The sequence below is a fragment of the Lycium barbarum genome, chromosome 11, assembly GCF_019175385.1.
Source record: "Lycium barbarum isolate Lr01 chromosome 11, ASM1917538v2, whole genome shotgun sequence".
NCBI classification, from domain to species: domain Eukaryota; kingdom Viridiplantae; phylum Streptophyta; class Magnoliopsida; order Solanales; family Solanaceae; genus Lycium; species Lycium barbarum.
Genome location: NC_083347.1, coordinates 115,475,462 through 115,547,550, shown reverse-complemented (window position 1 = coordinate 115,547,550; position 72,089 = coordinate 115,475,462). Strand labels below are relative to the sequence as shown.

At 36.7% G+C, this 72,089-nt stretch overlaps 2 protein-coding genes and 1 pseudogene across 2 annotated transcripts; 2 read left to right on the top strand and 1 right to left on the bottom strand.

The window, feature by feature from the left end:
• Positions 1–18,038: 18,038 nt before the first annotated feature.
• Positions 18,039–20,644, bottom strand: LOC132619021 (glucan endo-1,3-beta-glucosidase, acidic-like). Its single transcript, XM_060334012.1, has 2 exons — positions 20,483–20,644; positions 18,039–19,117 (listed from the first exon to the last, which is right to left on the bottom strand). The coding sequence occupies exons 1-2, from the start codon at positions 20,565–20,567 to the stop codon at positions 18,165–18,167; spliced, it is 1,038 nt and encodes a 345-aa protein (XP_060189995.1). The 5' UTR covers positions 20,568–20,644; the 3' UTR covers positions 18,039–18,164.
• A 4,252-nt stretch (positions 20,645–24,896) lies between these two features.
• On the top strand, positions 24,897–50,843 carry LOC132617452 (protein LEAD-SENSITIVE 1-like; annotated as a pseudogene).
• A 9,655-nt stretch (positions 50,844–60,498) lies between these two features.
• LOC132619096 (protein LEAD-SENSITIVE 1-like) lies at positions 60,499–64,296 on the top strand. Its single transcript, XM_060334061.1, has 2 exons — positions 60,499–60,663; positions 63,481–64,296. The coding sequence occupies exons 1-2, from the start codon at positions 60,567–60,569 to the stop codon at positions 64,134–64,136; spliced, it is 753 nt and encodes a 250-aa protein (XP_060190044.1). The 5' UTR covers positions 60,499–60,566; the 3' UTR covers positions 64,137–64,296.
• The last annotated feature ends 7,793 nt before the right edge of the window (positions 64,297–72,089 follow it).

Genomic DNA, 72,089 nt, shown 5'->3' with positions numbered 1-72,089 from the left:
GATCGTACCCCTACCTTGTATAGGTGAGAGACTGTTTCCGATAGACTCTCAACTCAACAAAAGCATAAACACGGGAACTATGGAAACATAAGCACTAACAACAAGAAGATAGTAAGTGTCACACCCCAATCCTGATGAGGCATGATGGGCACCCGACCCTTACTTAGAGTCGAGCGAACCCACTGGCTCTCGTTATACTCATAATCTTACTGGACTTTCAGGCATGAATTGCAATGCATAATGGAAGCTTTTCAGAAAAAATGTTCTTTTCGTCCTTCTTAAATCAAGTAAGAACTGTAATCATATGAAATCTGTAAAGTAATGCATAATGAATACATCGGCTTATATAGCCGCATACAAGACTGGCAGGCTGAATACGTGACTCTGTCTGCAAAGTCTCTAACATAAATCATTATACCATGACATGGATACTCTGACTCGGCAACACTCCGGAAAGAAATGGAGCTCGCCAATCCCGCTGGAACATCTTCTAGCAATGTCTTCTACTCATCTGTATGCACCTGCGTGGCATGAGACGCAGCGCCCGCAAGAAGGGGTGTCAGTGTCACAACCCAACCCCGTAGGCCGTGACTAGTGCCCGAACTGGGCACCCGAACACACTCATCCAATCCGAATCACATACAGATAGTGTATACGGGCACAAATATCACACGCTGCCTCACATTATATCAAACTGTCTCAGACACATTTCAAACGCAACCAAATATGTACATATATATCAAAAGCCGACAAGGCTATCAAATGGCGCAACGGCCCAAAACATATACAAATGCACGCCGACAAGGCTGCCATGGCGAGTGGGATCATACAAACACACCTGTACAGAAGTAGGCACAACCCACATATACATCTACAGACCTCTAAACAGACCGACCGAATCATATGGCGGGACAGGGCCCCGCCGTACCCTGGAACAAATATATACATATGCAAAGAACGAATATATACCAAAATGCAGGCTCCGGAATGATAGGAGCACTCCAACAGCAGAAGAGGGTGTCCTAAACTGGTGGATCACCAAACTGTGCGTCTGTACCTGCGGGCATGAAACGCAGCCCCCGAAGAAAGGGGGGTTAGTACGAAATATGTACTGAGTATGCAAAGCAGAAGATACAGGCGAGACATAAACGAAATAGAAGTACAGGAAATAAGTGAAAGCCTAAAATATCAAAATGTGTACTATCAAAATATAAGTCATGCATAGGGCACAGAAAATATGGTCGCCCGCCCGTCAATGGCGCCATAACACAGCATAACGCCAGAAGGTTTCAAATCTCCGTCTCCCCGTCACACATCATAACACAGCATAACGCCATACACAGCATAACGCCAAATATAAGTGAAACCCGACCCTCTAGCGAGTGGCTCGGTGAACCATAAACACAGCATAACACCGGAGTATATCAAAGTGCGCACGACAACAGAACCGGCCCGGGACTCGGCGAAAGATATACAGAACGCACGAGCAGAGTAGTGCGGAAACCAAATGCATATACATAATTAAATTCCAAGACTCGACAAATGAATACTCATATATATATATATATATTGAGATCGGAAAGCTCAAGGTAAGTAACGAGTCTTTCGGAATTAATATATAAAAATATGAGCCTTTCTAAATTCACAGACTTTCGAGAAAAGAAAAAAAATTTACCTCATAAGTCATTTTCTGAAAATTTAGCATCATTCACTCAAAAGAGCTTTCAACAACTTATGGAGCAAACCAAACGAAGCCTTGAATTCATAAGCGAAAAATCCCCTCTTTACATCATACAAAATAGATTAAATAAAACAAACAAAAGAAGACTCGGGCTAGTGGGCCCGCCTCGGGTCAAGTCGAGGTGGCGGAGATAAATCATGAACATTCAACTTTATGAAGTCATCTAAGGAAGTTTCAAAGAGATTCGGTGACGTTTATGCGACTTTCGAATATTCGATCACTTTTCCAACTAAACATAAGTATTGTAATTCAATTCTATTGAATGAATAGTACCCAAATTCTAACTCGGTTTTCTAAGAATAGGATTACCCCCGAGACTCAAATCTCAACTTAGTATAACTAAGACATGCCAAAAGAAGATGAGGGGTAGCTTTACATACCTTTCCCGCCTCCTATCCGTCTCCAAAGTCAAGTCCCAAATTCGCCGAAATCTACAATTTGGTCACATTTACCAATTGTGAGTTATAGCTTCTAAGAATTCAACTTAAATTCATATTTGTCTACCGAAATTTCGGCAGCACCTCCCCTATAAATTCAACATCCCGAGAATTTGCTCGGCCAAAATATCAACAACAACAACAATCATCACAAAATACATTATAACATAACTATTCTTCCTTTCTACATAATTCAACAACTTCCATTCCAACTCCACAATTTTAAACTAATATCAACATTTCCATGTTCATTTACTAATTCAAAGTCATTCAAACATAATTCAATAATATTTCAAGCAATGCTCATAGATTCAAGCATTCCCGCTAATTCCATATTCCATCCAAAATCTCCACAATTTTTAATAAAACTACCAAGTCACATTGCCTTCTTTATAATTCAATATCAATAACAATAACTCACATTCTAACATCTTACTTTCGCAATTATACAAAAATCATATAAAAATCACTTAATTTCCCATAACAACATACAATCAATTTCCATGCTAACTCAAATCGTTAAACTTTTATTTACGTCATACATACCATAAAGACGCAACTAACCAACTAAGTAAACTTCACTCCAACCTCCCTCCACCACACCATGGCTCACATCCATGTTACAACACACACACACACACGGCTTCACACACCCACATCACAACTCTAAAATTCTCATCTAATTCCAATCATTTCCACATATATGCTTATTCCATAACACAAAAGAATAGAATCCTTGACTACCCACACCCACATATATATTCGGCCATATACATACATACAACCCACCAAACAAACTTCCATTTTCCCACAAATTCTACCCATTTCCATACACTACAACATAAATAAGTCTTCATAACATAACTTAAAGGAATCAATTCTTACCTCTTCCTTCAACTCCAATCTTGCCACAACGTTGCTCTCTCGCTATACCAATTATATCATGTCGGAGAGCGTCTTGAGTTTACTAAGAATCCAAGAAGAAGAAGACTTTAGGTTCAAAGCTAAAGGCTAGGAGAAAAAAAAATCTTTTTTTTTTTTTTGGAAAATGGGGTTCGGCCGAGAGAGGCCTTCTCTCTCACTCTCTCTTGTTTTGATTCTCTTGAAGGTTCTAAAGGATAAGGATAGTACAATTATATTGATCCCCTTCTTATTTTAATTGTCACATGGTAAGCACATGACCATTCATGTGGGCTTGAACTTAAGGCACATGGCCGGCCACCCTTGAACTTGGGCCTCAATTTTTTTCTTTCTTTTTTTTGTTGAGCCCACTTCGTTAGAATTCTTGTTTTGTAATTCCCGAAACTAATTTTCGAAATTCCAAATTTTTCAAATGAGCAAAAACACGGGATATAACAGTCAGTACGAATAATGTACTGAGTATGTAAGGCATGAGTAACAACATAACATAGATATGAAAAGCAACAAGGAATAAGAGAGATAACCTGTACATCTGGATGCCTCGTAGGGCGGATGTCATGCATGCTTAGCCTTTTTTAAAAAAACATTTTTTTATACATACATATATAGTAACATGCCCGACCATTAAGGCACGGTGTCATATATAATGTCATGCCCGGCCATCAAGGCTCGGTGTTATCATCATTAGCCTGCGTCCAGACCTCCCGCGTCCGGGGCAATATCATAACATGCCCACTGCAGTGGTGTGCACATCTACGTGCCTGCCCAGCCGACTATAGCGCGGCGCGGTGTGAGAAAATACATACATATATATAAAGCATGCATGAGAGCCAAGTAAAAGCTATAAATACATCGGAGTGACGTAAGGTCAGTAGCCTCCGATTATATTATGGAATACTCATCGTCGCTTTGTCTCACCTTGGAGGAACAAATATTTTAAGGTGAGACTATCGATGAAAAATAGAATTAAGAGAAAACATAGAATAGGATCATAAATCTCATATGGCATCAAGTCATGTATCTTTGGAATCTTAAAAGAAATAGTCATCATCCATGAATAAATTGAGAAATCAATAAATAGCTCGACATTCTGATATCGTCATTGAAATCGTAAACTTGAAACCTTTAAACATAAGATCGTTCTCATCATAGTCATCATAAATAATATTCTCATTTTTGACATCATCGTTGTCATGGAAAAATATATCCATCGTCTTTATCATAAGAGCTCACATAATCACAAACTTTGGTTTGGAAAAGAGGGGCACCTTGGACAACATTTATGGAATATCAAGGAGGAAATTATGCTTTGGAATCTGGGACATTTAACTTTTGATGACAAGGAAAATACAGAAACATTTATGAAATCATAACCTAAAGATCATGCCTTTGAAAGAAAGGAGCGAGTCTTAACATACCTGGAAGATAATTTCTCGACTCCCAACTTACTTCGTGTCTCGCAATTCACTTAAGATTATCCGTAGCCTCGTATTCTACATATATAACCATTCATAATATCATTAGAATCATCATCATACGCTCGTCTCGAAACTTTAATTAAAATCCTTTTAGATTCTGTCGAAATTCGGGCAGCATCTCTCCCCTGTTTATATGCCCAGCCCGAATTCTCAATTCAACAACCAACACAACAATAACAATACCCACATCCATACAATCATTTCCGTACCAATATACTTCCTAAAACATCCCACACAATGTTTCCTAAATTTCTTAACTAACCCACTTGCAATACGACTATTTAATAACTTTATTTTCGTAAAGAAGCCGATATTAATACTAACAACATCAATAACAACATCCCCAACATCCTACAAGATAAATATATGTATTTCCATCCAAATTTCTCTTCAACCCTCAATCCATAAATCAAAAACATCAACACAACAACTACAACATTTATTTCTTGCAAATATTCCTTAATCAAGGTTGATAAAGAGAGATTTAATGATTCATACCTTATTTTTATGAAGGTAGCCAAATCTTCAACATTTACTTGTTTCCAAGCCACTCCAACACCAAATGAAATCATCATCGCGTCTACGTGTTGTTCGGACTTCGATTAGTACTCCAAGACTTTAAAATTTGCCCAAAATTCTCACTTTTATGTGAGATTTAAGAGCCCTTTTAGTTGGCTGAAATTTCTGGAAGTTTTTGGAAGGTTTTATGATGAAAAATGGGGTTTTAACCCCTTTTATATTAAGTTGGGTCGGGTTTTTTACTGTAGCTACAGTACTGTAGCAGTGCTGTTTCTGCATCGACAGTTCAGTTTGTAACGTCTATAATTCTCTACTGCGATGTTCTATCAACGAGCTGTTTGTTGCATTATAAACTAGACTCAACGAACTTCATTTTAGGCTTTTGAAACGCCTTAAAACCCCAAATATGCATGAATATATACCCCTCCAAAGTTGACTAAAAATCCATCCAGCATTTCTCAAATTTTCGTCGAATTTATTTTCTTCAATTTGCTTGACCTCGAAACCTTCCGAAACTCTCCATACATGATATTTATCATTTATTATACATGATAATGGCCATGTTCTTGTGTTTCAAAATATTCTTTCCCGATTACGACTTACGAGATTGTAATTCACCCTTTTTCTTCGTTGTTACATATTTTTCGTGGCTTGTGCCTTTCAAAACATCATGGGACGTCTCCGACGCTCCATTACTATGGTGAGGTACATGTCATATTCATGCTCTGAAAACGCGGGGTATAACAGTAAGAAAATCGAAAGCAGAAGAGTTAACATATATAGTAGTAGAAAACTAAAGATATGAAATACAATAATGAAAAAACAAAAACACTACTAATACTATTAGCAGAGAAAAGCAAAACGCGTAAAATAAAAGCAAAACGCTTAAAATACTCTGCAAAATTGGACTAAAAAAGTGGATGTTACTAAAAGCCAGGGTTTAACAATATTTTTAGTAACTACTACCTTCTACTGTGCTAAATTGGACTAAATAAATAGATGTGCTAAAAACATTACTCTCTCCGTCCCATAATAAGTATCACCTTAACCAAAACATTATTTCATAATAAGTGTCATTTTAGGAAACCAAGACATAAATTGACTAGTTTTTTCTAATTCTACCCTTAGACAATAAAGTAACATTTAAATGATGCTTGGAAAATTCACATAGTGACTTAGTATTGTTGGATTCCCAATGTCAAAAGGTTTACTTCTTGTACATGCTCTAATCAAAAGGTAAAAGTAATTTATTTTTATTATATAAGTGTAATTTGATAAATTTTATATTACATTATTGATTTTTTAATATGCATGTTTTTGGCTAAAATGTCACTTATTATGGGACGAAGGGAGTAATAAAACACGTGATGCATTCCCATGTACACGAAAACTCGGTGAACATACCCTTTACTGAAGACCCGAAACACAGCTGCTCAACATCTTAAGTCTCCACTCGTCACAAGTAACATTGCTTTCCAATCTAACACTAATAACCACCTTCCTAAAAGAACCCACAAACCACTACCATATAGTCACATCGAAGCCCAACTTAACAAGAAAGTACTCATACCCAAATACCCTAAGAAATCTTACTTTGCTACGCGCTCTCCACAAAAATCATCCTTCATGTCCTTATTCTCAACTTCTCTTATTTATTACACGTGATCACTACGCTTCTGCCTAATCTGATGATCCTTACCGAAGTTACACTCGTGCCACGCACACCATTATGTTACCCTGACGAAGTTGAAACTTATTCCCAAAACCAATCATATCTCAAACAAATCATTCTTGTTAAGTCATAAATGCCCTTCTGTGAGTAACCCAATACTGAAAACATGGAGATCGTGTGACCCTTGTACCATCTCTTCCATTTCTCAAGAAAACCCCCACAATGAACGAGTCTTAACTACCATCCCATACAACGGAAACATCAAGTCATAGCTGGATATTGAACTTAGTCATATGTCCGAATCAGGAAGACACATCTAGTACCATACCAAGCCATGTCATAACAAAACAGCTCACATAAGAGCTTAGGAAGTTTCCACCATTCGTGGGACAATAAAACAAGGAAATACAGATACCAATGGGAATCGACTAGATACAAATTTGAATGAAGTAACACGAAATAATTAAAGAATTGGAGGATTCCTAATGTCCTATAGACTTTCGCATATAAGTACGAAGCTCATTATACATCTGAAAGACTCTACTAGACATGCTGCTCTTGTACTTGTAAGACTGGTAACCTAGGACTTTGATACCAACTTGTCATGACCCAATTCGTGAATCGTGATGGAACCTACACTATCCCCCCAGGTAGGCGAACCATTCCTAAATCATTTTAATCATTTATAAGAATAATATGGAAATAAACAATGATTTAGCTAACAGATTCAAACTATATAAATGGCAAGTGTAGAGTTAATAATAAACCCAAAATCTGGTCTAGACAAGTACAAGAATCACCGTCACATACAAAGTCTGATAGAAAGTACAAATCTCAAATATCAATACCATCTCAAGAATACAAGTAGACAGTTAAATACAAAGAAGAGTCTCCGGGTTGCGGATCTAGCCTAAAAGCTCACCCTGGAATCTCTGTCAAGTAGACTCAGATCACTCTCAAGGAAATGGAACTAGTAACTGAATTTACAATCAAAGGAAGAGTACAACAAAAGTAATATCAGTACAAACAATAAGTAATGACAGGCATCATAGGTTGACAACAATTAGTTCACATATATGAAAAAAGAAATCAACAAGTAGAAAGATAGGCAATCAAGCATACCTACAAATCACATATCATAATATCAAGGACTTCCACCCACACATACGTCATACAGAAACTCATTTTCCAAGTCATAAGCATAGATGAAGCTTCTAAATTACAAGTCTGTCGGGTCTCAATAATCTCAAATCGATAATCATGAATCCAAGTTATAATCCTTGGAAGAATCACTAATCTACAATCTGGTCCAGTCCATAATCAAATCTATGCCACAACAATGCCACAAAACAACCATAACAAATCAGAAATAAAGAGTCATAATGATGATATAGGATGAAAGGTAATGATGTGAAATGCAATACAATGCAATGCACTGGCCAAATATCTCAAACCTTTATACGCATGCTAAAGGAATTGTTCGCACAATAGTCATGACCTGCAGAGTCAAACTTGTACACACATGCTAATGATCATGAAACTTGTCTCTTCGGAATCGACTCAGATTACGAGTTCACAATTAGGCCACAACCTCACCATAATGACCCGCTAGGTCATTATGTAGGGTGACTTAAAAAACTAGACCTCCGTTGGGAATTTGTAACGTGATTTTATGTGTCTGTACGACCTTGGATTAGTGTTGGGATTTTTGGGCAAAAACTAGTGCAAAAAAAACTATTTACCGGTCAAAATGGACCGCTACAATAGGTCGGTCGTAGCGGGTTGTGGGTTTCCGCCGCCGGAGGCGAGACTTTAATGAGATCCACCATAGCGGGAGCTTTACTACTATAGCGAGACTGCTACAGTGAGAGACCGACCGCTACAGAGAGAGACCGCCGCTGCAGCGGTCAACGGGTGGCAGAATCTATGTTTATATTCTTTTTTCTGAACCCATTCCTCACATAATACCAAAAGAGTTTCCAAGAACTACAGTGGCGAAAATTTAAGGCTAGGGCTAAAGTGTGGTTGAAAGGTAAGTCTCAACCCTTGACTTTGTTAATTCCATCCTAATGATAGATTTTATGAGTAGTTAAAGGTCCATGAATGGTGAATGAAAGGGCTAAAACCCTAGAACTTAAGAAAACCCTTGATTAATGAATTGGTTGTTGATTTTATTGTTATTTAATTATCTAGGTATAGATTATCACTTCCTAGGATGAGAACTTGTCTATTAATGATGGGACTTGTTGAATGAGTCCTAGGGCTTCATAAAAATGATAACTTTGGTATAAAAGATGCTTTTAAAAGGGATAGAATGATTAGAAAACCCATGAATGGATAAAATATGATTATTGGGTTGATATTGTGAGGAAATAAAGCTTAGTGATAGTTCACCCATTTGAAAGGGTAGAAGTAGCTGGGTTCTCTTCCCCAAAGTGTTGTATTGTTTGAGTAGATGACTTGAATACTCATATAGATCTATATTTCTAGACTTTGAACGTTCGGAAGCTTTGCGAAAGGGGAAAGCTATCGCGGAGTGATTACATTGTTCCAGTTCTGATTTGAGGTAGGTTACACTCTACTTGAGTTATACTTTGATTAGTTGATTGTATGTGATACGAAATTGATAGGAGAAGCATGATTAGGGCTTCGAACATAAAGTGTGGTTAATAATTCCTACAGTTGATATAGATTGATTAACTATATGATGAATTAATATGAAATGATAAAGAAAGAGTTCATATATACTCTTCTTGTTGACTTGGAGTAATCCCTTATTTATGATTATTGATGAATTGATTTTAAGTCTTAATCTGATATGTGATATTATGTCTTGCGTTACTTGATATTGATTCTTGATTGTTCACATTCCTTATTGATTGTGGAACGAAAATACATTGTGAAGAAAAAGATATATAACTATGAAAAGGCACATTTGACAGGGGTGAGGATGTGGCCTAAGTTAAAAGTTCGTGATCCGAGGTAAGATTTCGGAGCGAGGGCACATGGACACCATGGTCCCCTGCAAGTCATGGTTAATTGGTCAAATACTACCATTTAGCATGTGTGTACGGATATGTGACAGAGTTGAGATGATTTGTGTTTTGCGCTTGTTTTGGTGATTACGTGAGTTGAGTTACTCTTATTGATTTCTATTTGTGTGGATTTATCTTATCTTTGTGTTGACTGATATTCCTGTCTTGAATTATTCTTATTGATGATTTCGGGTGTGGTTATGTGCTGTTGTGCCTATCTGTCTATTTTATTGATTTTGTGATTGTATGCATGATACTAATCTTAGTCGGCCTATGATATCTATCGGTACATAGTGTTTATACTAATACTACCTTGCTACATTCTTTTGCATGTAGATTGTGGTCCAGAGACTTCTACGAGACCTTATATTTAGCTTGAGGCCAATTTTCAACAGATTCGAGGGTGAGCTATTATCCATGCCAGGCCTCCTGAAGATCTTTCCTATTTTTAGATGTCTATTTCATTTGAGACATTTATGTTATTTTAGATAGTGTTCCTTCTTAGACAGTTATGTTAGAGTCCTTGTACAATGACTTTCGGATTTTGGGGTTGTAATAGTTTAGACTTCTGTAGATTTTATTTATTTATGGCATGACTAGACTTTTGGAGATGTTTATACTTATTATATCCTTTAATCATTTAAAATTGGCTAAGTAATTTGAGAATGGTCTGGATGGTTGATTAAGTAGATGGTTCGCCCACAAAGGGATTTGTGTGGGTGCCACTCATGGCTGTTGTTGATACCTAATATTCACCTCATAAAACGTATATTTTAATTTTCATATTTCCCGAGTCCAAGACGGGTTAAGGATGCCCTTAAGAAATTAAAAATTTAAAAATCCCAAGAAAATTGCAAAATTGACGTTAATTATTATTTTGTGAAAATTGACAATTACAAGAAATTACGAGTTACTTATTTTCATAAATTTAAGTCAAAAATAAATAATATACATCCTGTTCCGTCTAACTCGGGAAAATTGTTAATTAAGACGACGCAGGAATTATGGTTTACTTTTGACCGCATTTTTCACACCTTTAAATATTACCCGGAACTATGTCAGTATTGGGTTTATATTAGAGCTCGTATTTTAAAATGGCGTATTCCAAATTTTATTTAAAAAAAAAAATAAGTTTACGATAGGTTTCTAGAAAAATACAACTTTCTACGAAATTTAATATTTAGTTTAAATTGGATATAAAGTTTTAAAAAAGGTGTGTAGGGGGGGGGGGGGGGGGGGGGCTATTTTAAAATCTTTCAAAAACTTCGGGGGGCTTTTATGATTTAAAAGAAGGGGGCAAAGTTTATACAAAATAAATTTTACCCCCCCCCCCCCCCCCCCTCTTATGTTTCATTTTCCTTTCACTCGTTCTAAACCTAATTATTTTTCATCTCTCTTCTTTGAGAGAAATGAGTGGCGGCCAGGATTCCGATTGGGGCGCGCCACCACTGTGCCACCATGTTTCCACCATCCTATCCCAATTTTTGATCAATAATGGGTATTTCCCCACTATTTCTGAGGTGTGGGATGCCATAGGCGGGCCAAAAGGCTCTAGCCAACTTGTGCCACCACACCTCGATAAGAAATGGTGTGGTGGCGGTTTGTTCATCGATCAAACCTCCATTTTGTACTGTTTGCTCAACGTGTAAGGCTCAGATTAATTTTTTACGGTTCGATTTTTGTTTTCTTTGTCCATTTTTGGCTGATATAGTACGACCTCTATTTTTGTCTCATTACTTATGTACGAATTTTATCCTTTTTGACCTGGTTTCGTACGATTTTTGCGTAATTCTCGCTGGCCTACTACGAATTGGCACAAACCCGTCAGAGATGGTACTATTTGTGATCTAAATTTGAATATTAGGATAAGAAAAGAGTTTTTTTTTTGGGGGGGGGGGGGGGGGGGGGTTATATGATTTTTGATGACTGTTATGTCGTTTTTAGGGTTTGGGGGTTTTTGATTTTGGAAACCCTATAAATACCCCCTCACTGTGTTCATTTAAGGGGATCTGAATTTTGAAGAAAAAAAAATTAGGGCTAGGGTTTATGAGTTCTTTCTGATTTCTAGCTATTCCTATGTAAATATTACTACTACTACTACACAAATACTATACTACACGATAATATATATATATATATATATATATATATATACTACACTAAAGTACTTTGATTAAGGGGTGGATCTCAGAGGATTTCTGTTTTGTTGGTGCTTGATTTGTAATCCTAATCCCTCCTTAGATCTTTTGGTTTCCCCCAAGAAAGGTAACAACCTATTCTAACTTTGCTTATTCCATTTAATTGCTTAAATATGCCATTTCTATACTTTGTATGTTAGATATTGCTAAAATGCTTTCCTGTTGTTGATTTGTGACCAAATAGCTTGTTTTGTGCTGTTATGATGTCATTTCTATAGTTATTTTATAATTTAATCTAGATGTGATGTTTAAAAATAAAGGATGATACTTGCCTTTTTAATATGGTTCACTGTTCCATTGAATGTCGTCTAGGTTTTAAAAGTTGTGTTTAGTTTCCTTTAACTCCTAAAATTCTGTGTTGGCTGTGTTTTAATGCTATCTTAGTAGTCTGAGGTTCTAAATGGTTTAAAAAATGTGATAAGTGCACATTTTGGCTAAGTTTACTGTTTTATAGAATTTGAAGTTGGTATAAGTCTACTCTTTAAAAATAAGAAACTTGTTTAGTACTAGTTGGATGATATTCTTTGAAAAGGTGATATCTAAAAATAGTAAAAATAGAAAGAAAGAAAGAAAGAAAGAAAGAAAGAAAAAATGTGTTTTTGGCTACTATTTGTGATATTTGATTTCCATAAGCTTGTTAGACGTTGAAATCTATCTAAAATGGAATAAGGGCATCTTGTTACTGATTAGTCAACTAGTAGAGTTTTAGGATAACTTTATGGGAAAAAAATGAAGAGAAACCTGTTTGTTTTACTGTCTTAGTCCATTTTGGAAGTCTCTAAGCTAAAATGAGTAGAAATAGGAAGGGTGGCATATGATCAGGCCAGTGGACTTTCCCTGCCTGTTGTCCTTGTGAGAAGCTGCAATGGCGCTGCTTAATTCTGCGACTTCTGTGCATTTTAACCAAATTACGATGTGTTTATATCCTTATATAGCCACATTGGTCATATCATAGTTTGTTTGCTTAGTTAAGTGGACTCTGATTCATTCTTGCCTAGTAAACTAGATATCCTTACTTAATGAATATGTGTTTTGCTGAGTGTGTGAATGAACCTTTGAGAATATCTTGCTACTATGAGTTGACTCACCTGTTTAAGTCCTTAAAACAGTAAGACTAGCATTGTTACTTAACTTACAATCCCTGGATTGCTGAAAATGTCGATGGTGGTACTTTGAAGTGGAAAAATAATTTAAAATGGCAGTTAATTGTAATCATAGCTCACCTAGCTGACTCATTAAGACAGCTTAGGTTTCAAATGAACTGGACTGTAAATGATCTTGTATGAATTGGTTTCTAATGTTTTCTTCTGGCTTAGAACTACTTGATTTCTACCTGCAGTACCATTTGAGAATCTCTTGTCACCCTATAAACTTGAGTCAACTGCCTAATTCTGTGTAGTTTGCCTATGTGAGACTTGGTTTGAAATGTGCCACTCTTAAACTCTGAAAAGTGCCCTCAAGGGCTGCCTGTACTTGACTAAAATTCTTCTGATTTCCATAATCCATTATTTTGAACTTAAGCAGAGCTTTAATCATTCTTAGAATTTGAAACCTTAGGTGGCTTGACACTAGGCTCTTTAATATGGAAATTTGATGAGAATGACTCTTGAAAACCTGCTTGATATTATGCACTGTTCTCTCTTAAAACTGCCATAATTTGTTGCCATATATATTGGCCGTTAGATGCTATGTGATGTGCAATTTGCTTGACTTTGTTGAGGATCTGTGGCCTTCTATGTCTTACTGTGATGACTTTATTTTTTTAACCTTGATCTGCATTACATGCTTGATTGTTTCATTGATTTTAGAGGTTTAAAAATTAGAATGATGTGACTATATATGTGGGATTAGCTGGATATAGAAGGGTATGCCCCTTCTAGGAGGATTTTCCCTCTATATCCAGGTGTATCAGTGATATATTTGGTATATCAAGGCCCTACACTTAGAAACATCTTAGAAAAACATGTCTGTAGGGGTATATTCATGCATATCTTGATATTTATACTTAGAAAATTTAAAGAATGGTGGCTAGGGAGATGTATATTGGACCGTATATCAAGAATATTTGATTTCCACATTTTAGACAATTGAGAGGAAAGTCTGGGCTCTGAAATGGGCCTCTAGTTGACTGAACATCTCCACCTTATCATCTTTGCTACTTTGGGCCTGATTAACCGATTGGGCTGCTGTTTTTTTATAATTATCTATTAATTGTTAAGGGGCAATGGCCCAATATGATTATACTTCATATTTTTTGCTTTGTAATAATTAATTTAGTTTAATTTCCACATTTAAAATTAATTATTGAATGAATACTAATGTCAAATACGCCCTCTTGCATTTTTACCTTCCAAAACCCATTGATGGGCTTCCACGAGTCCATCAACGTGTAATAGATCGAGTCAATCGCAACTTGGAGCGAAATGGAGCATACGTTGGAATTAAAATGGACCTGATCGCATAAACATTTTCTATTTGGGCTTGGTAGGCCCAAATTCTCTATCTCCTTTAATTACGCATTTTAAGTTATTATTTGTGCAATTATTATGTCAATTGGAACCCTTATGATATTGTCATATTTTAGAGTCGCCAAAACTAAGTTTTACTACAAAATCAAGACTAATTTTGAGACTTTAAATGCGACTACTGATTTGATTAAAGGACCAAATCCGCTGATTTTTGTAAAATGAGAGACTGATTTGAACATTCATAAAAGTCAATGGACTTGGATATGTGGACTAGTTTGGACAAAACTTGTGAGACTGATATGATCATTTAAACTTAAGTTTTAAGAAATAAAATTTGACTAAAACTTAGCAAAGGATGCAATAAAAAATGGATTATATATGTAGAATATTATATGGACTATAATAGTGTATCCAAATTATTTTCTTAAAACTATTTTTCTATACTCCGAAATATTTTTCAAAACTATTTTTGGGTGGACTTACGTAGAGTCCTACTTAGGCTAAGAGCCTTCGGGTATTAGCCTAAGTGTTCTAGTCCGACACCTTTAAAACGCCCAATTTTGGGCAAAACTTTACGACATTTTATTCTCGAAAAGAGGCGTTTTTTGCATGAAAGACCAAATTTTATTTCCGGAAGTATAAAACAAAACTATTTTTTTATCACAAACTAATTTATACATATATGAACATACTATTAGAACTCGTAGGTAAACCGCAATTGAGCGGATCCTTAATACAAGGGTGCCTAACACCTTCCCCGGGGGATCACCAAAACCCTTACCCATACTTTGATTAGATTAGGATTCTTTTAAAACTTAACTGCTTTAAATGAACCCTTTTTGAACTGGCTTTCCTAATTTCCTAAAAATTAGGTGGCGACTCTAAAATAACTCCATTTAGAGCACCATCCACGTAGAAGTGTATTTTTTTCCTTTTCTTGGTACGATTGACAACCGTACTTTCCCAGGACACTTTCTTTTTTAATGAGGCAAGTGCAAATGCCAATCGGAAAAAATACGACACGCTACAGTTGTTTGGGTCGTGACACTCACCCTCTGTCAAATGTGCCTTATACATATCACACTATGGGCCACATCCTCACCTCCTGTCAGATATATATATATATATATATATATATATATATATATATAATGCATTATGCTTAACCATGGAATAATTCAACGAACCAGTTTAATTAGCGTAGACAGTCTATGACACCCTTTACTTCTAAATATAGCACACCTCACAACTAAGTCTTGTGTCACCAAAGTGCTCCATTTTCTCAATTACCATCATCAGTACCAAGTCATAATTCGATATCAATATACATGTGAAATGAGAATGTATGCAATGCATGATATTATCATCAACAGTAAATCATAATCAAGATTTCAATCGTGTATTATCATAATTATACAACACGATTCAGGCCTAATCTCATTATCCTTCTTTTCTCCGATGATAAATGACACAACAAGAGAGAAAATAAGTGCAATATGTATCATAACACGTCAATTAAGGCAACAAGTCTAATCACAATAACAGGGTAACAAGCCACAATCAACAACAACCAAACTAATAGAATTCCATCTCAACTCCATACCAGAAGGCTTATCATGCTTTCCTCATCAATATCTAACTCCCACATATGTTTCACTAATTAGAGTCTAACCGAAAGGTAAGCTGTAACCTACCTCGATGCCCAACTGGTGCCACAAATGGCCAAACCTGAGCCTTACCCTCACGAAGTGCCTCGGATCGCTCGGAGTATAACAATTAGCAATGTTGAATAAGCAAATGACTATAATAAACCAACTAATCGAAAGACGAATTGATTCGAGAAAAATTAATCAAAATACCCCTAACGAGTCATGAGGGAAAAATGGGAAATTAAGGGTGAAATTACCTTACCCGTAGTCCCAACAATAATAATCCTTAATTACATGGATTTCTAATCACATTAGACCTTTCAATTTCATCAATTAGTCAAAACCCCTAATTTGACCCTAAGTCTCATGATTAGATTCTTGAACTATAGAGCAATTCCATCCTAGAATGTATTAATCTACACTTCTAGATGATATAAATAGTAATTGAAGCAACACTTAATCAATTTATAAAAAAAAAGGTTCATGAATAATACCATAAGACTAATGATTCGAACTTAGGAAGATAAAATAAAGATCTAGTCCGTCGAGCCGTGGTGGTCAGACCATCCGCCATGGCGAAAATTCATTAAAGCATAGGCCCTCGCCATGGCAGTCAAGACCTTGCCATGGCGGCACTAAGCCCGCCATGGTGAACACACCAGAAACTAGAAATCTGATTTTTCACAAGTCAATCGCAAAATCCCGACATCAATTCGAGGCCTTCCGTACACAAACTAGAAATGCACTCACACGTAAAAACATTCTACGAACTCACTCGTGGCCTCGGAATTCCCAATGGAGGTCTAATTTACCAAGTCAACCCCCAAACGGATAAAATCAAATTTCCAACCAAGTGCCCATAACACAACCAAATGCCTCGAGAACCGAACCATGCACCCCACCAAGTCATAATCGACCCTCTGTTCCTCACAAAATTGACGAAATTCCAAAAAAGGCTTGTTTACCCAAAAGTTAACTATTGGTCAAACGCTTTTCACTTTAAGGTTCTATTTCACATAGGTCATCATAAAACTGGCCCGACTACCTCGCGAACCATACCAATCATCCCCGCAGATCAAAATCGTACTCACAGGTCTCGGGGAAGGGTCAACGGGGATAAATGGGTCAAAACTGCAATAACGACTGAACAGGTCGTTACACATGCGATTTCATATCATAGATGAAATCCCAAATCATTCAAAAAGGCATGATTTGGGATTTCAAAAATTTTAATTGTAAAACTTGGGCCATAAATTTATATTTTGTAAAAAAAAAAAGACTTATAAGTTGGTAGATATTTTTAACAATTACTCTCACCAATCTCATTAACTTCTACTAACCTTTATTTATGTGGGAGGATTATATTAAAGAGTAGTTACATTATTATTCATGTTAAAATTTCTTTTTATTGAACTAAAGTTTGATCAATTGATGTTATATTTTTCAAAAAGACCTTCTAGTTGCGTATTAATGTTGTTATGAACTATGACTTACTCATTTGATAAGATTATATAAAAATTGAGAAAGTTTTGATAGTTTTCACAACTTGTGAGATTTTTATGTCTATAAGAAAAAATACAACTTAATAAATCCAAATTGCATGTCCAAACATGAGTTCATCTCATGGTTTCAAATCATGATTTCAAATCCTGTTCAAACGGCTCCCAATCATTTCAATCACTAACTACATACTAATTCTCAAACAAAAATATTAATGATTCTCAAGTTATTGTGAATTTAATTTTTTCTAAAGGTAAATACATATACAAACACATTTAGACTTGGCTTAGTACTATAGAAGCTCAATTGTGCTCTATATATGTTGTAGCCTATAATAAGTTTGGTCGGACTCGACTCAATTTGGATCATCACGATTCGATGCCCAACCTTCTTTTCCAGAGCTGAGTAAGAAAACAAAAATTGACAACTCTAAGTATAACATATTGATATCAAGGAAATATAAGAGGTACATTTTCTATTGAGGAGAAAATACCATTTCTCCTTATTAGAATTCATATCACTATATATTTAAACAGATATGCTATATTAATTGAAATTGAGTTGATACTTAGGCCTCTGATCTGGATAAAAGAGTCCAAAATGTTTCTCACTGATTTTCCCTTGCTTTTGATTTTCGTCAAACATGGCGAACAAATAAGTTTCTATTGTCTTTCCAGGTTTCTTTGGAGTTCCTGCACCTCCTTTTACATGATTAATCAAATTCGTATAATAAGTCTGAGCATTTTCTATCGTTGCTGCAGGGTCTCCTTCAGAAGGCCACCCACTTTCCGATACAATAATCTCAATATTTTGTCCTCCAAGTTTCTCTGTAGCAAAATACATAGAATCCAAAAGGGCATCAAAAAGGTTTTGATATCCTGCATCATTTTTTTCTTGCTGATTGAACAATGCATAAGAAAGCGGAATTTTAGCAGGGTTATCAGTATGGCCAAAATAAGGGTAAATATTGGCTAAGAGTGGAAGGTTATTTTGTGCTAGAAATCCTATTATGGGATTGATGAAGTTTTTGTATTCTTCGCGAAAAATACCATCTTTGGGTGGATAGGTGTTCGTTAATAGCCCTGAATATGTCGCGGTTGAGACTTTAATTTGATCTTGCAACCCTGCTGCTGATAACGCATTGTGAACGTTCTCCATCGCGGGAGCAACATATTGCGCATATTGACCGGTATTTGTACCGGGATCAACTTCATTTCCTACAGCTATATATTTAAATTTAACATATGGGATATAACTTCTTACATTATCTTGGACCCAAGCATTGGCACTTGAAGGATTGGTTAGGGCTTCAAGATCTTGATTTGGGACATCAAGAATTATTTCAATATTACTACCTTTGAGTGCATTAAAGACGTTTTTATCTGGGTAGTAGATTCTCATTTTGTTAATGCCATTAGCATTGTATAGTTTTATGACATCTTGCTCTGATGGTAAATTGTTGGCAATTTTTCCATAGCATACTCCAACCGACTGCACTCCTGCATTTATGAGGGGAAAAACATCAAAATAATAGTTATAATAATAACAAGGCTAATGGCGATTAATAGTTGAAAAACAACCTATTTAGGAGCTGATTTTTCTTTTTTCTTTTTTTCATCCGCACGCGCCTAAACGACAGTGTAGCCATGGTCTTTGTCACATCAACGTCTAAGGGAGTAAATACTGTCAAATAGCCAAGTTCAAGGGGGGTAACTAAGACTACTAGTAGTTTAGGTATGCAACTATTAATTCGTGCCAAGTTTAAGAGAGTCTTTAGTTATTTTGCCTAACAATAACAACACCTCAATAAAAACAAATTGAGATCAGTTATACAAATGCTCACTGGCCATATTTCTCTATTTATATTTTTCTTAGGCAAGCATTACACACAATAAAATAAAATAAAATAAAGCACTAGAAATTTTCTATATTATCTATTGGCGTGGTGTCAAAACAACTATTTGGAAAAGATCAATTCAGGATGGTTGGTTAATACCTCCATAAACAAATTATGTTTTGGTTTGCAAGGATTATTTTGAGACATTAGTTGAAGTCTATAAAATACATTTTGTAAAGATCTTTGTAAATGTCACAGACTCACGATTGCGTCTGTATTTTATGTCCTTATCAATAGGACCTACTGCACCCTCCTGGAATAAGGTAAACGCGGATTAGCTCACTAAAATATGTAGTGTTTTTCACTTGGACTTTTAACTCGATTTACACTAACAGTGACAAAATTGTTCTATTGTCAGGTCACCTAGAAGTAATTACTTGTAATTATTTATAATAAGTAGGATTAGTAATCTAGTAAATAAGGTAGATTATCTCCCACGATATATAAAAATGCTCCTAATATATAGAATAAAAATTTACATTACTAGTGTGTATAAGTAAATCCACATGATACAAGCAGTGACAGATGCAGATGCAATATCCAGGCACTGGGTCCAGATGAACCCTGTAGTTCTAATGTGGAGCATAAATTTATGTATAGAAAATTACTAAAATTGTAACAAATAGTACTCTTGAATCCATAATTTAAAAATATAATGAGTTCAATATTAAAAACCAAGGATTGAAGCCATAAAATTTAAATATTGAATGCGCCTCTAAATACAAGGTTCGTATACAATTAAACATCTCTATAACACTATCGTTTTTTCTGATATTTTTTTGTTGCTATAGCTAAATGCTGTTATAGAGAATACATAACATAACATGAAAGATCGATTCCACAGAAAATATGATTGTTATAACGAAATGTTGTTATAGAGGATGATTGTTATGAAGAGGTCATACAATATATATGTAGCATACGTGAGTGCGTGTGTGAGAGAAAGAAGAGGGAGATCGAGAGAGACCTTTCATTTGGGTACTGCACATTAACAGCCCAACAAGCAAAATGGAAGCTGCAGGAAATAATCCGTTTTTACTGCAAAAAGCCATAGCAAAATTGGATCTGAGAAGAGTAAGAAAACTTATAAAAAATACTTGAGCTGATATTGTGTGTTAAGGAACCATCAAATTGCTTCTTATATAGGCGAGAATAAGAAGAATAAGAACCAAGAAATTAGGCAGTGTGGAAAAGCCAAGTCAAGTTAGGCAGTGTGGAAATCCCAAGTCAAGTTGCCCTGTGAAGCACGTCAAGGAATTAATAGTAATAACCGAGTCTGTCACCCAGTGAATCGCACGTCATGGAATATGTCAGATTAAGAAAAAAGGATGTGGAAAGTTCAGATCTAGCTAGTAGGTGAATGGAAACATTTAAATGTACGAGAAAAAAAAAATGGTTGATTCAATTTAATTCTATTAGAAAAAAAAAAAAAAACCCTGAATTTGCACTCATCCCTCTCCATTAATCTGTAGTACTCCCTCCGTTTCAATTTATATGAACTCATTTGACTGGGCACGACATTTGAGAAAGAGAGAAGACTTTTGAAACTTGTGATTCAAAATAAGCCTTGAAAATTTGTGTGGCTGTAAATCATTCATAAAGTGAATTTGTTTCCAAATTAGGAAAGAGGTCATTCATTTTGGCACGGACTAAAAAGGAAATAGGTTCAAACAAATTGAAACAGAGGAGTATTAAATACCAAGTCATCCCTTTTGTCATTTATTTTTTGTTGTTGTTCTGGTTCTTTTTCAGTTATTGAGGTATCCATGTTGTCCTCCCCACCCTTAGGTTTTATGGGATCCTGTATACTACTCTTCTCATTGTTGCTGAATTTGTACTGGTTTGGTTCTGCATCATCTTCCCTTGTATGTCTTTAATGCTATTTCCTTGAGCACTCTGATTTCCGTCTGCTAAGATATTTTTAAAGGCACTTTTTCCTCTCTTCCTAACCATTGTTTGCCATTCATCCTCATTGGTTTGATCATTAATCTCCATGGTGCTGTCTTGAGGGATGAGTGCAAATTCAAGCTTGGTTTTTTCAGGGTTGATTCAATTTAATACTATAGATTTTAGGATTTGACACGGGTACAAAGAAGAATGAGCTCCACTCTACTTTCTTTCTCATTTTATTTTATCATTTTACAAGTATCCTCATTTGTAATATCATCATGGAATGAATATTGTGATGATCATAGAATATTGGGTTCTTTCTAGTTCTTATTTCTTACATGTTTACTAGTAATAGAAGCGGTGTTTGACTCATTAAGATTTGTAAGGTAAAACTTAACACCCCCTTACTTGTACTTGTACTTTTTTTTTAGATTCTTTTATTATTAATAAAAAGGTCAGTCGGGATGAATACTTGAGTGGTCCAATATTCGCAAAACAAAATTATTAATTTGACCTATCCGAGATGACATAGCTTGAATGAAATTTGTAAGTTGTTATAATGTAAAGTTCTTAGTCTCCCTCATAATAAATAAATAAATTAACATATGTACTTATGTTCTTATAAATTAAACTGCCAAAGATTTTTTTCTTTATATTTTAAATTCTAAACATATAATGGCACAAACCTCACTACAAATTTGCTAATCCAATTTTATAGTTCCCTCGTAAACATTGGTTCCCTTTTTTGTGGGTGACCAAAATTCCAAAACTGATTTAAATTTTTCTTTCTAAAACGTAGACTTCGAATAGCTTCATATATAGACAAGAAGAAGAAGACCAAGAAATAAATTGTTATTCTCGAAGAAAAATCAGTTGCCCTGTGACGCAGATAGGAATCTCTTTGTCCCAATTTATGTGTCACAATTTGTATTCAAGAATAAAACTTTTTAATTTTGATAATGAATTCAAACATGAAATCTTTAAATTTTTTGATTTTTATTTTTGGGAAAATTACCTAATAATACTATTTAAGACTCTATATTACAAAATATAAGAATATTTTTCCTTATTTATAAAATATACCAACAAAATTATAAAATAAACCAAATTTAAAAAAATTAAAAGGTAAGCCCACCCTTCCCCTTTTCCTATTCTCTGTTTCAATAGATCTGCGCCCCCCCCCCCCCCCTCCCCCCTTTCTTATTCTTTTCCTATTGAAACAGATCCCCCTCCCCCCCCTCCCCCACCCTCCCTATTCTTTTCCTATTCTTTGTTTCAACAGATCTGCCCCACCTTTCCCTATTCTCTGTTTCAACATATCCGCCCCACACTTCCCTTCCTTTTCTCCCATTCTGTCTCCTTCGAGAACTCCACCACCCCACCCTTCTCTTCCCCTTCTCCCAGTTCGCTGTGTCTGTTAGAGTATATATTGATGACTCCGACTGCATATCTAAAGAACACAGATCTGAAAAAACATCAATTTCGTCATTTTTGTCAAAGACTTTTGATTAGTTGATGACCCTTCATTGGATTCGGTTATTTCTTAGGGTAGCAGTGAGAAAGCTTTTTAATTGCATCACTACGTGAGATTTGAAGCGTGATTTTTTTCAAATTTCGAAGCGAGATTCAAATTTGTATTAAAGCTGTATGATAATTGTATGCTGAGTTTCGTTAGAGTTTTGGTCTGGTATAAATATTTACCGTTAGGAAGATATAATTTACCTTAACTCCTAAAGACATTTTAGCTTGAGGATAATTTAAAATTTTATTGAAATGTTGAGGGAGTAAATTTGAATCTTTTTACTCGAAAAATTTAAACACGTGAAACCTACTCATTTTGCGCTGCAGTTTCCTTCATTACAATGGCAAACACAAGACAATTTGTTAACGATAATTAACTAAAGGTGTAATGGTAGGACAAAATTAAGAAATTTCGCAAGAACTTGCTGAGAGAGTCGCCCGCGAGATTGCTATTCATTGTTTCCTGTTTTGCATATGTTACAAAAATAGGTTTGTTTAGGTTTCGGGCAACGAAAATCACATATACATCCTTAGCTTGCAACATAAGTCGGTGTTTTTCATGATCGCAAGTTTGTTGTGACGATCTAGTATGATTTCTGAGTGATTCAACATGACAACTAGGTTGCATATATCATTAAGTCATACAAATTTGACATGACTTATATCATTTTCCTTTCTTGAAATCATGACGATTCAACATGAATAGTGAGTAATTCAATAGGGCAATTTAGGTGAATATAACATGTAGTCATATCGGTATTGTGTTTTTAAATTGTATTTTTCTCTCTCTTTTTTTTTTTTTTTTTTTTTTTTTATAGTATTGCACTCATGCAACCTCAAAAATAACTCGTTAAAAAAACCTATTTCAAGAAAAAAGGATCAGTTTAAATGATTCTAGTTCATTCATTTCTTTAAATAAATTTCACTTACCAATCACGGTAGGGTGAACTTGGAATAAAACGCCATATTTACTTGGCTCATTAGCTACATACACTTCATCTAGAAAACATACTCAAAAAGTCAATTTATGCTAATGACGTAGTGGGGATTGCTAGGTGGGGTGATTGGACATGTAGTTGGGGGTGTCAAAAAGAATTTTTAAAACCCGACTAAATCGATTGAAAAGGAATAACCGTGTTGAATAATAAGCATAAGTTTTTGATTTTGTATAAAGAACTGAAAAAACTACTTAATAATGTAGAAAAGTACAGACAAATTTATATCCATTCCAATTTAAGTGTGTTAGATTTCTTTTTCATTTGTCCAACAAGAATGTCTCTTTCTGTATTTAGTAAGTTGAAAAAAATATCATACATGTAAGTTTATAACCACAAGATTGAAAATACATTTTAGTATATTATACACATCTTTAATTTAGGAACACAAGATTCAAAAATATCTCTTTATTTCTTAAACTTTATGTCTAGTCAAACTATGACACTTGAATCGGGACGAATGGAGTTTTTAATTTGAATACACTAAATTGTGGATGTGCTAGGGTTTGTCCTGAATTTCCTACAATATTTGAATTTTATCATAATTGTGTTTTATTTCATAAAGGATTTCTTGGTAGAAAATGTGTTCTTTGTGAAAAAGGGCTTTATCATATTTATCCATTTTCTTGGATGAGAAGTTTTAGACTTCTATAAATAGAAGATTTATTATTTTCATTCATAACACATAAAAGCATCCACTTGAGTACCATGTCGACACCAGTGGCTAAAGCTAGTGAGAAAGACTTAAAGGCCAACGTGAATGGTCTTGTGGAAAAGTCTTTTAATATACTAATGGAAATGATAATGGGGTATTAACCAATGATTTCTGCATGCAGTAAAAGTTAAAGAAAATACTCGTATATTCTTCTTTGTGTATGTATTACAGCTTAAAGTAAAAAATAAATAAATTGTATATTCTGCTTCGTGCAATCATCTGTAAGTACATTTTATCATACCTTTACAAAAAGTATTAATTTATCTTCTTTCTTGTTTACTGGCATTTGTCTTAAGAGAGAGAGAAAAAAAAAAAAAAGGAGGGTGAGGGGCGAGAGGAGAAGGAAGATGGAAAAGTTTCTGTTTAACGAGATCAAGATTGAGGAGCTCGAGATCGGAGATCACATTTACACATGGCGACACGGCTATCTTTACGCTCATCATGGTCTGCATTTCTAGCTCTTTCAGTTTGTTTCAAGTTCAGTTCTCTTTTCAATTTGTTGTTTTCTCTTTTTTAGGGGTCTGACCATACAAATATTACCTGCTTTTTCTTTGGTTACTTTGCTATTAATGAATGATATTTTAGCTAATCGTCGTCTACTTGTAGACATATTTGTCATACTCAGCATGAATCTGGAAATTAATGTTGCTCTGAAACCTGATCTAAGGTGTGTTTGGTATGACGGAAAATGTTTTCCAAGAAAATATTTTTAAGGTGTGTTTGGTATGATGGAAAATGTTTTCTCGAAAAATAAGTGGTTTTCCTACTCATTTTCTTGTGATTGGTACACGAATGGAAAATATAATGTCATTTTAAGAGCAATTACATATATTCAACGCATTTTTGAGTTCAGAATACAGCTTTTGGTGGTGGTAAGTACGAAGTAGAGGTTGGGAGGTACGATGGGGGTAGGAAAACATTTTTTTTTTTATAAAAAAAAAAAAACATATAAACCAGAAAAATAGGGTGGGTGGGGACTAAGAATTTTTCTTTCCATATTTCATAAATTTTTTATAAAAGAAAATTAGGGGGAGGGGGTGGTGGAAGGTAGGGTGGGTGAGTGGGAGGTCGGGGATAGGGGTTGTGAGGACTAAGGATGGGTTGTGGGCGATGGGGGTTGTGGGTGTCACGACCCGGCTAGGGGTCGTGACGGGTACCCGGGACTAACCACCGAGAACCGCTCGTCCTATTACTTCTTAGGCTTATTTAACAATCATTTACCCGATTCATGCTCAATTTATAATAAAAACCGTTTTCATTTAGAAACAAAATGCTTTCATACATATAAGCCCTTAGGCTAGCAAAAATACCATATAGTATATATATATATATATATATATATATATATATATATATATATATATATATATATATATACATACATATGCACATAATGACCATGCCATGAAACTGCACGACCCACGTCGAGTATCTACGAGCCTCTAGGGATGACATCTACAACTGTACACAAAAGAATCATCATAGGCACCTCCGGGACGATGGAGGGCTCTTAGTCAGCTAGCGGCCTCTAAGAATCCGGAGCAAGATCTCCTCCCTGATTACCTGTGGGCATGAACACAGCGTCCAAAGAAAAAGGACGTCAATACGAATATTGTACTGAGTTGTTACACCCCGGAAAGTTTGCGTTACCAAGACTGGCGACGGCTTAGTACGAGCCCAAGGGAGAGCAGATTTATACAAGAATTAGGGAAGAAGATTGTATTATCTGCGTATAAGAGTATACATGTGACATTTAGGGATCGTATGGAATAAATCAGTTAACAAGTTACCTGATAATAGCCCTCGTAACCACGAGTTAAGGTGGGGCCCACATGTTGGGATTTTATAAAGGACATATGAAAAGATATATGGGTAGTACATGTGAAGTTGAGAAAGTCCTAAGAAGGACCCATAAACCAAAAATGAGTGTAAGCCCTCCAAAAGGACGATTTAAGAAAACGTTTTCGGGTGATCTTACTTCGAGGGGCCAAAACGGTATTATAAGTTTGGAATTTGGGAAAACTCCCAGAATTAAAGTTGTAGATAATTGAAATAGCTTTCCAACCATAGGTCGTGGGTCCATAGGTGACCTCGGGATAAGAAGATACAAACGTTTTAAGGCAGAAAGGTCAGTGGGCTAGGCCCAATCCGAGCCCAACCGGGTTAGGCCCATGACCCATGCCTATTTAAGTGAAATTTCAGCCCTTTCTCCTCATTTTTCAGAACCAAGAACACCAGAAAATTCTGGAAAGAGAGAGAGAGAGAGAAGAGCCTTGGAGAAAAGAAAAACCAATTTTGACCAAAATCTGAGCCCCGAATCCCGAAGCCCATGAAGAGAAAAATGTTCTACGCTGCGTTGCCTTCAATTTGAGCTAAGAATCAACTAAGAAGAAGAGGGTGGACGTGGTGGCTGCACACTTGAGGTAAGATTAAGGTTCCTTTTCATTGTTAACAAGCTTTTTCGGAGTTTTAACGGATTAGAACGGAAAGAATAGTGTGATAAATTCGTTTGTTGGTGTTGTCAAATTATGGATTTGGGCTTGAAGAGGAATTTGGATAAAAAGTATATGTATTTATTTTGTAGGATGTTGAAGATGTTGTTAGCGATGTTGTTGGTATTAATTTCGGCTTCTTTACAGAAATAAAGGTATTTATTAGTCGTATCGCAAATTGGTTGGTTGAGAAAATGGGAAAACGGTGTGTGGGCTGTTTTATGACATATATTGGTGTTGTAAATGATATTACTACTATTGGTATTGTTGTTGATGTTGTTGGTTATTGAATTGGAATTTCGGGCGAGGCATATAAACAGGGGAAATGCTGCCCGAATTTCGACAGAATCTAAAAGGGATTTTAATTAAAGTTTCGAGACGAGCGTATGATGATGATTCTAATAATATTATGAATGGTTGTATATGTAGATTACGAGGCTACGAATAATCGCTAGTGAATTGCAAGATAGGAAGTAAGTTGAAAGTCGAGAATTATCTTCCAGGTATGTTAAGGCTTGCCCCTTTCTTTCAAAGGCATGATCTCTAGGTTATGATTTCATAAATTTTACCATATTTTCCTTGTCATCAAAAGTTAAATGTCCCAGATTCCAAGACATGATTTCCTTCTTGATATTCCATAAATGTTTTCCTAAGTACTCCTATTTTCCAAAACCAAAGGTTGTGATTATGTGAGTTCTTATGATAACGACGAAGGATATGTTTTTCAATGACAACGATGATGTCAAAAGTGAGAATATTATTATGATGACTATGATGAGAAGGATTCCATGACTAAAGGTTCCAAGTTTACGATTTCCATGACGATATAAGAATGTTGAGCCACTTCTTGATTTCTCAATTTTATTCATGGATGATGATTATTTCTTTTAAGATTCCAAAGATACATGACTTGATGCCATATGAGATTTATGATCCTATTCTATGTTTTCTCCTAATTCTATTCTTCATCGATAGTCTCACTTTAAAATCATTGTTCTTTCAAGGTGAGACAAAGCGACGATGAGTATTCCATAATATAATCGGAGGCTACCGACCTTACGTCACTCCGATACAGTTGTGGCTTTTGATTGGGATCTTATGCATGCTTTATATATATATATGTATGTATTTTCTCACACCGCGCCGCACTATAGTCGGCCGGGCAGGCACGTAGATGTGCACACCACTGCAGTGGGCATGTTGTGATATTGCCCCAGACGCGGGAGGCCTGGACGCAGGCTAATGATGATAACACCGAGCCTTGATGGCCGGGCATGATATTATATATGACACCGTGCCTTAATGGCCGGGCATGTTACTATATATATATGTATGTATAAAAAAATGTTTTTTTAAAAAGGCTAAGCATGCATGACATCCGCCCTACGAGGCATTCAGATGTACAGGTTATCTCTCTTATTCCTTGTTACTTTTCATATCTATGTTATGTTGTTACTCATGCCTTACATACTCAGTACATTATTCGTACTGACGCCCTTTCTTGCGGGCGCTGCGTTTCATGCCACGCAGGTGTATACAGATGAGTAAAGGATATTGCTAGAAGATGTTCCAGCTAGATTGGCGAGCTCCATTTCTTTCCGGAGTGTTGCCGAGTCAGAGTACCCATGTCATGGTATAATGATTTATGTTAGAGACTTTGCAGACAGAGTCACGTATATAGTATGTCATTCTTGTAAGCGGCTATTTAAGCCGATGCATCATTATGTATTATGTTATAAATTTCATATGATTATAGATTTTGCTTGATTTGATAAAGACGAAAAGAATGTTTTTGTTAAAAGCTTTCACTATGCATTTCAGTTCATGACTTAAGGACTATGAGTATAACGAGATCCAGTGGGTTTTCTCGGCTCTAAGTAAGGATCGGTTGCCCGTCACGCCCTATCGGGATTGGGGTGTGACAAGTTGGTATCAGAACGGTTCGTCCTAGGGGTTTTCTGCAAAGTCGTGTCCAGTAGAGTCTTGTTTATGGGTGTGAAGCGCGCCACACTTATAAACAAGAGGCTGTAGGGCATTTAGGAACTATTGACCTTCTCTCTTATCTTAGATCGTGCCATAGAGCTAAATCATAGGATAAGACATCCCGGATTCTATCTGAATGCTTTGATCATGGATAAGCGATTGATTATGCCGCTATGAGAGAACTGCTTCAAATTGAAGTTGTTCATTTGAAAGGTATGTCTCCTGTTTTATTAATATGGATAGATGTTGATGTAAGAACTTGAGCAAAATTTATGGGTATTTGTGATTGCTCTATGAGGCATTGGATATGTTTTCTGGGTTGTGTGCAGGAATGAGGTAGTAAGAATTATAGAGGAAACTCTGCCGAAATTTTTACAAATTGAATTGTTTGCATTTCTATAGAGAAAGAGTAAAGAGAAAATATGACCATCAGCCATTGGTAAGTCATGGTTGAAGGAACAATTATGGGACTTATTGGAAACATAAAGAAAGTTGATACCAGGAACTTAAATGCAATATTATGATTTATAGATTAGAATGGCTAGTGAGTGGTAACAAAGAGGTATTGATACGGGAAGAAAGTTAACGAGTACGGGAAAGTTACATTTAGAAGTATATATAAATATGTACGAGATTAAGATAGGTTTGTACTCCTTGTACTCCTTGTAGAAGGATCTACAAAACTTTTAAGTAGATATTGTTAAGTGGCAAGCGGGAAAGGATCCCCTTTAAGAGCAATGGAAATCTAAGAGGACCTTCAAGATGAAAATACGAGAAATAAACATACATACGAGCAAGATATGCTATCGTAGGGGGAAATAAGAAATGAACGAAGAAAGAAAGAAAGAAAAGGACGTCTATGAGTGCTTATAAGTTGATGGAAATGTGAGGAAAGTATGATTAATGATATATTCCTCGATACATAACAGCTTGGGTGAAGGGCAAACTTGATTGTAAGGTGTGTAAGGTGTTCGTTTCTCCCCCCCCCCCCCCCCTTCTTTGGCGTAAACCCGGCTAGAACATGAACATGAGCGTTACATAACCAATCCAGTCCATTCCCATGCCTTATATTTCGAATCTTAATGCCTTGTCATTCGATCGATTCTTGAAATATTACTTTGCTCACCATCGACTATTCCTTTGGATTCGATACGAATTCTATAAGAAATTCAGAGGTTATGATCTTGTGTTACTCGAAAGGCCAAGAATCATATCCTTAATTTCTCATTCAAAATCATCCTCAGAACATCGCTGCGGAAGAAAACAGAGTTCTGCGCAGAAAGCTTCAGGGCATTGCGCTTTCCATCCGCATCGCGGAAGGCTTCAAAACTTCCCGCTTTTCGTCCGCATCGCGGAAGAAAAGCGGAACCCTGCGCAGTTATCTTTTTCTTTTCCGGACCAGACCAATAATGGTACACGCGTATGAATAAATGTAATGCACCCTTTTACGGCTGGAGGAACATGGTGTAGTCGGGCATTCTATAAGGAGCCTAACGAATTCTAATGTCACCATGGATTCATTAACCTAAGGGACTAGTAGACATGAAGGGAGGAAGTGATTTGAATTGTGTCCAAAATGTGTGGACATTCGACTTGATACAAGAATTCAATTAGCAAAAGAGAAATAAGTCAAACCATGTGATGATGGTAACTTTGGCATTATATGGATTACGAGAGTTGAGGGATCGCTAGGTTCAGCCAATTGACTACCAAAGACGGTCAATACTCGAAAGTTACGGGTATATGAGGACATTCTTAGACAAATTAGAATACTCCCTAGTACAGGAGAAATAAATGTACCAGCTTGAAGGAGTCGAAATTCGAGGGGAATTAATATAGCAAGGATGTGCTACAGAAAAAAAAAATAGAAATGGACTAAATGCAAGTATATTAGGAGACATACAGGGAAACAGAGGTACAACAGGATAATGAAGGTTTAACAAATCAGAGGAAATAAGTTTTGTCAATGCAATACGTGGTGTACCGGACTATGATTCGAATCACTCGTACCAGAGAAATATTTTGTTACAAGTAAATATGCAGCAGACGTACTCCAAAAAGGTAACGGAGGAAGTGAGAAGGCCTAAAAGTGATCAAGGATAAGTATCAGGACAGATGGGACTACTAAAGAAAAATCGCGGCGTTGGAGGAAATGAGAGTTTTAAAAGAGAAATACTTATAAGAGTTTCAATGATCGTCAAAAGAAAGAAAAACAGTATGCTTATGGATAGCACGACAGTAGTACTACCTGAGGTTTGAAAATATCTCATGCGCCGTGAAATCGTAAGTCACCGTTTATATTGAATTGCGAGAGTATATGTTATAGGACCATATGAATAATCGTCCTGATAGAATGGCTAGTAAAATGGTGCGGAGACGACGATAAATATTTGAAGAAGAATGGAAACTCGTCAATTCTCAATCAGCCGCTAGTATAGGAGAGCCAAGTACTTAAAGAGGGAAGCACACTCGTATTGAAAGGAAGTTATGATTAAGAAAGATTTTATTTTAGTCCCTGGCTTATGAGTTATTAGGTAATGGTGTTAAGATTAGAGGAGAAGAAATTGGAGGAAGATTCAAACAAGGATTTGAAAATATTTTGAATAGTAGATTATCCGGAGATATGATCATTAGTATGTTGTAAATGTAATCTGGTGCTAAGGGATAACAACGATGACAAGAAAATATTGTATACAAGTGTATAAGGAATGGTGCTGACGATTGTTATATAGGTCGAATGGAGTTCCATTTGAATATAGATCTCTTGGCTATGTATTTTTGATGCATTGGATGAGTAATCCGAGGTAAAGTAATTAATGAGAATAATAAGTCATTAGCACGGAAATGCTATTACAAGCCATTGGGGCGCTACCATAAGTGGAATTATGATGACATTGTAAGGAATTAAGCAGCTCGACTAAGGAATTAAAAGGGAGGTGAGATGGTACGTATGTAAAAATCGATTAATACCAAGAGCCTAATCGGAAGTAGCACTAGAGAATCAAGCAAGGAAAAGTGCCGCAGCTACGTAAGGAAGTGGCCAATTAGTAGACAAATGAAGGGCTGCAAAATAAAGGAACTAAGACAACGGAAGGTGAAGTCGTGGAAGTAGGTGACGACAATATCACAAGAAAAGAATCCAAGGATATAACTAAAGGAGATGGACATTTAAGGAATTAACAGATCCGCTTGATTGATAAACCGAAATGACGGATAATTGCGTCAAACTATGGGAAAGGCTTACTAAGTGATAATCAGGCAAAGGTTAAAAGTAAAAGGAGAACCCCAAAGGAAATGATCAAAAGATATCACGTTCGATTGGAACAAGCGGGTGACAATGAGACTTCGTGAAACAAGTAACAAGATGGCTCTTGTTGGAAAAAGGAGATGAATGAAGGTTACAGACAAAAGAGAGCAAGAACTTCTGAATTCACTCCTAATTTATTGGCCGAACTAAGGATCAGAAACTTTAAGCGTAAATTGAAGGAAATGAACCATGAAAATAAGAGGTTTGAAATGTTTTCGATATAAGTACAAGAATTGTCGTTAGATAGCCAAGTGCCAGAAATCCAATTGAAGGAAAGAGAAATTAAGCGAGACATTTCGGCGTTAAACTAGTTTAAAGATAAAGTACCGCAAAGATTAATTTGACGGCTATAGAAAGCCATGGATGCTAAATGTGATCAGCCTTAAAGCTATCTCTAAGGAAGTAGGAATAAGAATAAGTCAACTCCAAAGAGATAAAGGCTTGGGACATCTGTGAAACGTAAGAAGGATATGTAGAGCTCGAAGAGAACAAGAATTCCTGAATAGACAGAAGATGAGATCAAAAATTGGATAAAGGTATGTGGTAAGCACGGGGTGAAAAGGCATACAAGGATGTAAACAACGAAAGATGAAGAGACAATGAAAGCAATAAAGCATGGAGAGTTAGTGGACAGATAAGTAATAAGAAAAGGGATGGCCTTGAGTTCGAGCGTAAATTTGGCCACAAAAGAAGAAGGATAAACTACGTAATTGGAATAAGTTCAGTTTTAAATGAGCAAGTGACTGCAAGTAAGTAAAGTAAATACTGACAAATACGGGTAAAAACATTGACATCTACCTCAGAGCGAACTCTGCCTCAACATTCGAGGATGAATGTTTTTAAAGGGGGGAAGGATGTTACACCCCGGAAAGTTTGCGTTACCAAGACTGCGACGGCTTAGTACGATCCCAAGGTAGAGCAGAGTTATACAAGAATTAGGGAATAATATTGTATTATCTGCGTATAAGAGTATACATGTGACATTTGGGGATCGTATGGAATAAATCAGTTAACAAGTTACCTGATAATAGCCCTCGTAACCACGAGTTAAGGTGGGGCCCACATGTCGGGATTTTATAAAGGACATATGAAGAGATATATGGGTAGTACATGTGAAGTTTACCAAGTCCTAAGAAGGACCCATAAGCCAAAAATGGGTGTAAGCCCTCCAAAAGGACAATTTAAGCAAACGTTTTCGGGTGATCTGACTTCGGGGGGCCAAAACGGTATTATCCGTTTAGAATTTGGGAAAACTCCCGGCATGAAAGTTGTAGATAATTGAATATATTTCCAACCATAGGTAGTGGGTCCATAGGTGACCTCGAGAAAAGGAAAGACAAACGTTTTAAGTCAGAAAGGTCAGTGGGCTAGGCCCAATCCGAGCCCAACCGGGTTAGGCCATGACCCATGCCTATTTAAGTGAAATTTCAGCCCTTTCTCCTCATTTTCAGACAAGAACACCAGAAAATTCTGGAAAGAAAGAGAGACAAGAGCCTTGGAGAGAAGAAAAACCAATTTTAACCAAAATCTGAGCCCCGAATCCCAAAGCCCATGAAGAGAAAAATGTTCTACGCTGTGTTGCCTTCAATTTGAGCTAAGAATCAACTAAGAAGAAGAGGGTGGACGTGGTGGCTGCACACTTGAGGTAAGATTAAGGTTCTTTTTCATTGTTAACAAGCTTATTCGGTGTTTTAACGGATTAGAACGGAAAGAATAGTGTGATAAATTCGTTTGTTGGTGTTGTCAAATTATGGATTTGGGCTTGAAGAGAAATTTGGATAAAAAGTATATGTATTTATTTTGTAGGATGTTGAAGATGTTGTTGGTATTAATTTCGACTTCTTTACGAAAATAAAGTTATTAATTAGTCGTATCGCAAATTGGTTGGTTGAGAAAATGGGAAAACGGTGTGTGGGATGTTTTATAGCATATGTTGGTGTTGGAAATGATATTACTACTTGTTATACCCCATTTTAACCGGGTTAAATTAGAAGTACAACATATTGGTGATTCCTGTTTTTGCTTATTTTAAGGAGTTCATTAAAGTTGAGGAGTCGCCATCTAATTATTTATGGTGAATTAGGACACCTAAAGTTTATTAAAGTTATTTTAAAGTTAACTCTGTTTAAACTCTGCGAAACTTAAGATTCTAGGTAAGGGTTCAATTAGTCTAAAGAGAAGGTATTAGGCACCCTTTAAGACCCATTAACAATGGTTAACCGACCGGACTTACGATTAGTTAGGCTAAGTGTAAATATAGTATTCTAGAAAAGAACATGGCTTTGTAAATATAAATAAAGTAGTAAATAGCCAGGTAAGAATGCTATTTAAAATAGGACTCGTAGAAAATAATAATTTGTATAAAAGGAGATTTTAAGTGCTATTTAAAAGTAAGACTTACAAAAGACTAATAGTTCAATATAGACTATGTAAGGATTGTTTTAACAAATATATGTTTCAAGCATTGAAAAAGAGCTAAAGTGAAGAAGTTATCCACAGAACTGGCTTGCCTTTTTTATTTCTCAAAATAAGCTAACATTAGTGTATATTTTGTGATGTTTTGAAAATCCTAAGATGAAAAATGATTCCTTTAACCCAAGAATGTGTAGGCATGCTATTTGAAAATCAATTATTCCAAATAAATGTTATAGATACTATAAATAGTTTAGAACATAAATAGAAGAGAATGTAATTTGTGGAATTAACTACCCATTACTAAACTAAACCCCTTAATGTCACTAAGGTTCATCTAAATTAACAAATAAAAATGTTAGTCATACAATACACATTAAATGCGTACAAAATAAAATAGAGGAGTAGATGTAATGTAAATGGACTCAGCCCATTTAGGAAGGCTGATATCTACTACTGTTGGGCTTCGGCCCAGATTTTATTTTCTTGTTTGGCTGCGGATTGGGCTGACACAGGAGGAGTTACGTTGTTGGGCCTTCGCCCAACGCCGAATGCGGGAGATGAAGAGTCCCTCGGACTCGTAGGCGGAGGTCTTTGTTGGGTGCAATGAACTGAGGCGTCGGGGTCTCAAATCTATGCTCGAACTCGAACGAACCCGAACCCGATTAAAGTAACTAAAGTTTCAAAAAAAAAAATGAAAATAGAGTAATTGTTGGTCGCGGCTAAAGTTCACCGGGACAGAACGAGATGTTTTTTTTAGCAATCTTAAAGTTTAGAATGCCAGTTTAAAAATGCTAAGGATCTTTTTGATCTATTCTTTTTGATGGATCGAACCCGATAATAAGAAAAACAGAGAGTGGAGATTCGTTCCCCTTTTTTCAAGATCAGTCCTCCTTTTATAGAAAAATATGAGGAGAGAGAGGAGCGTATGAGAGAGACGAATGAGCGGGGGACAGGCGTGGGGAACAGAGGTGAGTGGGAGAGATCGTGAGAGAGAGGGAGAGGAGAAAGAAAAGGGGCGGCTGAAGGAAAAAGATGAACCCTAGGGTTTCATTTTTGTTAAAGGGGATAGTTGGACCGGGTCGGGTAGAAACGGTGTTGGACTGGGTAGGGAATTATTTGGGCTGGTCGATTAATTTAAATGTGGGCTGATATAATTTAGCCTTCATACTGATTGGGCTTAGTCGTTTGAGCCATTTATTTGGCTGAAAATATGGTCCTTCCTCCTTTATTTAAATTATTTTTTGGGTTTCTAATTTAATAACTAGTACAGTATATACTATGTGATAATTAATGATTAATATGTAGAAAAAAAATAAGGATTTAACAAAGTGTTATCTTGTAATTAATTTAACGAGTCCAAACTCGAAAATGAAATAATGACGAACATTTAAAATTTGTGATAAAGTAATACTTGTAATGTTGAAAATGAAAGTAGCAATATTAATAGTAGTAGCAATAAAAAATAGAATAAAGTATTTAGCTCGTCAGTAAATTTAGAAGCTCCAGGAAATAAATTGAAATAATGGAGGGACAAAATTGGGTGTCAACAGATGTCCCTCTTCGACCGGAGACGATGTAAGAGTTTTCGGGCGAAGAAGTTGACGTAGTAGCCAATTTTGTTCCGACCAACAAATACGAACTTGAACAAATATGGGTTAGGAGAATTGGTGGAAAATATTATGAGGGCAGAAGGAATTATGGTGATATTAGGATGTTGGGAAGCGAAGATTAACGGAGTATTGAGAGGTGTTAATGATTTGAAAAGATGCTGGATGAGATGTCATTTGTATCCTCGCGGGTCGAAGACAGATGACGACAGTGTTTGAGAATGGACCGTATGTTTATAGCCTTCGAATTATAAATGTGGTGCACAATACACCCATAAGTAGGACTCTACTAGACACGATGTAAATTCTCCAAAATGCCCCAGTGTTGAGTTATAGAGACACTGGATATAGAAAAGGATACGAGATTGTGAAAAGCGTTGATTGAATAAAGTCTTAGCAGTGTATATGAAAGAATATTTTTGGGTAACCTACGTATCACATGTTTGTGGACGTAGGAGGAGTCTAGTTCGAGAGTAGATTCGTGACCTTTGCTTATGAGTTTGATATTCCTCTTCAGCGTATTTGCCCCAGTTCACTGCGTAAGATAAAGTTCCACGTTGCGCTGTGTCTCTGCATGTAGATTGTATTTTCTGTCAAAATTGAAATTCATGTCAAAATTAGTAATAAAGTCTGGGATAAAGTTGAAAGTACAAAATTTATGATAATAGATATGAGTGTGGGATTGAAGATGAAGCCGTGTGGCTTATAATGAGGTCGTGTGTCCAACTGTTGTCTCTGGTTGTCTTCAGGGACTTGAATGAATGCGTGATGTTTATGCTAAAGATGTAATAATATCTCTAGTTGCCGTTTGAAGATGATAGTGATAAGGCCTCCGACTGCCTTCCGGGACTCGATGATAAATGATGTCTGCGGAATTTAGGGTAAAGTCGTTAAATTAGGTAAATTAGATGATGAAGTGAAGTGATAAAGTAAAGAGTAAAGTAAAAGTGTAGCCGTTTAGCTTATGCAGATGAGGCCGTGTAGCCATGTGATGTCTCCGGTTGTTTTCGGGACTCGATGATATGATATCTCCAGTTGTCTTCGGAGATTTGATAAAGATTCCCGTAAAGTTCGGGGTAAAGTCGTAAAGTGAATGATGTCTCTGGTTGCCTTCGGAGGCTCAATGATAATTCCTCCGGTTGTCTTCGGAGACTTGATGAAGATTCCTGTAAAGTCCGGGGTAAAGTCGTAAAGTGGATGATGTCTCCGGTTGTCTTCGGAGGCTCAATGATAATTCCTATAAAGTTCAGGGTAAAGTCTTTAAAGGTGGTAAAGTGAATGATAAAGTAGAGAATAAAGTCATAGTGTATCCGTCTGGCTTATGCATATAAGGCTGTATAGCCGAATGATGCCTCCGGTTGTCTTCGGAGACTTGATGTTGATTCCTGTAAAGTTCAGGGTGAAGTGGTTAAAGTAGGTAAAGTGAATGATAAAGATCCCTGTAAAGTTCAGGTTAATGTTTCCGGTTGTTTTCGGAAACTCGATGCAATCCTGTAAAGTTCAGGATAAAAATGTAAATGATGTCTCCGGTTGTTTTCGGAGTTATGATGCAAACCCTCTAAAGTTCAGGATAATGTCTCCGGTTGTTTTCGAAGACTTGATGCAAATCCTGTAAAGTTCAGGATAAAATGTTAACGATATCTCCGGTTGTTTTCGGAGACTTGATGCAAACCCTGTAAAGTTCAGGATAATGTCTCCAGTTGTTTTCGAAGACTTGATGCAAATCCTGTAAAGTTTAGGATAAAATGTAAATGATGTCTCCGGTTGTTTTCGGAGACTTGATGTAAATCCTATAAAGTTCAGGATAAAATGTAAATGATGTCTCCGGTTGTTTTCGAAGACTTGATGCAAATCCTGTAAAGTTCAGGATAAAATGTAAATGATGTCTCCGGTTGTTTTCGGAGACTTGATGACAATTCCTGTAAAGTTCAGGATAAAGTCGTTAAAGTAGGTAAAGTAAAAGTAATTGATAAAATAAAGTGATAGTGTAGCTGTTCGGCTAATGATGTTGATGACGTTTTCGGTGTAATCTTGACTTAATTCGCCTTCAATCTCGACAACCTACAAAACAAGTGTATCTGTTAATAAAGTCATAAAGTTATTGTGATAAAACTAAAGATAAAGTTAGAAATAAAGCCGTTTGGCTTTTAAGGCGAGGCCATAATGGGCCAAATGATGTTTTTTGGCAGTGATTGATAGACTTGATTGTTGGTCTCGCGGCCTTTTAATTCCTGCACTCAAAGAAAAATTCTTAGTTTGGAAGGGGGAAGTTGATTCGCGTCGACTCGAAGCTTGATGTTGGAGGCGTTCCATTCGCCTTGTTTGTTTGGATTTTGTGATCTCCGTTCAAACCTCGGTAGATGAACAGTAGTGAAAATGATTGAAAGAAAGTGTTTCATATTTGAAAAGTGTAAATGTAAGTATATATATCAGGAAAGATATATATGTAAGTATATGTATATAAGGAAAGACATATATGTAAGTATAAGTATGTAAGGAAAGATATATGTGTATATAAGTTGTAATATTTCTGCCAACTTTGGATTGTGACACTTCTGAAACGTCATTTGTCTATAATAATTTCTGTCTGATAGCCTTAAATCTTTGTTGATGTCCCACCATTCTTTTGTCTATATTTTTTCAAAATATGCCCCAGTTTTGGACTCAGAAGGGTGTACTAAACTTATGTTGTGGTGTGACCGAACCTTGCATAGGTTGCCTACGTATCCCTCCAAAGGAATCAGGTCCGAACGTAGTTCGTGAGGTATATAAAAATGATTTGAGGATTTAATAAAGGGACCGAACCCGATGTGGATTGCCTACGTATCCCACCAAGGAAATCAGGTCAGCGTAGTTCTATTATGTAAATGGCTAAAGGTTTGTTGGATTTCTAACTAAATACGACAGTCCGTATGTTGATAGTCTGTGAATCCCGCTGAGGGAATCATGCATGTGTTGTTCTCCTTACACAAGGATTTTTGGATTTTCTATTATAATGCAACCGAACCCTATGTGGGCTGCCTACGTATCCCGCCGAGGGAATCAGGTCAGCGTAGTTCGTATGCATTAAAGGAAAGGTTGCAAACTAGGTTGTCTAACCTAATGTTGTCCTCGATTTCTTCCTGACTGATAGCTTTCATGCTTGTGTCATTGTCTATCGGCTATTTCAATTTCTTCCGAGTGGGATCTTGTTTTGTCCTCTTGTTTTTCTTTGTTACTCTCTCGAGACGTATGTTATTCGTTCATCTTATTTCACAACCATAGAGTTGGCAGATTTGATAAGTAAAGTAGAAAATAACAATAATAGATGATTAAGGAAAATCAGAAATACATTCATATATTTGCAATTAAGCTTCCAAAAGATGAAGCAAAGCAACAAAAATTTTGCGCGTGATTCAAGCCTCAATTTAAAAAACAAGTTCACTACACGTTCAAACTACCAAGACTCCCGGCGAATCAGGGATGGAGTACAAGTCCAATTCTTCAGAGTCTCTCCTAGTTCGACACCCCGTATGGTCGATGTCTCGGTATTGTGATTAGTTGTAGCAGTAATCTTCATGTGTGTTTGTCTTTGGATTGTTCCCACGGGAGCGACAAAACTTGATGACATGCCTCTTTCCACCTTTCTGATTGACGCAATGGCTTTTTTCAAATCCTTACCTTGGCATCTTCGTGAGCAGGTAAAGGATTGTTGTCCACATTGGGCCTAGCTCCAGTGAGCTGGATCGCTCCTTCCTTGATCAAGGCTTCGATTTTTTTTAAGCCCATAACAATCCTCAGTGTTGTGCATGCCCAGCAACTGCAGAATGATATGCACAACGCTTGGAGCCATCACTCCATTTTGGAATAGGATCGGGAATTTTCCCTTCAATCGGTTGTATCACGCCTGCTGCTTTCATTCTTTCAAACAATTGAGCCAAGGGTTCAGCGAATCGAGTGTAATTACGGGTGTTTTTGGTGTCAGGGTTTGGACGAGCTTTAGGTTTGGCATGTGGTCGATTTTGGTAAGTTGGAGCTTGGACGGGTTGATATGGATGTGGGTTTTGATGTGGAGGTGCTCGGGGTTGGTAGTAATTTGCTTGGGCATTGTAGACAGGGTAAGGAGATAGTGGAACTTGGTAGGGTTCAGTGTAGTGGTAAGGGTAGAAAGGTTGTTGTGGGTAGTTAAAGTATGTAATGGCTTGGCTCGGCTTATGCCCTTGGATGTTCATGACTGCAGCGACATCTTCTTTCTTCCTTTTAACCCCGCTGATAGAACCAGATTGAATAGCTTTGTTTACTGCTTGCAAAGCAGTAAGATCCTGAATTTTTCCTGATTTGATTCCTTCTTCCAAGGCTTCTCCCATTCGGACAACTTCTGTGAATTTTTGTCCCATCATACCTATCATTTTCTCATAAAATACGCCAGCCTGGCATTCAATGAAGGTAGCAGTCATTTCTTTATAATTCATCGGAGGTTGAACCCTGGCTGCTTCTGACCTCCAACGTAACGCATATTCATGGAACGTCTCAGTTGACTTCTTGGTTAACTTAGTCATGTAGACTCTATCTGGTGTGATATTGGTGTTAAAACTGAATCTGTCCACAAAGTCTTGCGCCATGTCACTCCAACCATGCCATTTACGGACGTCTTGTTGTGTATACCAAGTAACAGCCTCATCAGATAAGCTTCTTATGAAGAGCTTCATCCTTATGTTCTGGTCCCTACCTACTCCAACCAGTTTGTCACAATAAGCCCTTAAGTGTGTATGAGGATCGCCTGTTCCATTGAATGTATCAAATTTCGGCGGTTTGTAGCCTACGGGTAAATCAACGTCAGGCTGAACACAAAGATCCTCGTATTCTACACTCTTAGTTCCCCTAACAACTTGAAGGTTTCTCATTGCTTCTTTAAGACTGTGGATCTCTTTTAGCAACATATCATCCGCCTTGCATTTGCTTCTTTTTCCATTTGTAGGTGGTTGATTTGGTGGGTTTAGAGGAGTAGTTGTAGGTGGTGGATTAGTGTTGGTGGGCAAAGGAACATAGGGAATGTGAACTAGCGATTGACTTTGTGGGTTGACGGGTAGTGGATTAGGAGTAGCATAGGTAGTGTAGGTGGGTGGTTGACTTTGTGGAGGGGTATAGACAGATGATGGATTTGGTGGATTTTCGGGGGTGATTGGAAGTAAGTTGTTGTTGGTAGGCGCGTTATTTTGTGGAGGGAAATGTTCAGGGACTGGAGATTCGAATGATAGAAGAGGAGGTGGATTTGGTGCGACAGTTCTGGGTTCAGGAGGCGGACTTTGGAGTGTGATGGATAAATTGGTCAAGTCCCTAACCCGATTCAGTTCTCCACGTAGATCCTCAATCTCTTGAGTCAGGCGGGCGATTTGTTCATCACGTTGAATAGTAGTTCCGTGTTCGGAAGTCTCGGGGGGATCACTAGAGATCACGATGTTTTCCACACCAGTTGAAATAGATGCGGCCGGATCAGACATAGCAATTTCATTTCCTTGAACAACCCAACTACGTTCAGGTAACGATGACGTCTTTGACCTTGTGAGGTAAGGATGGTCGGCCATCGAGTGTCAACACGAATCAACTCTTTTGGGAATAAAAATAAAAAGAAACACAATAGTGCAAATGATGTCAGTCTCACAACATATCTAGGTAAAGTCATGATCACATAGAGTCAAGTAAGTCATGTAGCAAATAATTCATCAAATAAAGTCAAACAAGTTGTCAAACAAATGTAAACGATTATAACGCGTCCTAATATGCATGTGACCTCTTTGTGTCAGAGGTAGGCCTAACGTTTGTTTGAAGGGTAAAGTGTGCCGTAATACGTCATCCCGTTGCTTTGATTAATTAAACAAATTCTATTTCCCCAAAATAAAGTACAAAAGTAGTGTAATATTTATTACATGTCAATTGAATACAACATGAAGTGTTTCCTAATCTAAGTAAAGTAAATACAATTTCCTATGTCTAAATTTCAGCTCCGTTTTGTGAAGTCCTTGATCTTCGTCATTTGTTGTACTCCAATGCAAATTCATACCTGTCATAGAGACGTTAGTTATTCCCTCCCTCCTAAAGTTTAATTAATTAGAGCAAATAGTCAATATTTAGGCACAATTATCCTTCAAACATGCACATAAAGTATGATTAGTGTCACTCGGGGTCGTGAACCCGCTTGGACGTCTGGGTAAAGTCAACTAATGGGTTTAATACACTAAGGGTATTAAGCCTCCTAGGTCATGAAATGTATGCTCCTAATAAAGGTGTTGGTTTAGCTCTATCTTAGGCTGACTAAGAGTTGGCTTCCTATGACACAAGGTTCCCCCAAGTGGACAACTTGGGAGTGAAAAGTCTGTGGCTGTCGACTGCACCGCCAATCGACTAAATCCACAAGATCAATCCAACTAAAGGGTGATTTTAGTAGTGCACAGCCGAGAACCGCGAAAACGCTTTGAGTGTGTGAATTTATGTGAATTTTCCAGGAGTGGAGGAAAATGAAACGGAATGACAGTTTATCAAAGCAGTAACACGTAAACAGTTTATAACAAACAAACAATTAATAGCATGTGAAAATAACAAATAAAGTAATTAAAACAAGCACACAAAGTCTAATTAAAACTAAGTCTGTTATGGTTAGAACCTAAGTGTTCCCCAGCAGAGTCGCCAAGTTGTTATACCCCATTTTAACCGGGTTAAATTAGAAGTACAACATATTGGTGATTCCTGTTTTTGCTTATTTTAAGGAGTTCATTAAAGTTGAGGAGTCGCCACCTAATTATTTATGGTGAATTAGGACACCTAAAGTTTATTAAATTTATTTTAAAGTTAACTCTGTTTAAACTCTACGAAACATAAGATTCTAGGTAAGGGTTCAATTAGTCTAAAGGGAAGGTATTAGGCACTCTTTAAGACCCATTAACAATGGTTAACCGACCGGACTTACGATTAGTTAGGCTAAGTGTAAATATAGTATTATAAAAAAGAACATGGCTTTGTAAATATAACTAAAGTGGTAAATAGCCAGGTAAGAATGCTATTTAAAATAGGACTCGTAGAAAATAATAATTTGTATAAAAGGAGATTTTAAGTGTTATTTAAAAGTAAGACTTACAAAAGACTAATAGTTCAATATATATTGTGTAAGGATTGTTTTAACAAAGATATATTTCAAGCATTGAAAAAGAGCTAAAGTGAAGAAGTTATCCACAGAACTGGCTTGCCTTTTTTATTTCTCAAAATAAGCTAACATTAGTGTATATTTTGTGATGTTTTGAAAATCCTAAGACGAAAAATGATTCCTTTAACCCAAGAATGTGTAGGCATGCTATTTGAAAATCAATTATTCCAAATAAATGTTATAGATACTATAAATAGTTTAGAACATAAATAGAAGAGAATGTAATTTGTTGAATTAACTACCCATTACTAAACTAAACCCCTTAATGTCACTAAGGTTCATCTAAATTAACAAACAAAAATGTTAACCATACAATACACATTAAATGTGCACAAAATAAAATAGAGGAGTAGATGTAATGTAAATGGACTCAACCCATTTAGGAAGGTTGTTGTCTACTACTGTTGGGCTTCAGCCCAGATTTTATTTTCTTGTTTGGCTGCGGATTGGGCTGACACAGGAGGAGTTACGTTGTTGGGCCTTCGCCCAACGCCGAATGCGGGAGATGAAGAGTCCCTCGGACTCGTACGCGGAGGTCTTTGTTGGGTGCAATGAACTGAGGCGTCGGGGTCTCGAATCTATGCTCGAACTCGAACGAACCCGAACCCGATTAAAGTAACTAACGTTTCAAAACAAAAAATGAAAATAGAGTAATTGTTGGTCGCGGCTAAAGTTCATCGGGACAGAACGAGATGTTTTTTTTAGCAATCTTAAAGTTTAGTATGCCAGTTTAAAATGCTAAGGATCTTTTTGATCTATTCTTTTTGATGGATCGAACCCGAAAATAAGAAAAACAGAGAGTGGAGATTCGTTTCCCTTTTTTTTCTCTTTTTTTCAAGATCAGTCCTCCTTTTATAGAAAAATATGAGGAGAGAGAGGAGCGTATAAGAGAGACGAAGGAGCGGGGGACAGGCGTGGGGAACAGAGGTGAGTGGGAGAGATCGTGAGAGAGGGGGAGAGGAGAAAAAAAAGGGGCGGCTGAAGGAAAAAGATGAACCCTAGGGTTTCATTTTTGTTAAAGGGGATAGTTGGACCGGGTCGGGTAGAAATGGTGTTGGACCGGGTAGGGAATTATTTGGGCAGGTCGATTAATTTAAATGTGGGCTGATATAATTTAGCCTTCTTACTGATTGGGCTCAGTCGTTTGAGCCATTTATTTGGCTGAAAATATGGTCCTTCCTCCTTTATTTAAATTGTGTTTTGGGTTTCTAATTTAATAACTAGTACAGTATATAATATGTGATAATTAATGATTAATATGTAGAAAACAAAATAAGGATTTAACAAAGTGTTGTCTTGTAATTAATTTAACGAGTCCAAAATCGAAAATGAAACAATGACGAACATTTAAAATTTGTGATAAAGTAATACTTGTAATGTTGAAAATGAAAGTAGCGATATTAATAGTAGTAGCAATAAAAAATAAAATAAAGTATTTAGCTCGTTAGTAAATTTAGAAGCTCCAGGAAATAAATTGAAATAAAGGAGGGACAAAATTGGGTGTCAACACTACTATTGGTATTGTTGTTGATGTTGTTGGTTATTGAATTGGAATTTCGGGCGAGGCATATAAACAGGGGAAATGCTGCCCGAATTTCGACAGAATCTAAAAGCGATTTTAATTAAAGTTTCGAGACGAGCGTATGATGATGATTCTAATAATATTATGAATGGTTGTATATGTAGATTACGAGGCTATGAATAATCGCCAGTGAATTGCAAGATATGAAGTAAGTTGAAAGTCGAGAATTATCTTCCAGGTATGTTAAGGCTCGCCCTTTTCTTTCAAAGGCATGATCTCTAGGTTATGATTTCATAAATGTTACCATATTTTCCTTGTCATCAAAAGTTAAATGTCCCAGATTCCAAGTTATGATTTCCTTCTTGATATTCCATAAATGTTTTCCTAAGTACTCCTATTTTCCAAAACCAAAGGTTGTGATTATGTGAGTTCTTATGATAACGACGAAGGATATATTTTTCAATGACAGCGATGATGTCAAAAGTGAGAATATTATTATGATGACTATGATGAGAAGGATGTCATGACTAAAGGTTCCAAGTTTACGATTTCCATGACGATATAAGAATGTTGAGCCACTTCTTGATTTCTCAATTTTATTCATGGATGATGACTATTTCTTTTAAGATTCCAAAGATACATGACTTGATGCCATATGAGATTTATGATCCTATTCTATGTTTCTCCTAATTCTAATCTTCATCGATAGTCTCACCTTAAAATCATTATTCTTTCAAGGTGAGACAAAGCGACGATGAGTATTCCATAATATAATCGGAGGCTACTGACCTTACGTTACTCCGATACAGTTGTGGCTTTTGATTGGGCTCTTATGCATGCTTTATATGTATATGTATGTATGTATTTTCTCACACCGCGCCGCGCTATAGTCGGCCGGGCTGGCACGTAGATGTGCACACCACTGCAGTGGGCATGTTATGATATTGCCTCGGATGCGGGAGGCCTGGACGCAGGCTAATGATGATAACACCGAGCCTTGATGGCCGGGCATGATATTATATATGACACCGTGCCTTAATGGCCTGGCATGTTACTATATATATATGTATGTATAAAAAATGTTTTTTTAAAAAGGCTAAGCATGCATGACATCCGCCCTATGAGGCATTCAGATGTACAGGTTATTTTTCTTATTCCTTGTTACTTTTCATATCTATGTTATGTTGTTACTCATGCCTTACATACTTAGTACATTATTCGTACTGACGCCCTTTCTTGCGGGCGCTGCGTTTCATGCCACACAGGTGTATACAGATTAGTAAAGGATATTGCTAGAAGATGTTCCAGCTGGATTGGCGAGCTCCATTTCTTTCCGAAGTGTTGCCGAGTCAGAGTACCCATGTCATGGTATAATGATTTATGTTAGAGACTTTGCAGACAGAGTCACGTATATAGTATGTCATTCTTGTAAGCGGCTATTTAAGTAGATGCATCATTATGTATTATGTTATAAATTTCATATGATTATAGATTTTGCTTGATTTGATAAAGACGTAAAGAATGTTTTTGTTAAAAGATTTCACTATACATTTCAGTTCATGACTTAAGGACTATGAGTATAACGAGATCCAGCGGGTTCGCTCGGCTCTAAGTAAGGGTCGGGTGCCCGTCACGCCCTATCGGGATTTGGGTGTGACATGAGTATGTAAGGCAGGAATGAAATAAACAAACAGAATAGAGAGATCATGGGTCATGAGACAAGGATACAACCTGCACAAGTGTCATAGACAATCGTATTACTTTCATATTTCACATTTGACATAATCATAATATACATGTTGTCACATCCCATACATCATCACGTATATCATCATATGCGTCATCACATCATAATCTGTTTCGTCACCCGCGTCCGGGTAACCCTCATATGCCGCCCACTAGTGGTGATCATGCCTGACCCTCTAGGCTCGGTGTAACATCGCAGCCAGCATTAGCGGTGACATGCCCGGCCATATAGGCGCGGTGGAATCATACGCAACCCGCATTAGCGGTGACATGCCCGGCCATATAGGCGCGGTGGAATCTTATCATCATAAAGCAATCATAACACAATACCATTACACATCTCATGTCATAACATTATGTTATCATTTCTTAGTGTTCCATGTATCCCATAGTTATATTACAAGTTAGCATTATTCATTATCTTATTGTCATAGCATACATTAGTATTAAGAGCACACGTTAGGCTTTGAGACAACCACACTATGTCGGGGTGACGTAAGGTCGTGAACCCCCGAGTGTATTATGGACCTTTATGAGTATCTTGCCTCGCCTTGAAGGAAATAAAGCATAAGGCGAGTGTTAGCAATAATAACATCATTAGCATCGTAGGAACATCGTGTCACAATTTCCCGAATCTCTATACTCTAACTCGTTATCATCACTATCATGCTCATAGGTGATTCAATATATAGAAGAACTCATAAGCTTCCTCTTATAGAGGGATTTTTGGAAAACTTGAAGGATTCATGCCTTTTTGGAAGAAGATTTAAGCCTCACATACCTTTCTTGTTTAAGCAATCTAGCGTTCGCTTATTCTCCTTCAATGTCGCGTCTCTACCTTCAAAAGACGATTCGTACTAACATTAGTCAATCAACCATAAGAACGCACTACTAATTCTAGAGAAAATTGGGCAGCACTTCCTTTGTTTATACTACTTTTCCCTTGTTTCATATCAACTCCCAAACATCTACAACACAACTCACAATATCGCAAGCAACAATCATCATTTATATACTTTAGGCAAAATCTACCATTTCTCTCCAATTTCTTCACATTTATGGTTATAGGTTCGCTATCGTATTTTCCCCCGTATCACACTTATATCATGGCCTATATATCATTTATAACGTATTCATACTCACAACACACTAACATTCATGATTCAATTCAACTACCATTCAAGCATGACACTATTCACTCTTGAATGACCCATTTGTTATGCTTCTCTACAAGTCGGGTACTTTAACCTTCCAATACCTTAAACAACATGTAATGGTCATGAAACTTACCTTGGATGATGGTTGAACAAGCCTTGAGTGGAGTTTCCCTTCTAGCACCAAAACTCTATTTTCTCTCTCTTGGTTTTCCTTGAGGAAGATGAACTTTACTTGGGTTTCATACACTTTGATTCATGGATTTTGTGTTATTGATCATGGATTTCCCTTGAATTTTCGTGTGGATGAATGTTAGAGAGGGTTCTAGAGGGTTTCTTGGCCAAAATGATGAAAAAAATATGATTTTGGACGAGTTGGGTATATTTAAAGTGGTCCAGAAAATTCTGGACCGACACAACATGCGGCACGCTTTGCGAGACGCAAAGCATGCTCTGCGAGTCGCATGTCGTGTCGCAAAGCATGCCAGCTAACCAACTCTCACTGGCACACATTGCGGTGGAACTGCGTGGTTGCATGTCGTGTTTGCGGTCCGCATGTTGCACCGCAAAGTGCGCCAAACTGTCTGTCATAGAATGGCCATAACTTTTGATCTTGCTATGCTGTGAGGGCCCACGACCTATGGTTGGAAAGCTCTTTCAATTATCTACAACTTTCATTCTTGGTGGTTTCCCAAATTCCAACTTTATAATAGTGTTTTGGCCCCTCCGAACCAGATCATCCGAAAATGTTTCCTTAACTCGCCCTTTCGGATGGCCTATGCCCATATTTGGTTCATGGGTCTTTCTTGAAACTTAATTGAAACTTAATTACCAATATAAGGGACATTATAATTCTTCTCCAAAATGTCATTAAGTCATCACTAATTCGTTACTCGAAATTCTTGCCCAACACACCACATATACCTTGCTTTACTTAACAACTTTCGTCTCCTACCTCAATGTCTCTGAACTCTCATTTAGAATCATTAAATATTATTTATTACTTATCAAAACATCGTATGCATCATGCCCTTCGTCAGTCAATTCACTGTGCATGAACGAAAAAAATTTCGAGGTGTAACAGTGGGGGTGGGTGGTGAAGCGTGGGGGTGGTTTTGGGGCAGGGTAGTGGGTGGAGCGGGGACGAGGTGGTTTGAGGTGGGGTGGGGGTGGAGGTTGGTTTGGGGGTGTTGTGAGGGTGGGTTAAGGGTGGTGGGGCGTGCGGGTGGGTTGGAGAATGCATTGGTGATTTTTTTTATTTTTTTTTTTGAACTAGTACTATTAATGCATTGGTATGTTTTTATTAATTGGGAAAATGTTTTCCCTCAAATTATTATGGAAAATATTTTTTCCTATTTTGAGGAAAACATTTTCAAGATCTTTAGTGCAACCAAACTAGAAAAATTAGGAAAACGTTGTTTAGAGGACATCTTCCGTTATACCAAACACACCCCTAGTTCTGTTGAAATTGTGTCTGACGATCTACTTTTGTTGTTACAATCCTACATTTGTGTGGGATGGATCGTTTGCGCTCACACGATAAACTAGCTTTTGTGTCCTTTTCATAGTAATATTCCTTCGGTTCATTTTTACTAGTCCATTTTTTACTTTGCACGCCCCTTAATAATTAATAAATGAAGTTTGTATTTTGTTTTTACCATAATTTAAACTTTGAGATAAAGTGATCACGCAATCAGCAAGTACATATGTGGCATGTTAACTGACATATCTTCTTTTCAACATGATCAGGAATATATATTGGTGATGGGATAGTGATCCATTTCACCCCGGCAGCTGGTCGGGAGAGAGGAACAGGAACATTCATCGATCGTGTCATCTTCAGCTCATCTCCCTCTCGTCGCTCTGAATCCGAATGTCCAAGATGTGGTGATCATCCAAGGAACGACGACGTCATCTCTTCATGCCTGCAATGCTTCCTCTCTGGTGGTAAACTATACCGTTTTCGTTATGGTGCCTCACCAGGACTCTTTGTTGCCCAAGTTCGAGGAACGTGCACTTTTGCCCGTTCGGATCCCTGCGAGGATGTCCTCCACCGTGCCGAAACTCTTCTCAATAACGGTTTTGGAAACTATAACCTTTTCAAGAACAACTGTGAGGATTTCGCGATCTACTGCAAGACTGGTTATCTGTACTTCAGGACAGGTGGCATAGGGCGCAGTGGTTAGGCAACGTCGTTCGCTGCAGCAGCTAGTGAACTAGCTTCAGCACCGGTGCGCCTCATGCCTACTACCGGTCTTGCAGCTGTTGGCTGGGGAATTTACTGTGCCAACAGGTTTTTTTCTGATATCGGAGTTCGCAGGGATGTGATGAAAATACCTGCAGATAGGCTTGTTTCGCGCAATCGACTTCTAAGTGTCTGATCTGAACCTGCATTACTCATCAAGATGGTTTCTTGGGGCCAAATTTTTAATGTATTTTAGGCAAGACTTGTTGACATGAACTACATGTGATATATACGCTATACCTCAATATTCTTATCATTCGTGAGATGCCACTTAATTGTCAAACTCTTTGCTGTAATTTTTTCCTCTCTATTGGCATCTATCTTCAAAAAAAACTTATCAAACACTTTGCAGGTGTATCATTTGGTGTAATCAGTATTTATTAAAAAGTTCCCATCCAGTGTTAGGTACTCGTTTTTGGGGGCGACTCACTTCTGGAAGTCCCACTTTGGGGGTAAAGCGCTTAGCAAAGGCGACTCCATATCTAGGACACAAACTTTTGGTTACGGATGGAACAGTACTTACTATTCCACCACAATGTTAGTATTACCAGTAATTACTACATAATTTCAAATTAGTATTGCATATATCTCTTGATTTGATTTTTGTTCTCCCTCAATATTATGTTACAGGGACGGCAGAGCAACAAACAATGAAGTGAAGGGTGGTCAGTTGAACCCCCAATTTTATTGTCGGATTGAGTATATTGTATAACTCATTTCCAAAAGGCAGCGTTGTTTTACCTCTTAATAATTTCAATTACAATTTAATTTAAATTAAACATAATTATTTTTAGTCTTTAGACTATAGGAATTTATTTGGCGCAAATTTTTTGGGAAGCTGGGATAGTTCGTATAAATATTTGTCTACTAGTTTTATATATTAAGGACGAATAATATTTGAGATGGTAATTATACCAAAATTGTATTTGGTGGGGGGCGTGATGTAATACTCTTGAAATCAAATATTTACATTCCATATAATATGAAAATTTTACATAAATATAATGATCTTGTTGGGAAGAAACAAGCAATAATTAAATTGCACGATAAGGTAACAACGAAAGATATATATTCAAGTCAAGATTTCCCAAACTATTTGAACACGAGGAACAAATTAATTTTAATCACAAACGGAAATCCGGACAGGAACTATACCAACTCCAGCAAATCAAGCTTTCTTGAAGGCAGATGACTCTGAAAAGAAACTCTTTTCTGTTTCCCGGCTAAGCAATGAACACATCTCTTTAACTTTGCTTTTTTTCACACCAGAAAGTAGATTCTTCTTAACTATCAATCCCCTTCTCGCTCATATGACTCCATCAAATTTACTAAATCACAACAAATGGAGCCCTGAAATTAGTACAAGTCAGATATCTTATCACCACGAGCCACAACCATTGATCCTTTAAGAAGCTTTCACTGGCCACCACCAAGAGTGTTATTAGAACCCTCATCATCAAGTTTTCCTCAGAAATAAAATTCAGGCGAACATATGGAGCATGCTTGACATTGTTAAGAACTAACCTCGAACCATTCTTACTTTTCAAGCAAACTGTGCCAATGTCAAATACCTTAACCTCACTATTATGTCCATTTGTAACATTCCAAAAATTACATAGAGTATAAGAAGAAAAATAACTCTTTCTTTGGCGTGGCATGAGAAGTGGCACCGCAATCTACAAACCAGGTAGACTCATCACAAACAAGATAGATATCATTTTTGCCACAAGCAACAAGAAGATCATTTTTTAGCAACAAAAGTAGCAAAATTTTCATTATCGCCATCTTTCTTTTGCTTTTTGTGGTCTCTCTTAAACTTGTAGCAATGTTTCTTGATGTGTCCTTGTAAGTGAAAATAGTCACATGTAACATTTTTGTACCTGGAGGATCTTGACTTGCCTCTGTCATTCTGACCTCTGAAGTTGCTTCACCCCCTGTCTTCGATAACCAAAACATCGGAGTGTGAAGTTGAAGAAGACGAAGCTTGAGATCTTCTTCTCATATCTTCATTCAAGACAGCACTCTTAGCATATTCCACAGTTACACCATCACTGGTAACAGAATTAGTCAAAGAAACTCGAAGATTTTCCCAAGAGTCTTGCAAAGTATTAAGAAGTCAAAGTCCCCGTATTTTCTTCATCAAACTTGACACCCATTCCAGATAGCCGGTCAAGGACACCTTGAAAATCATTTATATGATCAGAAATAGGAGTGTCCTCTTTGTATCTAAAATTCATCAATTGTTTCCGTAGGAATAACTTATTATTGCCAGTTTTTGAAGCATAAAGTGTCTCGAGCTTTTCCCACAAGCTTTTAGCCTTTGTCTGATTCACAATATGATTTCAAACATTATCTTCAACTCATTGCCTAATATAGTCACAAACTTGTAAGTTCTCTAATTCTCAATCCTCATCATTCATAGACTCGGATTTCTTAGAAGCAAACACAGGTAAATGCATTTTCTTGACAAATAGAAGATTTTCTTAGCGACTGTTAATGCAGTTATCTGAGTCGGAGATGGGAAGATGTCAATGACGGTTGATGGGAAAGAAGATACTTTTGATGTGTTCAAAGGTACTAAGCTTCCGCCCCATTATGAGGAATTGAATATGATCACCGTTGTGGAGCCCGAGCTAACAAATGCATAGCTAGATCACTTTTTAGCTTCTCGAGATCCTTTGGGGATAGCATTGGTATATGGTGAGGACTTGGTGGAAGATAAGAAAGTCGAGGAGTGTCTTCACATTCTTGACACTTCTTGTGCATATTTACAAGCCAATACGCCATTTGAGGAGTTAGCTCTCCAACCGGGTCGGGTCGGATCTTCTCCACGTGAGTCGAAATTTTAGAGGGTTGTTAAGGAAAGTGGTTGTGATAGTGAAGAAGAAAGTAGGGAATTTAGTGAAATTGGGGTTAGGGTATTGATGATGATGATAATAGGAAGTGGATAAGGTGGTGATGGTGAAGAATAAGGTTTTGCATGGTCTAGTGATGGTGGTGACAGTGAAGAGAGAGAAAGTGAGGAGAAGAAGAAGAGGGTCATTGATGGTTAAAGAGAGAGAGAGATGAAGAAATTAATAAGACAATTATAGGTTGAGCAGAGATACTACCCGTAAATTTTGTGATTCAATAAAACTGAGTTTTTTTTTTTGAGCACCTACACCTCTAGGCTACATTTTATCATCGTGGTCAATCAAGAATTCCATGACGATAAAATGTAGCCTAGAGGTGTAGGTGCTCCAAAAAAAAAAAAACTCAGTTTTATTGAATCACAAAATATAATTTTTTATTTCATCCACGATAATATGTGATTATAAATTATTTTTATCATGGATGAAATAAAAAATTATATTATAAAATGTATTATTATGGTATTCTCTCCTATTCAAAATAAGTCTCTGGTTAGCTATTTTCACACTTCTTAAGAAAATACTAACTCCTCAAAAAATAGATATTTTAACTAAATTACCCTTAATTAATAAGACTATTGCTTATTTATTGCCTTGAGTAAACAGGAAAAAAATATGGATAAATATTAAGGACGATTAAGGACATGTACGATGTAGCCGAGATCCCGATTAGAACACTAGGAGGTGACTCAGATCACTTTCCGGTCATGATGGGGTTACACCAGAGGTTAACCCTTAGCACGTTCCTACTTGCCTTAGTGATGGATGACATATTAAAGGGGAAGTGTCGTGGTGTATTTTATTCGCGGATGACATAGTATGGATTGAAAAGACACGCGGTGGAGTGAATGACAGGCTGAAAGCTTGGAGAAAGACTGTTAGATGGTTGTGCGTCCATCAAATAATGTATGAGGGACCTGGTTGTGTACCGGTTCCCTTATGCCGTGCAGTAAGTAAAGAAGACACGATTTTACCGTGAAAAACTCCTTGCTCAAGGGATTAAAAATCACGACCTATCACAGTAGGATTTCACCTCCACCAACCTAGCAACTTCAGGCTACAACTCTATCGTAAGCTAGGAATTAACTCCCATAACCCCTCACCCTTACAATAACGCTTTTGCAACCTAGGAACTAAACCCCGTAGTCCCTCCACACCTGCAATACTCTGATTGCAAGCACCTCCACTTGACTAACTCTATCCAAGGACCACTAATATAACTAGACTAACTATAGCCTAGTGTACCACTCAAAAGCTTGCGGAAACACACTTCCAGTAAGCACCCTTTGAGACTTTTAATCTACCTACAAATAGCTTCTTAACACAGAAAGTAGGTTTACAATTTAAGCAGAAACGAACAAAGACTCACAACAGTATAAACAACTTAGACTAAAACTTGTGTCAGGATCAGGTTCTTTAACTTGTAGTTGGCTTTGTTCTTGAGAGATCTTGAGAACTTGTGTTGGCAGCTTTGCACCATTTAGATTAGGTTTTCAAGTCTACTCAATATGGTTCCATCATGTTGTATATATAGTGAGAGCATGTGGGATGGGTAGAGACCACTTATTTACTTTGACCTAAAGCATGGGCCAACTCACAATGTACTTGTGTGCAGCAAGTGGCTCGGCTTTGTAGCTGTCTCTGCCGACAGTGCAAGGTGCACAGAAAGCAGATTACGTACAGACCAAGTCTCTATCTGGTTCTGAAATAGTTTGACAATCATCAAAACACGAATTCATTTGGAACTATCAAAGACCTTAGAGTCTAAAAGTTTCAGGTTAAACATGACTAAACTGAGTACCTAGTGTGCAAGTTCAGTGATGAACATACGAGTGAGGTCGAAGTGAAGATTGAGGAACTAGTCATACCCAAGAAAGGAATCTTCAAGTATCTTGGATCTATAATCCAAAGAGACGAGGAGAATGACAATGATGTCGCACATCGTATTGGAGCGGCGTGGGTGAGATGAAGACTCACCTCCAGGGTATTGGTCGATAATAAGAATGGGTCGCTTAGACTTAAAGGTAAGTTTTATAGAGTAATGGTTAGATCAAAATTGTTGTATGGGTTGGAGTGCTGGCCAGTCAAGAACGCTCATGGTCAGAAGATAAAGGTAGCGGTGATGGGGATGCTCAGATGGATGTGTGGGCATATCTGAAGACATATGATTAGGAATGAAGTTATACGAAGCACGATGAGAGTGACATCAGTGAAGGACAAGATGAGGGAAACAAAGCTAAGATGGTTTGGTCATGTGAAGAGGAGTTATGAGAATATGCCAGTAAGAAAGTGTGAGAGGTTAGCGGTAGCGGGGGTTAGGAGAGGTAGAGGTAGGCCGCAGAAAAATTGAGGGGGGTGTGATTAGGCAAGGCATGATATAATTTCAGTTGACTGAGGCAATGACCATAGATAGGAAGGTATGAAGGTCGATGATTAAGGTACGTAGAAGGTTAGTAGGTAGTGGAGTGTTGTTGCACTCTGTGGGGGGGGACTAGCCTTCCCCTCTCCTCTCCTCTTTTCCTTTTAGCAGTTGTATTTAGTTATCGCGTAGTCTCTTATTTTTCGAGTTGCTGCATTTGTTTTGCCTCTTGTTATTAGCAATATTATTTAGTACTTGCGTAGTTTCGTACTCTTCGATGTGCATTACCATCTGTTGAATATTTGGTTTGTACCTTGCTATTTTGCTACTATACTTTTTGTGTCTGCTTCGAATTACTTTTTTTGTTCCTTTTTTTTTCTTTTTTTTTCTTCTCTTTTCCTTCTTCAAGTCGAGGGTCTTTCGGAAACAATCTCTATGCCCCACAAAAGCAGAAATAAGGTATGCCTATATTCTACTCTCCTAGACCCTACTTGTGGGATCACACTGGGTATGTTATTGTTTGGATTAATAGATTTGAAAAATGTGTTACATAGATGAAACGGAAAAGGGTCATATTTGCTCCTGTACTTTCAGAAAAAAGTTATATTCGTCATTTGTTATACTTTTCGACATATTTATCCTTCCTATCCTACTTTGGTTTCATATTTTTCTGTTAACCATTAGTTTCCTTATTCCACATTTATTATCCTGCGTGGTGCCAACGTGGATAATTAAGGGCAACTTACATAAACAGCTACCTTTTATAAGCTCCGAACAATATATAACTACACCTTAGCAATTTACAAACCGTAGCTACCTTTGCAATTTCAGCTGTTTTTCTGTGCATTTAAATATAGCTGTAAGGTTGCTATTCGAAATACAGTTGAATACACCAAATATATGTGACATATATCTGACCAAATACACTGAAATACATTCCAATAAAGCGAAATGTTTTTGAACTACACCTCAATACATCAAATACATATGACCTGAATGTGGTGCAACCAATTTTGTTAATACAAACATATACATGTGTATTTGATTGTATTTATATACAGTAAAAACTTGCACATTTAAATACAACCAGAACAAAAGGATTATCAGTATATAAATACAAAGCAATACACGAAAATACGGCCGAAATTGCAATTTCTCAGAAAAAGAATGTGGCCAGCGGGATTCGAACCGAGGCGCGCAAGGGCAAAGCTCATGCCCAATGACCACTCCAACTACAGCGTGCCTCATGTATAGTAGCTACGAAATGTAAAATGTAGCTACGAAATGTAATTATTGCAAAAGATAGTTATAATCCATAAATAGCTCTTAGAAGTAGTTATGACATGTAAATTTTCCTATTTATTTCTCACAAATTACATCCGGTCAAGTGAAACCCAAATCTTAACTTTTCAATAGTTATTTAACGGCCCTGGCGAAAAGTGTCAAATCTAACTTATTAGGCTCAATCACGCAAGTCACAGCCGTGGTTGGTTTGATTCGATTCAATTCATCTTGACTCTATGAGGAAGCTAAATTTGGTCAAGAGATGATTATATCATCAAATACTGTAAAAAGAATATGATTTAGTCATGAATATGATTTGAAATCTTTAAATAATATTAGGTGATTGTTTTAAGACAAAGTAGAATTCTGAGTTATGAAAATGGAAAATCTTTTTAGTATAGGAGGTATATTATCTCCTTTAAGGAGCTTACTCGGTCAGAATTTATTTTAATCGAGTTAAAGAATTTCGAATATGAAATGCCTAAAATTAAAAGGAAATGAATGAAACATGATCCTGAAGAATGCTTTAATAGAGTCTTTTTGTTATTATCTTACATTGTAACATAGAAATAGAAAGACAAAAAGAAAAAGAAGCAGATAGAGGGAAGTTTAAATATTTTTGGTGTCTAGGGCTCTTTTACTCACGACAAAAAATGTAGGGATCTAATAGCTCAGTTGGTTGGCTATCTGAACTTTCACCTTATTAGTGAGGGTTCGAATCCCCACATTATAATTTCTTCCCCCATTTCCCCTTCCCCTACCCCTATGTAATAAAAACAATTTAAAAAAAAAACTCACGACAAATGTAATTTTTTTTTTTTTTGGGATGAAATAAAATCTCTTGCCTTCTTACATTTGAATAGAAGAAAATGATCTTTTCAAATAATTTTTTTCAAATCTTTTAAACGTAAAAAATGAAGTGTCAAAGAGCCATAAAACTAAAAGAATTTGTAAAGGACTAAAAAATCATTCCGCCCATATTTTTTGTGTTTGGTGTTATGAAATATTTAGAAAGAAATTTGTAAATCCATTCTAGAAATGAGATCTGTAAGTCACATTTTGAAATGAGTTTTGTAAGTCGAATTCTATGATTCAATTTTATAAAGTTCATTTATAGAACGTGATTTGTTGCCGACATCATCTCCTAAACATGATATTTCCATTAAAATAACACATAACAGTGACATTTTGGGGAAAACAAATTCATGCACCACAATATGAGACCAAAGAACAAAAAAAAAAAAAAAAAAAAAAAAAACTGTAGCTAACTTATGTGCGAAGAAATCGTCTTTAATCCAACAAAAAACTTTATCGTTTTGACAGTCATTGAACAGTACAAGAACCATTCAACGTGACTTGATAGAAAATAATTTTACTCATAACGTTGACTTAATATCTTTCCGATATAATTTTCTCAAACATAATTAACAGTGTATTATATGGATTTGGAAATGTTTTCAAAACAAAAGAGAGGAAATAGTTAGAAATTAGATTCAAAAGAGTAGTAAGAAACACAAAACTTGGAATTATATTCTTTCTGTTTCTTTAACTCTACCTCACCCTAAAGAGAGTTTAACAATACATTTAGTTATATTTGGTACTACCTTCTACTCTGTTGAATTCGACTGATCTAAACCTTTTTCATCAAGATAATTACACTTTATATAAAGTCAAATTATTTTATATAGATTGAATCCTGGCTCGGTCACCAGCTAAAGCTAGTGAGAAAGACTTGCATTCACATTACTTGCATCCAAGGTGAATGAAGCTTGTGGAAAAGTCTAACATGTGCCAATGCTAGTGGCAATTGATAATGGGGTAATATGAAGAGATAATGATCAAAACACAACTTAAATATGATTTTTTTATTTTAGTTTTCTATTTGAACAATCTGTTTGAGAGGTTCCTATTTAAACTATCACATATAAGTTAGCAAAACACATTTCAACTATCAGTTATTCATTTTTTCTATCTCAACTATTAAAAAAAATGAACAAATGTTAGTTGAACTGTATTTTGCTAACTAGTTGGTGTTTAGATAAAAAAGTAAAAAATAAGTGATACTTTTACAACATTCCTATCAAAATAACATAACAATGACATTTTGGGGGAAATTCATGCAGCACAGTGTTAGACATGTAATGAGGTGTCTCAGTAAAAGAGGGAAAGGTAGCTAACTTATATGCGCAAGAAATCGTCCTTATTCCCCCAAACAAAATGAACTGAAACTTTATCATGTTCATTCTTTGCTTTTCCGAATAGTACAAAAACCCTCCAGAATTATTGAAAGAATACGAGTTCAATAAGTTTGACTTTAACATCTTTTCAACACCAATTTTACTTAAAAGATAAATGAATTTGGAACTACATTTCCTCTTTTTCCTTAACTCTACCTAACCCAAAAGAGAGCTTAACAATATTTTTAGTTACTACTACCTTCTACTCTGCTAACAACAATATACCCAGTGTAATCTTATAAATGGAGTCTGAAAAGAATAGTGTGTACGCAAATCGTACCCCTACCTTGATATAGGTGAGAGAGGAGTTATGGAAGCATAAGTTCTAACAACATCAGGATAGTAAGAAAATCGAAGCAGAAGAAACAATATATAGTTATAGAAAACTAAGGTAAGAAATACAATAATAAAAAACAAAAATACTACTAATACTATTAGCAGAGAAAAGCAAAACGCGTAAAATACTCTGCTAAATTGGACTGAAAAAATGGATGTTACTAAAAGCCAGGGTTTAACAATATTTTTAGTAACTACTACCTTCTACTGTGCTAAATTGGACTAAATAAATAGATGATGTGCTAAAAGCATTACTCCCTCCGTTTCATAATAAGCGTCACCTTAACTAAAAAATTATTTCATAATAAGTGTCATTTTAGGAAACCAAGACATAAATTGACTAGTTTTTCTAATTCTACCCTTAGACAATAAAGTAACATCTAAATGATGCTTGGAATATTCACATAGTGACTTAGTATTATTGGATTCCCAATGTCAAAAGGTTTACATCTTGTGCATGCTCTAATCAAAAGGTAAAAGTAATATATTTTTATTCTATAAGTATAATTTGATAAACTTTATATTACATTATTAATTTTTTAATATGTATATTTTTTACTAAGATGACACTTATTATGAGACAAAGGGAGTAATAAAACACGTGATGAAGTCACTTGAGTACCATGTCAACACCACTGGCTAAAGCTAGTGAGAAAGACTTAAAGGCCAACGTGAATGGTCTTGTGGAAAGTCAAAAACAAATATTTGTATATTCTGCTTTGTGTATGTAGTACAGCTTAAAGTCAAAAAACAATATTTGTATATTCTGCTTCGTCCGTTACGTTACGGCATCTAGAATCATATGTAAGAGCCATGGGCTTAAAAAAAACAGTTTATAAGCTGGAAATAACTTGTAAATTAAAAAATAAGTTAACTTATTTTTTTGATTTATAAGCTGTTTTCAGCTTATAAGCTACTTTAGATAAATTAAGTTAAACGGGTTCAATTAATTTTTTAGGCTTATTTTAAGCACAAAATAATTATAAGCGTCAGTCAAACACTTAAAAAAACTGAAAACAGACAACTTATAAGCCAATGCATACGGCTCTAAGTACAATTTATTATACCTTTACAAAAAGGATAATTTATCTTCTTTTTACTGGCATTTGTTTTAAGAGAAAAGAAAAAGGAGGGTGAGGGGCGAGAGGATAAGGAATATGAAAAAGTTTCTGTTTAACGAGATCAAGAAGGAGGAGCTCGAGATCGGTGATCACATTTACACATGGCGACACGGCTATCTTTACGCTCATCATGGTCTGCATTTCTAGCTCTTTCAGTTTGTTTCAAGTTCAGTTCTCTTTTGAATTTGTTGTTTTCTCTTTTTAGGGGTCTGACCACACAAATATTACCTGCTTTTTCTTTGGTTACTTTGCTATTAATGAATGATATTTTAGCTAATCGTCGTCTACTTGTAGACATATTTGTCATACTCAGCATGAATCTGGAAATTAATGTTGCTCTGAAACCTGATCTAAGGTGTGTTTGGTATGACAGAAAATGTTTTTCAAGAAAATATTTTTAAGGTTTGTTTGGTATGACGGAAAATGTTTTCTCGGAAAATAAGTGGTTTTCCTACTCATTTTCTTGTGATTGGCACACGAATTGGAAAATATAATGTTATTTTAAGAGCAATTACATATATTGAACGCATTTTTGAGTTTGGAATACAGCTTTTGGTGGTGGTAAGTACGAAGTAGAGGTTGGGAGGTACGGTGGGGGTAGGAAAAGATTTCTTTTTTTTTTTATAAAAAAAAAAACATATAAACCAGAAAAATAGGGTGGGTGGGGACTAAGAATTTTTCTTTCCATATTTCATAAATTTTTTATAAAAGAAAATTAGGGGGAGGGGGTGGTGGAAGGTAGGGTGGGTGAGTGGGAGGTCGGGGATGGGGGTTGTGAGGACTAAGGATGGGTTGTGGGCGATGGGGGCTGTGGGGTGGGTGGTGAAGCATGGGGGTGGTTTTGGGGCGGGGTAGTGGGTGGAGCGGGGACGAGGTGGTTTGAGGTGGGGTGGGGGGTGGAGGTTGGGGGTGGGGAGAGGTGGAGGTTGGTTTGGGGGTGTTGTGAGTGTGGGTTAAGGGTGGTGGCGTGCGGGGTGGGTTGGAGAATGCATTGGTATTTTTTTTTATATTATTTTGAACTAGTACTATTAATGCATTGGTATGTTTTATTAATCGGGAAAATGTTTTCCCTCAAATTATTATGTAAAATATTTTCTCCTATTATGAGAAAAACATTTTCAAGATCTTTAGTGCTACCAAACAAGAAAAAATAGGAAAACGCTGTTTAGAAGACATCTTCCGTTATACCAAACACACCCCTAGTTCTGTTGAAATTGTGTCTGACGATCTACTTTTGTTGTTACAATCCTACATTTGTGTGGGAAGGATCGTTTGCTTCCTTATATATGATCTTGAACAATTCTCACATGATAAATTAGCTTTTGTGTCCTTTTCATAGTAATATTCCCTCGGTTCATTTTTACTTGTCCATTTTTTTACTTTGCATGCCCCTTAAGAATTAATAAATGAAGTTTGTATTTTGTTTTTACCATAATATTCATATTATGTGGTGTATAGTGGCAATAGACTTGGCAGATGATTTGAAAATGAGTAATTAATGTTAAGGTAAAATAAAGAGAAAAAATTGTTTTTCTCTTGATATACCAAAGTGGACAAATCCTCTGGTTCAAAAAGAGTGTCTACTTCACCATTTGCACACTCCTTAAGAAAATACGTCCGTTGAAAAAAAAAGTAATTTGACTAAACTGCTGCTAATTAAATAGGTATTGCGATTTGGTCACTTACCACTTAATAAGAGACAATGCACGTGTAGTGTGCTATTGGTTTACATCCTAAACAACATTAAGCGGCTTCATTAGCCCCTCTGTTTCTCCATGCTATAGAATTTTCACTCCTATTTCAGCAAATTTGTTCCTGTACTGTACTACAGGGCAAAGGAACAGAATAAGATTGCACTAATCTCTTTTCTTTCGGCTATCTTTCACTTTCCTTTCTCTTCACTTCTCCCAAGTTTAATTTTGATTCTAAACATTTTCTTTGTACCAAAGTGGTTAAGTGGACAAATAATCACTGTGAGATGGTGCTGTAACCTTTCTCCTTTCCACATTTCTTCGTTTGATTGTGTCCCATTTAAGTGTCAACTCTTGAGATCAAAGTCTACCTACATTTACTTGAACAATGTAATGACAAAGGCAAACCTTCTTACCTTAACCAATTGTATGATTTAGAGCTATTTAATCAGTACTTCTATCATTATCTGAATATTTCACATGGCTTTTCAATTAGATCATCAAGATGAGTTTAGTCACAGAAAGAAGATGTTTGAGTGATCTTACCAATCAAAATGTTGGAAGTGATTAATCAGCTTCTTAACGGTACAACTTTGGATCTTACCAATAAAGTATATTCAGTTTCAGCATCTTGCTATATATCATTCAGGACAATAAAATGCTACCAATGATGTGCAGCTCTGTTGAGTCCCATATCAGTTGTGGCAGGGGTTATTTGGTCTTTTTATATGGTCTTGGGAAATCATCGCTGCTTGAACTAGCTTTCGGGGTTGAGTTAGGCTTAATGTCCATTTCTTTATCAAGCTCTTATTTAGTTCCTAGCTATCAACAATCGACTAGACCTATTTAGTCTGGATTCCGGAAGACCTGGGGCCTCCCTTCAGTTGAAAGCTATAGGAATATAGCAATTTGGAGCTGAATGAAAAAACGATAAATAATGGATGGTTATTTTTAAGGAAGAAGAATCATGTAACATAATCTCTTTGGGAGTATGTGTCAAATAACTAGAAAGTAGAAAGAATACAGAGCCAATCTCTTCTTCTTTTCATGCATTACATGCTATTATATATCTAGAGCTTCCGGACTTGTGGCTACATGGGATTTTGCTAATTATTGTATGTGGATGAGCAATGTCGAAGATTTAAGCAACAAAAAGCATACTCTCTCTAATAATTTAAACTTTTAGATGAAGTGATCACGCAATCAGCAAGTACATATGTGGCATGTTAACTGACATATCTTCTTTTCAACGTGATCAGGAATATATATTGGTGATGGGATAGTGATCCATTTCACCCCGGCAGCTGGTGGGGAGATAGGAACAGGAACATTCATCGATCGTTTCATCTTCAGCTCATCTCCCTCTCGTCGCTCTGAATCCGAATGTCCAAGATGTGGTGATCATCCAAGGAACGACGGCGTCATCTCTTCATGCCTGCAATGCTTCCTCTCTGGTGGTAAACTATACCGTTTTCGTTATGGTGCCTCACCAGGACTCTTTGTTGCCCAAGTTCGAGGAACGTGCACTTTTGCCCGTTCTGATCCCTGCGAGGATGTCCTCCACCGTGCTGAAACTCTTCTCAATAACGGTTTTGGAAACTATAACCTTTTCAAGAACAACTGTGAGGATTTCGCGATCTACTGCAAGACTGGTTATCTGTACTTCAGGACAGGTGGCATAGGGCGCAGTGGTCAGGCAGCGACGTTCGTTGCAGCAGCTAGTACACTAGCTTCAGCACCGGTGCGCCTCATGGTAGCAGCACCGGTGAGCCTCATGCCTACTACCGGTTTTGCAGCTGTTGGCTGGGGAATTTACTGTGCCAACAGGTTTTTTTCTGATATCGGAGTTCGCAGGGATGTGATGAAAATACCTGCAGATAGGCTTGTTTCGCGCAATCGACTTATAAGTGTCTGATCTGAACCTGCATTACTCATCAAGATGGTTTCTTGGGACCAAATTTTTAATGTATTTTAAGCAAGACTTGTTGACATGAACTACATGTGATATATACGCTATACCTCAATATTCTTATCATTCGTGAGATGCCACTTAATTGTCAAACACTTTGCTGTAATTTTTTCCTCTCTATTGGCATCCATCTTCAAAAAAAAAACTTATCAAACACTTTGCAGGTGTATCATTTGGTGTAATCACTATTTATTAAAAAGTTCCCATCCAGTGTTAGGTACTCGGTTTTGGGGGCGACTCACTTATGGAAGTCCCACTTTGGGGGTAAGTGCTGAGCAAAGGTGATTCCATATCTAGGACACAAACTTTTGGTTACGGATGGAACAGTACTTACTATTCCACCACAACGTTTGTATTACCAGTAATTACTACATAATTTCTAATTAGTATTGCCTATATCTTTTGATTTGATTTGATTTGACTTTTGTTCTCCCTCAATATTATGTTACAGGGACGGCGGAGCAACAAACAGTGAAGTGAAGGGTGGTCAGTTGAACCCCCAATTGTATTGTCGGATTGAGTGTATTGTATAACTCATTTCCAAAAGGCAGCGTTGTTTTACCTCTTAATAATTTCAATTACAATTTAATTTAAATTAAATATAATTATTTTTAGTCTTTAGACTATAGGAATTTATTTGGCGCAAATTTTTTGGGAAGCTGGGATAGTTCGTATAAATATTTGTCTACTAGTTTTATATATTAAGGACGAATAATATTTGAGATGGTAATTATACCAAAATTGTATTTGGTGGGGGGCGTGATGTAATACTCTTGAAATTAAATATTTACATTCCTTATAATATGAAAATTTTACATAAATATAATGATGTTGTTGGGAAGAAACAAGCAATAATTAAATTGCACGACAAGGTAACAACGGAAGATATATATTCAAGTCAAGATTTCTCACACTATTTGAACACGAGGAACAAATTAATTTTAATCACAAACGGAAATCCAGACAGGAACTATACCAACTCCAGCAAATCAAGCTTTCTTGAAGGCAGATGACTCTGAAAAGAAACTCTTTTTTGTTTCCCGGTTAAGCAATGAACACATCTCTTTAACTTTGCTTTTTTCACACCAGAAAGTAAATTCTTCTTAACTATCAATCCCCTTCTCGCTCATATGACACAGTCTTCAGTGCCATAACTTTGATGAAGTATCATTCTCCATCAAATTTACTAAGTCACAACAAATGGAGCCCTGAAATTAGTACAAGTCAGATATCTTATCACCACGAGCCACAACCATTGATCCTTTAAGAAGCTTTCACTGGCCACCGCCAAGGGTGTTATTATAACCCTCATCATCAAGTTTTCCTCAGAAATAAAATTCAGGCGAACATATGGAGCATGCTTGACATTGTTAAGAACCAACCTTGAACCATTCTTACTTTTCAAGCAAACTATGCCAATGTCAAATACCTCAACCTCACTATTATGTCCATTTGTAACATTCCAAAATTGCATAGAGTATAAGAAGAAAAATAACTCTTTCTTTGGCGTGACATGAGAAGTGGCACCGCAATCCACAAACCAGGTAGACTCATCACAAACAAGATTGATATCATTTTTGCCACAAGCAACAAGAAGATCATTTTCAGCAACAATAGCAGCACAATTTTCATTATCGCCATCTTTCTTTTGCTTTTTATGGTCTCTCTTAAACCTGTAGCAATGTTTCTTGATGTGTCCTTGCGAGTGAAAATAGTCACATGTAACATTTTTGTACCTGGAGGATCTTGACTTGCCTCTGTCATTCTGACCTCTGAAGTTGCTTCACCCCTCATCTTCGATAACCAAAACATCGGAGCGTGAAGTTGAAGAAGACGAAGTTTGAGATCTTCTTCTCATATCTTCATTCAAGACAGCAATCTTAGCATATTCCATAGTTACACCATCACTGGTAGCAGAATTAGTCAAAGAAACTCGAAGATTTTCCCAAGAGTCTTGTAAAGTATTAAAAAGTCAAAGTCCCCGTATTTTCTTCATCAAACTTGACACCCATTCCAGATAGCTGGTCAAGGACACCTTGAAAATCATTTATGTGATCAGAAATAGGAGTGTCCTCTTTGTATCTAATATTCATCAATTGTTTCCGTAGGAATAACTTATTATTGCCAGTTTTTGAAGCATAAAATGTCTCGAGCTTTTCCCACAAGCTTTTAGCCTTTGTCTGATTCACAATATGATTTCAAACATTATCTTCAACTCATTGCCTAATATAGTCACAAACTTGTAAGTTCTCGAATTCTTAATCCTCATCATTCATAGACTCGGATTTCTTAGAAGCAAACACAAGTAAATGCATTTTCTTGACAAATAGAAGATTTTCTTAGCGATTGTTGATGCAGTTATCTGAGTCGGAGATGGGAAGATGTCAATGACGGTTGATGGGAAAGAAGATACTTTTGATGTGTTCAAAGCTACTAAGCTTCCGCCCCATTATGAGGAATTGAATATGATCATCGTTGTGGAGCCCGAGCTAACAAATGCAGAGCTAGATCACTTTTTAGCTTCTCGAGATCCTTTGGGGATAGCATTGGTATATGGTGAGGACTTGGTGGAAGATAAGAAAGTCGAGGAGTGTCTTCACATTCTTGATACTTCTTGTGCATATTTACAAGCCAATACGCTATTTGAGGAGTTGGCTCTCCAACCAGGTCGGGTCGGGTCAAAATCGGGTCGGATCTTCTCCACGAGAGTCGAAATTTTGGAGGGTTGTTAAGGAAAGTGGTTGTGATAGTGAAGAATAAAGTAGGTAATTTAGTGAAATTGGGGTTAGGGTATTGATGATGATGATAATAGGAAGTGGATGAGGTGGTGATGGTGAAGAATAGGGTTTTGCATGGTCTAGCGATGGTGGTGACGATGAAGAAAGCGAAAGCGAGGAGAAGAAGAAGAGGGCCATTGATGGTTAAAGAGAGAGAGATGAAGAAATTAATAAGACAATTATGGGTTGAGCGGAGATACTACCCGTTAATTTTGTGATTCAATAAAACTGAGTTTTTTTTTAGCACCTACACCTCTAGGCTACATTTTATCGTCGTGGTCAATCAAAAATTCCACGACGATAAAATGTAGCCTAGAGGTGTTAGTGCTAAAAAAAACTCAGTTTTATTGAATCACAAAATATAATTTTTTATTTCATCCACGATAATATGTGATTATAAATTATTTTTATCGTGGATGAAATAAAAAATTATATTATAAAACGTATTATTATGGTATTCTCTCCTACTCAAAATAAGTCTCTGGTTAGCAATTTTCACACTTCTTAAGAAAATACTAACTCCTAAAAAAAAATTAACTAAATTACCCTTAATTAATAAGACTATTGCTTATTTATTGCCTTGAGTAAACAGGAAAAAATATGAAAAAATATTACGGACGATTAAGGACATGTACGATGTAGCCAAGATCCTGATTAGAACACTAGGAGGTGACTCAAATCACTTCCCGGTCATGATGGGGTTACACCAGAGATTAACCCTTAGCACGTTCCTACTTGCCTTAGTGACGGATGACATATTCAAGGGGAAGTGTCGTGGTGTATTTTATTCGCGGATGGCATAGTATGGATTGAAAAGACATGCGGTGGAGTGAATGATAGGCTGAAAGCTTGGAGAAAGACTGTTAGATGGTTGTGCGTCCATCAAATAATGTATGAAGGGCCTGGTTGTGTACCAGTTCCCTTATGCCGTGCAGTAAGTGAAGAAGACACGATTTTACCGTGAAAAACTCCTTGCTCAAGGGATTAAAAACCACGACCTATCACATTAGGATTTCACCTTCACTAACCTAGCAACTTCAGGTTACAACTCTATCGTAAGCTAGGAATTAACTCCCATAACCCCTCACCCTTACAATAACACTTTTGCAACCTAGGAACTAACCCTCGTAGTCCCTCCACACCTGCAATACTCCGATTGCAAGCACCTCCACTTGACTAACTCTAGCCAAGGACCATTAATATAACTAGACTAACTATAGCCTAGTGTACCACTAAAAAGCTTGCGGAAACACACTTCTAGTAAGCACCCTTTGAGACTTTTGATCTACCTACAAATTGCTTCTTAACACAGAAGAGTAGGTTTACAATTTAAGTAGAAATGAACAAAGACTCACAACAGTATAAAGAACTTAGACTAAAACTTGTATCTGGATCAGGTTCTTTAACTTGTAGTTGGCTTTGTTCTTAAGAGATCTTGAGAACTTGTGTTGGCAGCTTTGCACGATTTAGATTAGGTTTTCAAGTTTACTCAATATGTTGCCATCATGTTGTATATATAGTGGGAGCATGTGGGATGGGTAGAGACCACTTATTTACTTTGACCTAAAGCATGGGCCAACTCACTATTGTACTTGTGTGCAGCAAGTGGCTCGGCTTTGTAGCTGTCTCTGCTGACAGTGCAAGGTGCACAGAGAGCAGATTACGTACAGATCGGGTCTCTATCTGGTTCTGAAATAGTTTGACGATCATCAAAACACGAATTCATTTGGAACTATCAAATACCTTAGAGTCTAAAAGTTTCAGGTTAAACATGACTAAACTGAGTACCTAGTGCGCAAGTTCAGTGATGAACATACGAGTGAGGTCGAAGTGAAGATTGAGGAACTAGTCATACCCAAGAAAGAAATCTTCAAGTACCTTGGATCTATAATCCAAGGAGATGGGGAGAATGACAATGATGTCTCACATCGTATTGGAGCGGCGTGGGTGAGATGAAGACTCGCCTCCAGGGTATTGGTCGATAATAAGAATGGGTCGCTTAGACTTAAAGGTAAGTTTTATATAGTAGTGGTTAGATCAAAATTGTTGTATGGGTTGGAGTGCTGGCCAGTCAAGAACGCTCATAGTCAGAAGATAAAGGTAGCGGTGATAGGGATGCTCAGATGGATGTGTGGGCATATCTGAAGAGATATGATTAGGAATGAGGTTATACGAAGCACGATGAGAGTGACATTAGTGAAGGACAAGATGAGGGAAACAAGGCTAAGATGGTTTGGTCATGTGACGAGGAGTTGTGAGAATACGCCAGTAAGAAAGTGCGAGAGGTTAGCGGTAGCGGGGGTTAGGAGAGGTAGAGGTAGGCTTCAGAAGAATTGAGGGGGTGTGATTAGGCAAGACATGATATAACTTCAATTAACTGAGGCAATGGCCATAGATAGGAAGATTTGAAGGTCGAGGATTAAGGTACGTAGAAGGTTAGTAGGTAGTGGAGTGTTGTCGCACTCTCTGTATGTGGGGGGGGACTAGCCTTCCCCTCTCCTCTCCTCTTTTCCCTTTAGCAGTTGTATGTAGTTATCGCGTAGTCTCTTATTCTTCGAGTTGCTGCATTTGTTTTGCCTCTTGTTATTAGCAATATTATTTAGTACTTGCGTAGTTTCGTACTCTTCGATGTGCATTACCATCTGTTGAACATTTGCTTTGTACCTTGAAATTTTGCTACTATACTTTTTGTGTCTGCTTCGAATTACTTTTTTGTTCCTTTTTTTTTTCTTTTTTTTTCTTCTCTTTTCCTTCTTCAAGTCGACGGTCTTTCGGAAACAATCTCTATGCCCCACAAAAGCAGGAATAAGGTCTGCCTACATTCTACTCTCCCCAGACCCCACTTGTGGCCACTTGTGGGATCACACTGGGTATGTTGTTGTTTGGAGTAATAGATTTGAAAATGTGTTACATAGATGAAACGGAAAAGGGTCAGATTTGCTCCTGTACTTTCAGATAAAAGTTATATTCGTCATTTGTTATACTTTTCGACATATTTATCCTTCCTATCCTACTTTGGGTTCATATTTTTCTGTTAACCATTAGTTTCCTTATTCCACATTTATTATCCTGCGTGGTGCCAACGTGGATAATTAAGGGCAACTTACATAAAAAACTACCTTTTATAAGCTCCTAACAATATATAACTACACCTTTGCAATTTACAAACCGTAGCTACCTGTTATATCTCGTATCTTGTGCATTCGGAAAAATTCAAGACAATTGCGGGAGGTTGGGTGCAAGCATACATTTTTAAACCTTGTTTAGCACATAAGTTATTTATAAGAGTTATGGATGTGGAAATATCGAGGAAGCCTAGGGGCAAAATTGGAATTTTGAAAAATAGTTCCATGAATTACAAGAAAAAGACATGAAGTAATTGGGCTTGGAAAAATCAAAAAAAAAAAAGGCCCAAAAGTGGCCGGCCATGGCAAGAGAAAGGGGCCCAAGCCCATGTAACCATTTAATCCATGTGATAAATAAGTAAAAAGGGGCCATTATCTAGTCATTACATGTAGAACATTCAAGAAAAAAATTAGAGAGCAAGACTAAGGGCCATTCGGCCATGACTATGGAAAATTGAAGTTTTCAATTTTGATCCCAAAAATTATTTTCTTCTAGTATTTCTACTAATTCAAGGGTCCTCTTCAACGTGGCATAATCGTTGAAACAAGAAAACCGCTCTTTGTTGCAAAATAACTACTTTGGCTAAGTGGAGAAGTTGAGAAGAAAAGGTAAGATTTAATCCTTTTTTATTATGTTATGAAGGCTTGTTTATGTTGTAGTATGTAGAAATGGGTGGAACTTATGGAAATATGGAAGTTTGCATAATGGGTGTGTATATGGCCGTGTGTGTGTATTGTGGTATAGGTAAGATGAGTTGAATTTTATGTAGTATTCTAGTTGTGGTTATTGTGGACTTCATATTGGAAATGAAAGTTGAATGAATTTGGTTGAAGTTGGAAATATGGAGTAGGGCCGTGTGGTGTAGGATGATGAGATGAAAGTGAATTAATTTTGTTTAATGTGTTAGTTGTGTTGTGGTGACCTTTATAATGTAAATGAAGGTTAAATGGTTTAATTTGGCATTGAAATTGATTGTAGAAGATTATGTCATTTTAATATGATTTTATGATATTATGGAAATGAAGTTGTTAAAGTGTGGATTGTTGTTATTGATTATGAATTTAAAAGTAGAAAATGTGTCGTGGTAGTTTTGTTGCGTATGTAGGAATTTCGGGTGGAATATGGAATTGATGGAATTGTTGAATATTGTATAGATTGCTTGGAATGTTCTTGGCCAATGTTTGAATGATCTTAAATTAGTACATGAATATGAAAATGGTGATATTGATTTGAAAGTGCAAAGTTGGTTTGGAAGTTGTTGCACTATTTAGAAAAGAAGACAATTTATGTTAGAATGCGTTTCAAATCGATTGTTGATGCTATTGGTATGGTTGTTGATATTTTGGCCGAGTTAAAATCTCGAGGATGTTGTATGTATAGGGGAGATGCTGCCCAAATTTCTGTAGACAAGTATGGATTTAAGATTGCATTCCTAAAGGCTTAAAAATTGATATTTGGTAATTGTGACCAATTGTAGATTTTGAAGGAAACGGGATTTGAGTTTGGATTAGCGTAAGGAGCGAATAAGGTATGTAAAGCTCTACCTTTCTTTCTTTTGGCATGTCCTAGACGTAATAGGTTATGATACGAGCCTCGGGGGAAACTCTATTCCTAGAAATCCGAGCCTAATTTTGACCCTTATTCATTCAATGCAATTGAATTAGATACTTTATGCTTTGATAGAAAAATAGTTTAAACATCCGTAACTTTCACAAATTTGACCGGATTGCCCTAAAACTTTTGTAGATGACTCCATAAAGTCTAATGTTCGTAATTTATGTACCCCACCTCGACTTGACCCGAGGTGGGCCCACAATTACCGAAACCTTCTTGTATTGTTCTATTTGACCTATTTCCGTACTATGATTAAAAGAAAACTTTTGGTATTTGTTCCGACTACTAAACGATAGTTGTTTTAACTATTCCATTGAATCCTATGATATTTTGATATGTACAAATAATCTCAGCATTTTTATTTTGACATAATCCGTCATAA

What these genes read in the sequence shown, in the direction of transcription:
- LOC132619096 (XM_060334061.1), top strand. Translation starts at nt 60,567, where the DNA reads ATGAAAAAGTTTCTGTTTAACGAGATCAAGAAGGAGGAGCTCGAGATC. An exon ending in CTATCTTTACGCTCATCATG is followed by an intron (nt 60,664 to 63,480) that starts GTCTGCATTTCT and finishes CAACGTGATCAG; the next exon opens with GAATATATATTGGTGATGGG.
- LOC132619021 (XM_060334012.1), bottom strand. Translation starts at nt 20,567, where the DNA reads ATGGCTTTTTGCAGTAAAAACGGATTATTTCCTGCAGCTTCCATTTTG. An exon ending in GTGCAGTACCCAAATGAAAG is followed by an intron (nt 19,118 to 20,482) that starts GTCTCTCTCGAT and finishes TCATAAATGCAG; the next exon opens with GAGTGCAGTCGGTTGGAGTA.